Source organism: Excalfactoria chinensis, chromosome 3 (genome assembly GCF_039878825.1).
Source record: "Excalfactoria chinensis isolate bCotChi1 chromosome 3, bCotChi1.hap2, whole genome shotgun sequence".
Classification (NCBI taxonomy): Eukaryota; Metazoa; Chordata; class Aves; order Galliformes; family Phasianidae; genus Excalfactoria; species Excalfactoria chinensis.
Genome location: NC_092827.1, coordinates 7987731 through 8059819, shown reverse-complemented (window position 1 = coordinate 8059819; position 72089 = coordinate 7987731). Strand labels below are relative to the sequence as shown.

Here is a 72089-nt window from a genome sequence, read left to right as displayed (position 1 = left end):
AAAGCTGAGTCTGTGTTATGAATAGGGCACCCCTATGCAGACCCCAGGGTGGGATAAGCAGGTTTCTCTAAATGACTCCAAGCAGCAAGGGGTAGGCTCCTCCATGGGGAGAACGGGCCATGTCTTCAGATGGACTCACTCTTTGACCTCCCACTTTATTTATGAAGTCTATCGGGATCGCAGTCTTTGTGTTTGAATTTCAAATGAGGAGTGGGATGAGCAAATATATTTGCTTTAGCATATGGCTATGAATAGTCATTAGAAAATAAACCTGTGGGAGGAGGCAAGATGGATGTTGTAAAAGCTGGAAAAGTTAGTTTGGGAGGGATATGCTTTTGTTCCTAGCTGTAATCTCTTCTTTTTCAGACAGTGGTATGAATTTGGTGCCCATCTGTGGCATTGACCTCAGTGCCCTCTGAGTTCAGCAGCTCTGCAGCGTGGTGAAACACTGCAAGGAACAGTTTGCCTGTGGAAAGGTGAAGTGTGAAAATAGCCCCAACAGCTCAGCAGACTGCGATTTCTGCTTTATGCCTTTTGGCAGCCTTGTGCTTTTTACTTTCTCTTACATTACCAACATACATAAAACTCAAGCCCCTGGATTTCTGGCATATTAGCTGTTTTTTTTTTCACAAAGGGGTTAGCCTGAGTTGAGTTGCTCAGGGTGCATTTACCTTCAGTACAGCATCACCTGTCTCCTGAGTAGACCCAAGGGATTTGGTTGTGTGAACTATTGATGGGGATTGTTCAATGTTATTATTGCACATCATCCCTGGGAACTCACCCTCTGCTGCCCAGTGCCTTAAAGACCCTTAACTCTTCCCACACCTCTGTGTCTGAAGCAGTAATGATGGGAGGACCTGGCCAGGCTGTCTTACCTCCAGAGTTCTCTGTAAATATCATACTGTTTTTTGTCATGCAGACACATTCCTTGTCATCATAGAAGCTCTGTTAACTCTAAGAAGTTTCTTTTACAAAACAGGCTTGATCTGGAAAGATTATTAAAGTTCATGGATTTTACATGATAAAATTTTGTTTCAAAACCTGTTTTGATGGTGTTTTTGCCTTCTTAATTTTATCAGTTTCTGATCAACACCTAGGCTTTCTTTGTGTCCACTATTCATATTTTCACTCATCTTCCCCTAAATTTCCATTTCTCTGCTTTCCCTCACGGTAGCATCTTGAAATCTGAAAGAAGAGTTTGATTGTGAACAGAGCTGTACAGCTAAAAAAATCTTACTTTACAGAGGTACAGAATAAATCCAGTGTCTCTTTTCTACTAAGCCATTTGCACTTCCAACAAGAAGTAGTGACAAAATCAGGTGAGGATGGGACAGAGTTGGCAGAGCCTTTGCCATTCCAGCAGCCTCTTTCCACCCTCACTGTCCGGCATGCTGCACCATGCTGTGGGATCAGCATTGCCAGTGCACAGTGATATTTGGACTACACACAAATCTATGCTTGTTTCTAAGATGAGAGGTACTGCCTTAAGTTGTTCAGGTTGGTCTTTAGGAAACTTCATATTTAAACATCTATTATAAGTACTATCCTATTCTCATTCAGAGAAAAAAAGGTGCATTTAATTCCAAGCTTGATTACAACTTTTCCCAAATAATCAGTTACCTTTTTTGACTGAACCCCAGTTTTGGTGCTAAATGGAAAGAGAGTAGTAAGTTATTTGCAAAGCACTGTTTTTAATCCATCTCCTATGTCTTTGCTCTTTTTCCTATAATACTCTATATTTGCATCAAGTAGTGAGAGTAGATCATCAGAATATTCTCCTTTTGTCCACAAATCATGAATCTATAGGATTTATTTATTATTATTATTATTACTATTTTGCTTTGGTTTTTGTCATGTTTAATTAGTTAACCAGATCTATACCAGAACAGTGTTGGGAAAGGCCTCTTCCAAACAGTACTGAGCTGCTTCCTAAACTCACATAAGAATTCAGTAGGAAGACTGTTAGTTAAATGAGCTAGCACTCAGTTCACAAAGGGATGGCTCAGATGTGAGATACAAGCCATATCCTACACACAACATGATTGATGGTAAATATTAACACTCCTGTTTTTCACTGTACTGAAATACAAAAAGTTAAAATCACACATAAAACAATTAAAATTTTCTGATGAGAACAACATTTGTTGGAAAACTTTGATCTTGAAGGATGTATTAATAAACTGTGAGAAACTGTACATTGCTGAATTCCCATCCTTGGGCAGCTTCTGGTAGCATAATTGCCATCTTGCTGCTGTGGTTTCAGATGAGATGGCATTACCTCCTGCTTCCTGTTTACTTGCATGCAGCTTCACTATGACCTGCATTTTATTGATACTTGGGTATGATCTTGTATCATGGGGCATGTTGAAGAATGAAAAGCAATAAATGAACAGCATCACCATTTTCTTGCTCAGAGAAGGCAGAGTTCTACAAAATGTAGAGTCAACCCCTTATGATCCATGGCAGAAACTCCTTTGCTATAGGATTTCCTGCTTTGTAACTGAAATATTTGCCTCCAACGAGGAATTTACTTCCAGCAGGCACCAATATATCCTTATATGCCACACTGGCAGCTTCCTTTGTTGTTTTGAAGAGGCTGGAAATTCTTTCAGGAACTCTTTCAGACCTGTGGGACTAAGCCTACTATTTATTTACTTTCAGTTGTATCTTTGTGGGATACTGAAGGTTGAACAATGTCATTTCAAGAGCCCAATTCTTCTTCTTTTCTACATTATTTCTCACATGCTGCCAAGTCCTAACTGCGACCCTCTTGCAGAAGGTGTTCTGTAAACACTGGCACAGTCCCTGTGCCAAAGAACTTGTAGTTTAGCACAGACTCAGTCAAGGCAAGATTAAAGGAAAAACCTCAGAAGGAAGTCACTTGGATGAGGTTGATATACATCACGTCAGGAAGCACCGCTTATTGAGGTGTTTTCAGTTCCTGTTCTGAATGCTTTATGGACACCACATGAATGGTGAAAAACACCATAATTTCATGCATATTCAGTTTTTTTTTCTTTCCTTCTTCCACACAAAATCCATTGACAGATGTCTGTGGGTACTCATCACATTGAATATACCATGGATATGGTCTGACATCTTGTCGAAGATTCAGTTTATCTCTTCAGCACAAATTATTTGGGCATTCATGTTTGATTCCACAGGGATCGAACCTCCAAACATTTCTTGGAGGAGTATTACAAAAGGTTTATTCTGTCCAAGTCCTGTGTTCTTTGGCATTTCCAATGGAATATGGCATACTCCCAGCTGGCCAAGTAAGATACTTGACGTGATGTAGAAGCAAGTCACAGAAGTGATTTGTCAGCCTTCCCTGAAAGGGCTGGCGGATGGAGAGAAGTCAGAGATAGGTGGGCTATGGAGAAAGGAAGCCTTTAAAATTATGTCTACATATATGTACACATATGTTCATCCTGTAGCATCAGTATGTGATAGACATTCAGCCTAAAGTGGAAGTCATGTTTTATTTTCATGTATGAGTTCATTTTGTTCCAGCTTTCCTCCTGTGTTTGAGCTCTTAGGTGGCTTCAGACCTGAAGCTCCTTCTTCCTCATGCTTTTTCACTGCTTATCTTTCCTAGCCCATAGCCTGGCAGAAGAGATGGATATGTTTCTCAGTGGATAAATAGGAAGTACTCTAAGCTATGAAGCTGCAAATATGGTGGGATGTGTCTGAATGGCAGGAAAGCTTTCGCCTTGCCTTTACTTTGAGCTATCCAGGGCTGATCTCAAATACTTCTATTGACAATGCCTCATTGTGTAGATGCTCAATACAAAATAAACAGGAACCAAAGACAGTGAATAACATAATAGAGGTTTTAATCAAAACATGGTTATTCTACTGCATGGAAGACAGAGCAGATCATCAAATACGTCAGTCACTCCAAAAGTAGTGCCTCCTATTTATTTCCATGGAAACTACAATACATACAAAGACCACAATGACATTATTTGAGAGAATCCTCAGCTTTGAGTGTTTTTCAGCACAGTTATCACCATTAGCCAGCAATGAACAAGAGCCCGCACTCTGCTCTCAGAAAAACCTGTACCATTGGAGGTGAACCTCACTGTCACCTCTGCTGAAATGCATCACCCACCGCCTCACTGTTTTCACAGCCACTACTTGGTCTACAGTAAGTTTGCTCAGTAAGTGTTGATAAGTGTCAGTGGGTGCCATTTTATTATCATGGAGGAATTCAGTGACACATCTTTGCTTCATCCACACTTCCATGTCAGACGCCATTCTGTCAGATGGCCCCTCTGCTGCCATCTGTCACATGGTAACTACATGTAATGGGATATTGGTGGGAAGGTTCAGCCTCTGCTGCCATGTCACCAACATCTGCATTTGACATCATGGGCTGACATAATAAAATAGGAGGCATTAGTTTCAGGGCAACCCTCGTAGACAGATAATACTTCAAAGGTAACATGCTCACCAATACTCATAAAAATGTAGGAATGAAAACCATCTTATAAGAGTGCTGCTAAAAACGCAGAAAAATCTGCTCATTTTTTGACACCAAAAATGCAGAAAACTTTGTTCATTCCTTGACTCCATACGTCTGTTTCTTATATTAAAGAGATGGAAACATTGTTTATGGATATTGCATAACCGTGAATGCCAAAAATAATAATCCTATTAAATTTAGTCCAAATAGCATGTAATGAGATTCAAAATGATATGTTAAATACACATTCTAATAATGAAACTCAAATTGCTTTACAAATAACATAGGGAGAACATTAGCCTATTTTGATTCTAATAATTACTTGCATCCTGTGTTCCAAATCTATTCAATATGCTTTTCATAAGAACAAATATTTGTTCTACTAATTGTTCTGCAATTCTTCTGGTTATTTTTAAAAGGCTAAAGGACTACACAAGACCGGCAGTTGTCTGTTAGAATAAGATCTGGTTGTTTTTTTTTCACTTTAATCATCTTACAGTATTTGAAGAAATTAGGTTCTCTAATACCTCTGTCTTTTGTCCAGATTTGAGTTGTCTGTGTTTTGTATACTATCATTAAACCGCTTCTCAAGTGAATCCTTGCCAGACTAAACATGATCTTTCCTCGTAGGACGTTCCAACCAAATCCCATGCAACCACTGTAGTCCTTTATGGATTGTCCTGTGTTGTGGATTCCTGCTTTTTAGGCTAGGTACTATTCCTAGTTTATATTTTAATTCTTATCCAGTTATTAAGACATTATTGTCTTATCGTATTATCAGCTAATAAGGAGCTATCGATATATTTTTGACTGCAGAAAAATGTGAACTCTCTATGAAGAGACCATATGGTTTAAATGTTTTAAAGCGTTGTTCTTAAACAGAGACAGAAAGACTATGAATGGGAAAGGAGCTCAGCTTTGGTTTACTTCTGGCTTCACACTGAAACAGCTGGGGTTCTCGGTGGGTATTAGAAATGGACCAGAATTGTATAAATGCTACTTTATCCACCCCTTGAAATATTTATTCAGGTTTCTTTCCTTAAGTTTTCTACAGATGTGAAGTCGATTAGTCTTCAGTCTTACTGCCACAATCTCAAAGACCCAGTGTGTGGCCCCCAACACATGGAAAGATGACCACTGTGCAAGATGCACAGGGGACTTTTCAGATCCAAAGACAAGAGCCTGAAAAATAAAGTACCTGGGGGAAGCATGTCTTCTTTCTATTGACAGTGAGATCAGGTTCAAGGAGAAGTTAAGCATGAGAACTAGATAAAAGGACAAGCATCAGGGAGACTAAGTCTCATTATCTTCATTTTCTGCCCTGTTGCACTTGTATTTTATTCTTTAAAAATACATCTATTCATTTTGTACCACACAAAATGAGGGTTTCTGAAGACTGCTCTAAAACTGTGACTTTTTGATAACATCAATTCTTTCTAATTTTCCACTTAAAACAAAGAAGGGGAGAAAATGGTAAAGAGCAAAATAGTCTGTAACAATATCCTGGCCTTAAAAACATTCTGTGTTTGAGTGGTGATTCCTCCTTTTTCCTTAGGAGAATTGCACGTAATCCTTTTCACATATATGGAATAGTCCCTGGTATCAAGTGCAGCTGGGGTTTCTGAATACAAATACAACCTGACTGCATACCATTGAAACAAAACTCAGTTGCTTGGAGAGTCTATTGGTGAATTCCTTAAGTCTCATTAATCACGTATGTGGTGACACTGGAGGGGGCTCTTTACTTTTTTATTTCTCATTTGTCTCTGATATTCCCCGTTTATTACAAAATCCCTTCCTTTGCTGGAATTATAAGCGTCTGTTTTCTAATACAGTTGTCGCTTTTCACTCCCAGGTGGAGTCACCCATGTGCGAGAGCTGCAGGTTTTGATGAATATCCTCATTGGTCACAGAGCAAAGAGACCATGACAGACCTTGGAGATACTTGATGGTGTGGCCCACCAGGGAGATGACAATTACAGATGGAGTTTGCTTATGCTGCTCACACAGTCTGATTCAGTTCCCCTCTGGCAGTACAAAGTCTGTCCCTCCTCTCTGAGAAGTCTAGGGTTTCTCATCAGAATTAATACATGTTTAATTAGGAAATTTGTGAATTAATTTGCCCTTTTTGGACTGTAGATTTTCTCCTCATGACAATGCTTATGTCAAAATGTATGAAGACAGCTAGTTCCCTTGCTGCGTTTGAGGGCTGTCATACAATGGGTTGTTTAGCACTGGCACTGACGTGCACTTTTTCTGTCTGCAATAAATGTGCATGGATTGCAAACTGCTCTTAATTTTCACACCCCCCTGCCTTTAGGAAACTTTGTTCCATTATATTCAGTGGCTGCACTGACATCTTGGCAATCAGTGTGTGATAATGAACTGATCATCAGTGGTTAAATTTATACTTCAAATCATTTAGATTGTGGACTGATAAGAAAGTGATCTACCCAGCTCTGTGCAGAGCCCAGTATGATCTTATCACATCTGCATCTTCTTTCCCAATTCCAATTTGCTCATAACCTGCTGCTGCACAAAGAGGCTGACAGTGATAACTGAAGATAAAAACTTTGTCCTCACAAGGCAATAGGCTCTCTTGCCTCTGTGCAGCAGTGCCTAATGGCCAAATACTTTGAGGTGTGGCCATTCCAGGCAGCTTTCCACTCATAGGTGATGTGTGAGGTACACAGGGTGGATCTGCAGACAGGTTTCACCTTGTGTTTACACTGCAATAGCAAACACTGATGGAGAGGTCTGCAGAAGACACATACTGACGTTGCACAGGTAGCACACTGACACTCATTCTGTCTGATGAGAAGGGGACAAATCTTGAATTGCACGTGAAAACTATCTTGTTCCCTTTTTCTGGTGTGTGGTCTCTGTATTTCATTTGTCTGGAGAGGTAGGAGTAGAACTTGAAAGCATCCTGGCCGCTAGGAAGCGCTTGAGGTCCTTCTGCTAAGATCATAGCAAATACTCTTGGTTTGGGAAAACACACAAAAAAGTAATCTTTTAGAAGATGAACTGTGTGATGGCGTAGGTATCGATCCAAGGTTGCAGATGTGTAGCCCATCTTGGAGAAACAAAGGACTTTGGAATTTTTAGCTTGAAAACTACACCGACATAGATATGTACATAACAAATGTAATGACTAAGTATAACTCACAGAAAATCAAGAGCACAAAAATTTACTGCAGAATTTGTGGAGTCTGGCATTTTTTCTTCATTCCTAAGTGATGCTTTGGGTGGTGTTTCTTTCCTTTATTTGTTATAGCTAATTCCCTTTCTGGTTTCTTGGTAGGAATTTGGCATAAAAGAGAACACCACTGCTGTGATTCATATTAATTGTCATGTTAAGTAACCTGATACTAAGAGCTACCATAGGTGTTAACAAAAATTGCTTCCAGAACATAAATGTGTGTTGCCAGCAGAATTTAACCTCAGGCTGTAATGGTAACACTGAGACACGGATGAGGCTGGAGTAGAGTTCTGCCAGATTTCCCCGGGCAGTTTCTGCAGGTGTTTCCCTGAAAATGAAGAGTTGCTAATAGATACGATGGCAATTTCTTTGTTCCAATAGATAGTGTGGGCAAGTAGACTTCTGGATGTGTTTTGACCAGGAAATAGTTTATGATCTCCCTGATACTGTTAAAATGCATTTTTATAGAAAGCATAAGGAAATTAATGTTAAAATCTATCTTGTCAAAATCCCTATACTTGATGAATGAAAAATGTTGGTGGCTATTCCCAAAATGCTTTTTGAATTAGAAACATGGGGAGAAATCAAGAAATTGGAAAGGGGTTCCTTTCCTTTCAGAAGGAAAACATAGGAAATATAGAAGGTCTTTCTCTGTCTGTCTCTCTTTTGTTTCCCCAGTCAGCTGTCCTTGGCAATCTCAAGAAGATTTTGCTAAACTAACACGGTGACTCTATGGCCTAGGAGGGTTTATGATGTTCCTTTGACTCAGATCCCCTAGAACAGTCTGAACAGCTAAAGGTCAGTACCATTGTGTCCTTAGTTATAGTCACCAGGAGTCTGTATCTTCTAGGGCTGCTTCTCCTCTCATTTGCAATACAAGAAAACAAAAAAGGACTTATGAATATGAAATGGGAATAAATGAGAGAAAGAAGTCTTTTGTCCTTAAAGCTGCACTTCAGCTAAGGCTGATTCCACTGGTATTAATGGTTTTACACTGCTGGAAGTGCTCAAGGGATCAGAAAGCTGCTCAGCTCTATTTCATCTGCAGTGCCTGCCAACGCGTGCCAGATGTGGTCTGGATTGCAATGCTGTATAGAGATACAGATTTACCTCCATGGGAATGTGGCTCTCAAGTGCCTGGCTAAGCTGTTTAGCTCTGCGTTGGCTCCAGCTCCAAGGGAATGTAAAAGCATCTGCTGTGATAGTCATTACCCTTTCCTCTCTTTTGCCAGTGAAGAGTTTTGATTGACTTGAACATTTCAGAGGTGTCCAGAAATACACAGGGAGAAGCATAGCTGGGTAGATTACTGATTTTAGGTCAAGAAATGATTTTAAATATTGAGAGATGTGGACAGTGCTGTTCTGGCGCACATCCCAAGAAGGTGGGGATATACATTCGTGTGTTTGGGTTACAATTGGGTTTGCCACTCCAGGAAGATGCTGGAGCAAAGCCAACCTGTACAGACTCCCCCTCAAACCCACCCCAAAATTATAACCAGCACCGGGGCTGTTTTCTCTCACCTCACTAGTTGTGTCCAAAATGCACCACTCCTGAACCTGCCCCATTCCCTCTCCCACCCTTGTCCTTTCCTCGACCCTGCGTGCCTGCTGCTCTCCTCTCTGCCTGTTAGCACAGCTGAAATCAAGACCAGTCTCCTCTTACATCTCACCGAATGGGGGGTGAGTAAGTAGCTGGCTTGGAAGGAGAGAGAGATTTCTTCAATTTACGTGATTTTTTAATTTCTTCCCTCTTCTCTTTTCATGTAATGAAGTCACTTCGTATCTCAACCCTCCCCCCCCAGAAAAAGAAAGAAAAAAGCGATGCATTGAATTTAACCCAACATTTAAGTCCTGTGAACAAGTCACAAATCAAGTTGGATTCTTTTTTAGTTTTTCCTTTTCTTTCATTCTCTCTTTTTTTTCCCCTCTCTTTTCACTTTAATGGTGAGTCCAAGCAGGGGAGAATTGCCAATGTGCTTATGAAAAAATGACAGACAATCCATCTGCAGAGAAAACAAACAAACCAATAACTAAGCCTACAATCCAGGAGAAGTACATCAGCTTTCACCTGGCATCAAAATGGCTTAGTTTAATCAGATTGAAAAGCAGGAGAGTCTTGCTGGCTAGAAACAAACAGAAAATTTCAGAAGAGGTCAAATATGAGATGTAAGATATATGTTGGTTCCTGGGACCTGGGAAAAAGAGAATGCATTCCTGGCCCTATTGGCCTGCTCTGTAGGTGAAGTTAGCACATCTCCGTTGTACTGTTTCTTCTACAGAAATTTGTGATACTCAGATTGCTGTGAAATTCAAACTGTACAGCTGAGGCATTCTGCAGCAGGCTACTTGTGGCAGTGCTTGTAGAGATAGCATACCTTTTTTAATCCGAGAGTTATAACTGAAAAAACAACACTGAGCTTCTGAAATCCCCAAACCTCCTAAACATCCTATACTTTATCATTGGTTGTCATTTACAATAGTACACTTGAACTCATTAAGTTTGCACATAGGCATGGGTTGTTTATTCAATTAAAGCTCATCTGCATACTCTCAAAGGAGCCAAGAAGTGACGGTGGGAGGGAAGTCTGAACAACACCCTTCTCCAACATCTTTCAGCCCATTCAAGGAGCCAAAAGCCCATTGAAGGTCTATCTCTAGAAGCCCAGAGGAGTCCAGAGACGCATAGGCAGGTGGGAACCCAAGTAAAGGGCTAAGCAGAAGGAACATAATCTCTAGGCTTTCCCAGGAGATTCTCAGCTCCATTGTGCAAGTGTGGCACCCATTACAACAAGCCAACATTGAGGGCAGTTTTTGGACTTTTGTGTTGACCATAGGGGTGTGGGATGTCTGATGCAGGGAAAGAGCCTTTGGTAATTGTGCCAGACTTATTATGTAACATTTAGAGGAGAAACAAAAGATAAACAAAGGAAGGGATTGAGGAGGTGTGAGGAGGGATGACTATGGAAGAGGGGGAGTGGGAGGAGGAGGGGAGGGGCGGTGGTGAAGAAAAGAAAAGAAAAAAAAGAGGTTAAAAGAATTTGCTACCTGTAGATTATTTACTGGTGGGTATCCCAGTCTTGTCCCACCTGTCTCCTGAGCAGCTCAGTGTGACCTGTGTTCTCATTAAATTCCATTTCCAAATCTTTTCCTTGGTGAGGGACTCCATTAGTTGCATTTGTGCATGTAGGGGCGTCATGCCAGCATCTGGAATCTGATTCTTTGTCAGAAGGTTGCTCAGAGTCTTGTCCAGAGAGGCTGTGGATGCCCCATCCCTGGAGGTGTTCAAGACCACATTGGATGGGGTACTGGCAACCTGGTCTAGTACCAGATCTGGATGTTGGTGGCCCCACCTGTGGCAGGGGAATTGGAACTTGATGATCTTTGGGGTCCCTTCCAACCCAAGCCATTCTATGATTCTATGAGTGCCCATGTGTCTGTAAGGCCAGTGCAAGTGTGTGTTAATGCTGGCAGCTTGGTGACCCATGTGGGGGTGGAAGTTGTCCTGACTGAACCGAAACTTCACCTCATGTCCACTCACCCATAACTGTGGGCAGTCACCACAGGTAGAAGAGGCACCTGAGCCCACTCTAATTGAGCTAATTTTAATGGGAGAAAAGCAGGATGTGGGTCAAACCCCACTGCAACCAGCCAGCAGGCTCCTGTATATTTGCATGATATAAGATCATGAACAGGCAAATGATCTGCTTTGGGAAATGGTGTGAAAGTATGAAAGTACCCTGGAGCGAACCAGCTTGGAAAAAGCAGCCTCACAGCAGTGAAGATTGAGTGGGATCTTCCTCTGCACATCCCCAGCTATTCCTAACCTCCCCCCTCCTCCCTCCCCTATTTATGTACTGCAAAAGACAATTGGGATTAGTGTTGAAAGCTGAGAAATATTGTGAGAAACATTATTCTTGGAACAGCATATGTATGTGTTGAGGGATGAGAGGTGACGTGCGCCAGCATGGGGTGGTTAAGGGGGCTCCAACCACATTTAGATTAAGGCCAGATTTAGGCTCAGACCAGGAACTTGGATGGGTGTTTTCGTCCTGTTTTCCAAAGCTAAAGCTAAACAGGACAACTGCTGGAAAAGAGGGAAAGAAGCAGGTTTACACTGTTTATCTGTGTTGGGTATGAATGAAGCAGGTTAAAAACGGTGGGGATTTACTAGGAAAAATAAATAATTTTTGGTATTTCCTGTAAATGCCGTGACAGTTTACCAACATTTTGAAGGGTTCTGCTCTGTGAGATATGCAGAGTGAAGGCAGGTTTGGAGCTTTCATCTGCTACTGGGTTTCATCATCTGCAGCTGGGTGGTAAATACTGATCTGCAGCAAAGACAAAGCATAAACTCTTGATGCTGCACTGTAGCCTTCCCATGCCTTCTGGCTTCTGCCTAGATCACTGGAGAACTGCTTTAGGAATACATTAAGGAGGAAATTTAAAGATACAGCTTATAAGACTGGCACAACTCTCCTCTATATAGACTCTGAGCCTTGTTTAGTGGTTGGCGACCCTGCACATATAGCAAGGGGATTGAAACTGGTTGATCATTGTGGTCCTTTACAACCCAGGACATTCTATGGTTCTATGAAAAGGAGTAGACTGGAAAGTATGATTATTTTTTGTTGTTGAAAAAATCTTTTTTTTTTTTTTTTTTTTTTCTAACATAATCAGTTTGCTTTTTTAAGAAGACATTTACAAAAACCATCAAAGCTTTTTCAATGATTTCTATTTCTTCAACGTCATTTCAAAATGGAAAATGCTTTTCATGTCAAAAAAGAAAAGGTCTGTCAGCTATATTCGAATTTTTGCAGTGTCTTTTCCAAAGTAAAGCAATGCCACAGGAGATGATGAAGCAGTGGTTGATACTCCAGGCTGCTCCTGGGTCTGCTGCATGTGGCACAGGAAAGCAGACTTCCAATTCAGCTGATATTGTAGAACAATTCCTGTGTGAAATCCCCAAGTGCTTTAGAAAAGGAGAGCTTTGTTACTGTTAAGAGACGTTTAGCTTGAATTCCATCAAGCTAGGTAACTTCAGGAATTAAAAAATAAATCTCTTGGCCTCCGTTGAAGCCTTTCTTTTCCCCACCTCTTCCACAAAAGAAGGGACAAAATAATGTGGAGTGGAGAATTTTAGACATGCATATATAAAGATACTTTTTTAGCTGTAAGAACCAGCTTGTTGCCAATTTCCGTCAAAATAAATACCCCAGGTTAAATCCTGTCCCTATTGAAGTCATTGTCCAAATGCCCATTGGCTGCAAGGGGAGATCAGGATTTGTCCTGCTCAATTCATTAGTGATGGTATGAACCCCAAGTAGTATTACGCTTCCTTTAAAGAAAGAGAAGCTCCTACTTACTGTTTATATACCAACGTTATTTCTCACACGTTTATTGTGTTACTCTCCTTAATTTGGTACCACGCTGGGTCCCTGTGGGATGCCACTCAAACATTATGTCAATGATCTCAAAATTGAACTCCGGCGCTTTATTTTACAAATGGCTTCTAGCAGATGTGTGGCACACTTTATTAACTTAAGTACCCATTAGTTGAAAATTTCATTAGTTTGGGGGAAAGGGATCAGTTTCGTCAATAGATCTGGTATGGGTGGACTCTTTGTGTCAACCTGACCCATATCAAAATGGATTATTGTTGTAAGTGAGACAAGCGACCTAATGTTCTGCCTATTATGCACACATGATCTATAACCTTTTAAAATACTAGTGTGGGAAAGGAGCACACTTCACTGCATCCCCGAACCATGGATTCTTAACAGGTGGCAGTCCTTCTCTTAGCAACCTTTGCTATGGGCTGCCTGTGAGGGTGGATGAGTTATCAGGGGGTACAGTTTCCAACCAGGTAACCAGGGGAAAGCTGGGATTGAGAATGGAACCAGAATAATGAACAGCCCAAGGGGTGTTTTAATGAGTGCAGGACACAGCTGGTGGAGCTGGGTCTGTAGTGCCATCATCTGACTGACTGGTGCAGTTCGGCCGAGGCATTTTGCAAGATCTTTGCATTTTGCAGCTACAAAGCTGCTGAGGTAGAGCTGGACGTGGTTACATCAACAACATATGGTACATTTTACTCCACAGTTTTAATGTTTTGATGCCGTTCTATCCCTGAATGATGGAAGCAGTAGTTTCCAATATATTGTTTGACCTTGTTTTGGAAACCATTTTAGGGCCAACATGAAGGCCACATGTAAAAATATTTGGCGGGACCACCCACTAAAAGGTGCACCATGCAATCCTGGGCTGTTTTGTGCAGCTCCTCTCACACCTGCCCTTTGGAGAGAGAAAGGTAAATCATGTTTCTCCTTATCTTGTATCCTACACTATTATACTGGAATACAAGCAATTATATTGCAGTTGTGTGGCATCTTGTTTCTGGAAAGCAGCTGATGGCAAATGCAGGAAGGCACAGACATGAAATGTCCCACAGCCCCCTAAGTCCTGTAGGCAGGACCACAGGCAAAAATCCTCTGTTTCTTGCCTAGTAAATTGGAAGTGGAGGTGATCATGCCAAATAAATGTTATGTATAGTATGTAAACAGACTGGTATAAAATGCTGCTGAAAGAGCACTCCTCCAGGCACTGCAAAAGTTCTTCCATAGAATCACAGAACTGCTCAGGTTGGAAAATACCTTAAAGATCATTGAGTCCAACCACAACCTAACCATACTACCCTCACTAACAACCCTCTGCTAAATCCTGTCCCTGAGGACATCCACATCCAAATGGTTTTTAAACACATCCAGGGATGGTGACTCAACCACTTTCCTGGGGAGCCTATTCCAGTGCTTAACAAAGCTTTCTGTAAATAAGTTCTTCCTGATATCCAACCTAAACTTACCCTGGCACAGCTTGAGGCCATTTCCTGTCACCTGTCACCACTGAGGAGATACTCACTGGTGACAATACCCATACTGTAGGGTATTGCATCCAAATTCGGTGGTGACACTGACTCCTCTGGAAGCATGCCAGATAAACTTCCAGTTTGCCCCAATAAATGCCAGAAATCAGGATGCTGTTGAAGGGAAGATGTTGCATCTTACTCTCCTGAGCACTGTGAGCTGCAGGATAGGTAGCAGAGTCTTCTGAGGATGCCTTTTCCTGCTGCATATAGGAGATCTGTATTTTGGTGGGGTTTTATCAGGTGTGATATAGCCTGGAGGACACCAGAAGTGAGAACCTGATACTGTCAGACCCACTAATCTGATTCACAACCAATTGCTTACAGCCGTGTCTGGGCAGCTCATTGATGAAACCATTCACACAGGACTGGCACAGCCTGAGGTCTTGTGTTGAATGCAATAACAAGAGCAATAATAATAATGATGATGCAAGAGATAAGGAAAAGGGAAGAGGAAAGGAGAGGAGTGATTAAGGGAAGAGAAGAAAAAAACGGGAGAGGAGAGGAGAGGAGAGGAGAGGAGAGGAGAGGAGAGGAGAGGAGAGGAGAGGAGAGGAGAGGAGAGGAGAGGAGAGGAGAGGAGAGGAGAGGAGAGGAGAGGAGAGGAGAGGAGAGGAGAGGAGAAGAGAATTTCCTTCCTCCCCCTGCCAGCTTTCATTGTTTTCAAGAGGCAAGTTGTTTGTCCAGAGCTTGTCTGGTTTCTTCAGGATAGTCATACACTGATTTCTCTGACACAGGTTGACTCAGAGAAGTGAAATCAGAAGGCTGTGAGTTGTGCCTATGTCCACATGCTCCCAGTTGCATTTTGGGGCTTCTAAGCAGCTATGGGATGCAATGTTCTCCTTCAGCTACTCATACTGGTTTCTCACCTCTAAGATTAAGGTTTGTCTCCTGCAGAAAGTGTTTGGAGGTGAAGAAAATATTATGTAAGAATGATGTATGTTCATTCTCATTGTATAGTGTCATCATAAATTATGTTACGAAGCAAAAGCACATTGGTTTTATTACGCTTATTCTTCTGTCTAGCATACAGCAAAGAACTTACGGAGATTTAATTCTAGTCATTGCTCCTGCTGACAAGATGAGGACCCCCCACTCTCAAGTCAGTAAGGAAACATACAGTCTAGTTGCTTCTTCAGCTCAGGTTCATTGCAGTAATTTCAGCGCATTTTGCTGGAAAGTGCTTTCTCACAGTCAGTTCTCCCATGATACTAATACGGAGTGTACATGGTACTCTCTCCTTATTTCCTCTAGAGACTAATAAATCCTTCACAGTACTTTCAGCTTGAAACGAAGTGTATGACCTCAAGTCTATAGAATACTATGAATCACTGGACAATAATTTAGAGGGCCACCTCATAATTACCTGTGAGTATAACACGATCCTTTTTCATGGAATGTGTGTAGGAGAAAGGTCATTTCTGAAATTTTTATTGCTCATTCAAGCCAACATTGCTCCAAACATGTTTGTGTTTATTTATAACACAATAAAAATAATTGTTAAATGAAAAGGAAGCTTTTGAAACAGGTAGAATTGTCCTACTGAAATTTGCTTTTGTGGACAGTAAGGAACAATCCATGGCTCATGACTTCCCAATGAAATACCATCTTTTTTGTGTACAAGGAATCAAGATTTATTTAGGGATCTGTAATAAGAATTAACTAACTAGATGATATCAAAGCATGTTGAGCATTAATGTTCCAAAAATAACCACGTGGTGTTTGGAAGGAAAGTGGGCTAAAGTAAAGAACCCAACAACTTAAAGGGGAAAAGTTACATTTTGTGAATTCTCTGGTTTCCACATTTTCTGCCCTCTTCATGAGAGGATGAATTCCCTTTTTCAGTGATCATACACAAGTTTCAGGAACTCCAAGAACCCCCTTGACTCTGAACAGAAATGTAATTCTGATGGTATTTTCTCCGTGGTACTTCTGGAATCCAGGGGAGGAAGGAAGACTGTTGATAGACACAACATTTTCTGTGCTCGAGACCCTCAGTAACCTGCTGGGAGCAGAGAGGATGTGAAGAACCGTTGCCTCGTTTGTAGGCGCAACAGCTGTGGTTGCAGGAGGGACTGGTGTATACAGAATTGTGCACCTTTAAGGAGAACATTGATTAGTCTGAGCAGGACTGTGCACATGCAGCCTACCCTGGTGAACATTTTCAGATATTTCTAAGAATGACTTTACAGTAAAGGCTGCTGAAGAAAAAAAGGAACGTGTTGGACAAGAGGCACATCTTTAAAATACACCTGTGCAACCAGAACCAGAGATCTTACTGAATTCTACCAAGTTTTTATGAGTTAAAAGCACCAGGATACTTCACATCAGATGAGTGACCTTTGGGAACTGACAACAAGAGATAATCAAAGCCTTCACAGCCAATGTAGTAAGTGCTGTGCTTCAGAAACCCAGCTTGTTGCTCTTCTGGTATTCAGGATCGCTTAACACTGTCACACATTCCAGATGTGCATCCCAGACTGCTCCAGTTCTGAGAGTATGTTTGGCTTGACAAAACATAGTGTTTTTTTTTATTCCAAGCTGAGATTTACTCATTTGCAGTCAAGAAAAAATTATATACTTCAGGAGGAAAGCTGGGACACAGCAAGCCAATACACTGATTATGAGTGTGTAAAGAAGTACTGTCAGGCTGCATATGTTTTAAATATCTAAATTCAGAGACCAAAATGCATAGGCACATCAAATGCATTAGTGACATGCTTGTAAAGCTATGGCTACATGCGTTCTTGTAAATTAAATAGTGTCAGGACATGGGTACATATGCTGTAACATACTCATCTGCTCTATTCGATTGCTAGAACAGTCCTTGGCATGATTTTTGCCCTGAGCCACTGACAGTCTCACAGAAAATTCCTAGGTATGGTTTCTGAGTTAGTACAGGCCAGGGATCACTGCCAGTAGGCAACACAGAGGTGGCTGTCCTTTTCTAGAGGTTGAGAGTTTAATGTTATTGATGCAATCAGATAGTTTCAGATGGCTTAATGGCCCTGACACTGTTTAGTTTACTAACATAGATGTAAATTTTAGGTTTTTATACTCAGCCACTTGGACTTGTGACTCACATACACCAAACAAGCAGCTGTGGTGATTTAAGATGTTATTGCACCTGAGCTTTTTGTTACTGGCTCTTGCTGGAGGTTGCTGACCCCACTGTAGAGCTGCCAAAAGTAATGTGCTTCAAGTGTTTTAGACCAGTGAAGGTCAAGCCATGATGTGAGGTCTGTGAATGTACCGAATATGGGGAAAAGAGCAGTGTAAGAAAATTCTTCTTCTCCCATTACATCCATACATTTACAAGGCCTTAGCTAAGGTCAGAGCTGTCACTGGAGCTGTTGCTGTCTCATTCTTTATCACAGAATGCTCTTAATCATGAGTCACCTTTTGGATAACATCCCTGTCTCAAAGCTACTATTTGGTTTCCATGGACGATGCTGCTTTGCCTTGAATCTGGTATTGCAAAACAGTTTAGCACACTAAAAACTATATAGAAATGATGTGTGTATTTCTTCCTCACTTGCAATCACACTTGCTTTTAGGGGCAAATGAGCTTTAAACAGTTTAGTTTATGTTCAGTTGTCCCATACAGATTTATTGTGAAAGGAGTCTTAAGGATAAACACAAAACCATTTCATGGCACACTTAGTTCTTTAGGTGCTTAAATACATATCTTATACATCATAGAGATTAAAAATGTAAAATAATAATTTTTTTAAAAACCCTCTTCTAAGCTGTTGTTTAGTGACAGAAGGCATGAAGTCCTAACAGCGTGACGGGCTTAATGATAAACCTCCAACATATCTAATTTTAAGATTTTAGTGGCATTACCAGTAGATCTTAGGTCACCTAAGATTCTAAATTTCATAGAATGACATAATAGAATCACAGAATGGCCTGGGTTGAAAAGGACCACAATGCTCATCTAGTTCCAACTTGTTTATCTAGTTCCAGCTCCCCTGCTATGTGCATGGTCACCAACCACCAGACCAGGCTGCCCAGAGTCACATCCAACCTTGAATGCCTCCAGGGATGGGGCACCCACAGCCTCCTTGGGCAACTTGTTCCAGTGCATCACAACCCTCTGAGTGAAAGACTTTCTCCTAATATCTAACCTAAACCTCCCCTGTCTCAGTTTAAGACCATTCCCCTTGTCCTATCACTATCCACCCTCGCAAACAGTTCCCTCTCCTGTTCATATACTTCTTTCAAGTACTGGAATGCCACAATGAGGTCTTCCCAGAGCCTTCTCTTCTCCAAGCTAAACAAGCCCAGTTCCCTCAACGTTTCCTCACAGAAGAGGTGCTCCAGCCCTCTGATCATCTTAGTGGTCCTCCTCTGGAACAGCTCTAATAGCTCCATGTCCTTCCTGTATTGGGTGCTCCAGGCCTGGATGCAGTACTCCAGATGGGGCCTCACAAGTGCTGAAGAGGGGGACAGTCACCTTGCTCTCCCTGCTGGCCACCCTTTATTTAATGCAGCCCAGAACACAGTTGGCCTTCCAGGCTGCAAGCCAAGCACACGCTGCTGACTCACGTTCAGATTCTTGTCCACCAGGACCCCCAGGTCCTTCTCTGTTGGGCTGCTCTCAAGGAGATTGGCCCAACTCAAGTGCAGCACCCTGCTCTTGGCCTTACTGAACCTCCTTATCTTTCAATAGATTTCTAAGTCACTCCTGAATAACCTGATCATTTTAGCCAAACTGGATATTTATTTCGAAATAAATACATACTTTTAAAATCCTCATTTGTTGCCATAGGAGAAGAAAGCTGCAAATGTCACAAGTGTAGCTTTTCTTTCCTCCCTCTGGTGTATTGCTGGGGACAGTCCTAGAAAGCCATACATGAATGCCTTTTTTGTGTGTTTTTTGCTTTGTTTTGTTTTTCCTCTGAGGGCACTATCCTGGGCAAAGGATGCTTCACATCCTGGCTTTGGAGGACAATCTCAGAGATAAAATTTACTGGACATAGTCTGTTAGTGTTGCTCAATTCCCTTGCTTTCTTAGAATGCCTTTTTTTGTTGGAGAAACGCAGAGCAGTAAGTGTAATTTAAAAGGCATCCTCAACATTTCTGACATCCTTAGCCTCATAGCACATGTCATTCTTGTCCTCCAAAGTATGTGGGGAAAGTGTGGTCATCTCACCCAGTGTATAAGGACAGCTGCTGTTTAGTGGTTCTTCTAATCACAAGTGTGTTTTAATAAAAAAATTCTACTACTTATTTTAAGCCAAGTTCATGTGTTTATTTTAAGAAAAAAAGACCCAACTGCAAAAAGATTCAGTGTTTCTCTAGCCAAAAGAATTGTAGACTTCTCACTCCTCCTTTCCCCCAAAGAAAAAAAGATGCCTTATCTGGTTGACTGAAAGAGCAACATTATTAGATTAATCTCAAAAATCATCTAATGAGTAAGAGGAATGCAGTATGTCAAAACAAAATATCACATTTATTGGCCTATCTTTTCCTGAAAACAAAATCTACATGTGTTGAAGATAAACAACAGCAACAAACCAGGGTGTTGATGAACATAAAACGTCATCTAGAGCACTTTTCTGTGAGTTCCAGTGTGAGTGGGGAACATGTGAGGTTCCTTCACTTACACTATATTAAATATGTTAGAGAACATCAGAAGTGCCAAAGTGAGGTTTAATACACATTTGTGTTGCATGGTTGACCAGGAGTTCTGCAGAAAAACTTTCCTGTGGCTGGAGTGCTCATAAATAAGCTTTACTTTGGAGAATCTCTAGCATTAAATGTGCATTAACTCAACAGCTGTTCACTTTTTGGGGGTGCTTACAGTGTCTGAATCTTATCATTCAAAGAGTAATTCAAAGTCAAAGATCCAGCACCCTGCACAAAGTAGGGGCAAATTTGTAGCTGAATTCAACCTCAAAGTCAGATGAAGCTGCTCTGAACTGTGTCCATTCGAGTTCTGAACATCTCCAAAAAGGAGATTCCACAATCTCCTCTTGTGCTGGGGACCCCTGATTTGGAAATAGCAAACCAGATGTGGTCTCACAAATTCCAAACAGAGAACAGTCTCTTCCCCTGACCCACTAACTACAACTGCCTGGTGTGCAGTTATCCTTCTTGAGCAAAAGACCATGCTATTGACTTGCGTTTAACTCCTTGTCTATTAGCACAATGTGGATAGGTAGGTATAATGTATAAATATTACTAGCTAGATACCCAGGTGGCAAAGAAGGCCAGTAGTATCCTGGCCTACATCAGAAATAGTGTGGACAGCAGGACTATGGGAGGGACTGTCCATTTGTATGTGACATTGGTAAGACCACACCTTGAATACTGTTCAGTTTTGGGCCCTCACTACAAGGAATTATGTTGAGTTGCTCAGGTGAGTGCAGAGAAGAGCAGTGAAACTAGAGAAGGGTCTAGAAAACAAGATGTACAAAGAGTGACTGAGGGGACTGAGATTGTTTAGTGTGGAGTAGGGAAGGCTAAGGGGAGGCCTCATTGCTTTCCACAACTACCTGAAAGGAGGCTGCAGCAAGGAGTGTTTTGTTCTCTTTTCTTAGTGAAAATGATAGGGCACAAAGAAATGATCCCTAGCTGTGCTAGGGGAGATTTAGACTGGAAATTAGGGAGAATTTATTCACAAATTTCATCCGAGTCCCCAGAACAGAGATAGTTCATAACTTGAAGATAATTTGATAAATGAAATGGTAGTCAAGCATCAGAACAGGCTGCATGAGATGGCGGTGGATTCACCATCCATGGAAGTATTTAAGTCATGAGTGGATGTGTCACTAAGCAACATAGCTCAATGCTGGGACAGGGTAGGTCATGTTGATGGTTGGAATCGATGGTCTTGAACATCTTTTCCAACCTCAATGATTCTGTAATTCTAAATTACATATTATATACAACCAAATCTTTACCCTGCCCACTAGAAAAAAAAGTTTTTGAAAGTTCTCTTGCAACCTTATTTACAGTGAAACAAATGGGATATCTGCTAACTACATCAGTAATCACTAAGGGAGTATTTACTGGCTGCATACCAGATACAGAGCAGAAGTGAAGATGGTGTGAAGCAGCAGCTGAGTTAGCATCAGACTTTCCAGTATGTGCTGACTTTTTGGTATCAATCTTTGCAGGCTATGCTTTTCTACTTTGAACAATTTTTTGTTGCAGTTATTTGTGTGGGTTTTTTTTTTTTTTTTAAACGGAAAAAAAGTAATGTAATTTTATTAAATAAATCATCTTCTCCCTGTAATATCTACTAGTATGCATGCCTTGCTAAACATTAAACCAGATGAAATGAGGCTTGGTTACATACGGTTAAGTGGCATACTTTTTGTGAATGGTAAACGAGATAACTATTTGTTATTTTTAAAAGAAATGTTCACCATAAAAAGAAACATCTCCATTAGGCAGAAAAGTGACTTCACAAAAGTGCATTATGTGGAAGCCAAAAATTGAAACGGGTGGCAGATTATTTCCAAAGTTAAAAGTTTATGTCGAAACCATGATATAAATTAACTGCTAACAGCCGTTGAGTCCATTCCTCGGACCATTTATCTGTATGAGAGTGTTATATGCTTGATGCCTGGTACGTATGATGATTTTGGGGTGGACTAGAGTGTTTCTGAGTGATTTAGCAATGAAATCAACTCCAAGTTTCTAAAAAAATAAACATTTTGATGGGAGAGAGAAGTCAATACATGCATCTTGATTTATTGTTGCCGTTACAGTGCTCCTATCTACTTTATGGAATTCAGAATCATTAGACTTATTGAATTATCTCCGAGTCATGAAATAGTTTTATCCTGAGAACTGTGCTGAAAAACAGAGAGGTGTAATTCCTATTTTACTACTGGGGAATTAACATATAAGAAAACAAGGTGACCAAATCACACAGTGAATCCAGAGTTGGCCTAAGAACTGAACTCCAATCCAGAACATGACCTATTAAGACTAGATTCTGACTTTATAATGGGTAAAATGTTGTAAGGGTAATCAATCATGGAGTATTTATTAAGATTTGCAAAAACCAGAAGGATAGGGACAGTCAATAAAAGGCTTAAGAGGGAGGACATAAAGATCAAAATGACATACACATATATATGGCCAAGGAGAAGTCACTTGCTGCTGAGATCATCTCCCACTGGTAAATACTGATACTAAATTTTGCTTCTAAAAAGGTCTGAATAATTCATTTCGAATGTTTTGGAGAGGAATTGTGAAAGGTTGAATAAGATCAACTGTATCATTTTACAAAACTTTATATTGAATTCATCAAGGTTTTTCAGCTAAAAGGAGAGAAAGAACTGAATAAAAATAACCCACTGAAACATTTTACAGACTTTGTTTTCTGATCCTTCGTTTTTTTTAAACAAAAATTGAAGCTTTAGATGACAAACTTTGTGGAACACTGTTGGTGAAGCTGCTGAATTAATGGGAGCTGAGTGGGAAGAGTTACCTCAGCTAGCTGCTGACAGTCATCTTGGGAAGACTTGGCTGGCTCAACGTGCTGAAATGAAGGGGATGACCTAAGGATTAAGGATTAACTTTAGGCATTTAACTTGACAGTAATGCACATTGTACGTGTGTGCATGTTTGTATGGTTGTATGTGTGTGTAGACAGATGTGTCTGAGAGAGAGACAAGGTGGTGTTTGTACTGTTGTAATGCACTTAACTTCATAGCTTTGCATGGATAGGCTATGTGTGAGGGATGAGTGTTCCTTAGAGTCTGGCTGGTTTTCTGTTCTGCAACTTTTAAATTAAACGCTTTTGTGTAACTTTCTGTATTGTTTGTAAGTAGTCCTAAGCGAGTCATTACCATAGACGAAAACAAAGGCTTATTAAAGACAGAAATATAATAAAGACCAAGAACGTTACGGAGAGACAAATAGCCTGCTAATGTGAAATGTTTGCTTGTAGTGTCACAGAAGACAAACATGGTAGGTGCTTCTGAGATCTTTTTTTTATTATTATTATTATGTTATGTTTTATTTTTTTATGACTCTGTGAATATTTAAAGATAGTGATCCTGAAATAATCTAAATTGGGAGAAGGAAAACACAAGTAACACCTATGGAGAAACTCAGACAGTTGTTTCACCTGTCCATTTTTCTTTTTCTATGATGCAACTTCAGTGGGAGTGGGAGGTGCATACACACAGAAAATGGGCATTTTCTGGCTAAATATAGAAGTCTGATTCAGTTGCCTGAACATAGAAGTCTAAAAGCTGTTTGCAACTGGCTTTGGGTCTTAACTGCCTTTCAGTCTGGCTACCAAAAATTGAAGAATGTTAAAAGCTTTAGAAGACAAAAAATGATCAGGGTCACTGGTAGATGCCAGGGGTGAATATTTATGACACTGCTGGTGAAATAGTATTTTAACAGAGTGATTTCCGGGGTTCCAGCATGTAAAGGTTCTATACATTGAACCTACCAAAAGAACTGTAATTGTTAGCACTTTCAGAACAATGGTATAGCTGGATAGAAGGGTATCCACACAACACTTTCTACACAAAGTGTTAAAACAAAAACCACAAAGTGTTAAAACAAAATCAAGCTTTATGGAAGTAATGATAAAGTGGGGAAAAGTGTGTAGGTCACTGTAAAAGTAACATCTCCTATTTAGCCCCACTGTGCTCACAGACACTGTTTAGTCTCCAAGAACGTTCATCGAGTGTTGATAAATGTCAATGGGTGCCATGTTTTCCACATGGAGAAATTCATTGATGCACCTTTGCTTTATCTGCGCTTCCACGTCAGATGCCATTCTGTCAGACTGCCCCTCTGCTGCCACCTGTCACACAGTAACAGCAACATGTAATGGGATATTGGAGGGAAAGTTCAACCACTGCTGCCATACCAGCATCATCTGCCTCTGACTACGTGGGCTGACATAACAAAATAGGAGGTGTTACTTTCTGAGCTTTCATATGTTCTGTAGGCTAACTAACTACTCATTTTCCATCCTTATCTGAGTCTGTAGGCAAAACAGTAGAACAGCCTCTGTATATCACAGAGCAGAATATAGCAAAAACACCTGAAATATTTTTCACAACACAAGTTAGGCCTAAGTGTCTTTTATATCATGTCTCTAATTTGCTAGTGGGACTGCTTCTCTGTGTGTTTAGTACAATGCTACTGTGTGTTTAAGCCAGTGCCCAGGCTGGTGGATGAGCCACCTCCAGAAATTCTGAGAAGAATTAACAGTATTTATTTTCCTAACAGGTACCAAAATCACAGTCAAAGTGTAGATGCATGCAAATCATATTACATTATTTGGTTGGTTCCTGCATGCTCGGGAAGCCTTTGTGTTTGGTAAGGCAGTTGTGCTTCTATCTACAGTGTCATGAAGAGAAATGATGAAGAAATGACTGGGCAAATTTAAACTGATAGAAGGCATCACGGGACTTCAAGATGCTTTTATAGTGAATACAGGGCTGGTAAAGATTATGGGGTGTAGATGTGAGGATACAGAATTAGCCATGAAAAATTCATCATACTCTGTTACATATACTATTCACTTGCTTTTGCAATCGTGTTCTCATGTAGGTATGTACCTAGTATTGTAGAAATGACTGGTTATGGACACGCATATTCAAATATGTGGGAAGCTTAAACTGAATACTTTAAGGATAGCGCATGCTTTTTCCCATCCACACTGCAGAGTGATTCACATCAGAAAGAGAAACAGCAAGGCTTGGTTTCTTGTGGAAGAGCAGGTTAAAGAAAAGATTTCCAACAGTGTGGGTGAAACTGAGTTTGAAATCCTCTGTCTTGCAAATTCTGCTGGGCCTGGAAACCAGAAATATAGAAGAGAAATTAAGGAAGACTTCTCCAGTAGGTGGTCCAGGTTGATAGAAGTCAGTTTCACAGGCACTGAAGGTTGAAGGATATGATGGATTATACCAAAGAATAATATGTCAGATATTTGGCAGGTAATGCCTTGGGAACTGTGTAGATTCATAGGGCATATGTTATGTGCATTTCAGGATGAAGTTATTTTCTGGAGAGAAAACAATTTGAAGAGAAAGATGGTTGAAGAACTGTTACGACATCATACTATCAATCTAAAGGTAGAAGTTCCAAACCTCTTATCAAGCTTGCACTGGCACCTTCACCTTCTTCCCCTTAATACAGCCATGATACTGTATCAGGTTGAAAAAATCAGAGATAGTGGATGGACAGACAAGAACCTGCTCACTTTGACTTTGCTAATTAAATTCCTGTTACTGAATTATGCCTTAATCATACCAGTTAACAGCATTCAAATCTCCTGGCACTCCTTCCACAGAATCATGGAATGATAGACACAAAGATTTTATCTATAATTATGGTAATAGATGCTGACACAGCAGTAGTACGCTAGTGATAGAAAGTATTCAGCTTGGTGGTTGCACCTCAGTTTAGTATATCAGAGACTATGCAATCAGAATGACAATGCTTTTATGGCACAACTTCTATATTTTTGTATAATGATGCGTTAGAATTATGACAAAGCTGATTTCTTATATTTTGCTTAACAAAGGGTAAGCATGGCGTTAAGCTCAGTAACATAAACCATTTTTGTCACAAGAAATGACTGATGAAGAAATTCAGGCTAGAAGGGTCACTGCAATATCCCTACTGCACTTTCCCACTCCAAAATGGGACAACCTTGAACACTCACTGGGTTGCTCAGGGCTTTGCCTGGTCAGGCCTTGTAATCTTCCAAAACCTGTCTTTGTTCTGCAAGGCCTCAGTTTTTCTCAGTGCTTTGGACTGATAATGAAAAGAGGGAGAGGGTGAAGCAAATAAGGATATTTCTATGTTTAAGGCATGAGACCAGAACCTAGGATTCTTGGCCATGCCAGACTTTCTCTGTGATACTAGGTAAAACTGGATAACAGTACATACAGAAAGAGACTCTGGTTAACATTGTGCAGACAATCTGTCTTGAATTTGTTAGTGCTTAATTTTCCCGGCTGCATGTTTTTTCAGATATATTTTGTGTAGATTTTTATAGAGAATAATATAACTTTTTGTCCTGCACAATCCCAAAGTACTTCTCAAGTTATACTCATAACTATAGCCTACTCCTGTTGAGGCCAATAGACATTTTGCCATTGATCCGGGCCAGGATTTGGCTCTGCTGAAACAGAACGCAAACAGTTCTGTATGTCTGTATGGTCTTTAATAAATTCTGTTTTCCCACCTGAGCAATAAATCTGCCAGCAGAAGAGGACTACAAAGTTTGGTGTCACTGAGCAACTAGATATTTCAATTCAAACTTTTTTTAAGGTATTGATAGGCCATAATGACAGTTGCTCTGCAAATATCTTTATCATAGAACAGAGTTGGAGCTGGATAATGCACAGTATGGTAAGTGTGGATGTGGTATGTTTGTAGAATCTATGTATACATAGCAAATGCATACATGTATTTTTAATAAAAGACCAGCTCCAGTTAGTTGCATAATCTGAAATTCTGGAACATTTTTGCTGTCCTACATCTGCAAAAGTTTTTCATTTAGGAACACACACGCTTCTTGTCAATGCTATTTCTACAGTCACTTAGTTAGAGCAGGGCATATTGTTCTCTGAATTTCTTGTTAAAATGTTTCACTTAATTAAACTTTTACAACCAGTTCTGCTCTATGTCTGATACTTGCTGTAAATTATAAAGAAAAGCCCCTCTGGCATTTATGAGAATTCAGACGATGAAGAGTATAGGAAAAAAAGAAACAATGTCAGTGAGCCCCAGATAGTTGTTTCTTCCCTGTTATCTCCCACACAATTCAATTTAATGAAATATATTATTTCTTATTATATAAAGTAGGCTGAAAAAGAGGCCAAAATGGAACTAAAAATATTTCAAATTATTATATCACGGAAGTTTCATAAGTGGAGTCAATTGTACCATTATTTGAACACTTGCGGTTTTGTCTATGTTTCTGTAATACTTTATGTGGAAAAAAAAAGGCTGACATCTGCTAGAACCTGAAAGAAAAAGAAAATAATGAAGAAAACCAAACAGGAATAGAATTCAAAGTTACATGTGGTTGTACATGCTTGTGGGTTGTACCTGTGCATACGTGCAAACACACACTCCTTTCTATGTTAAAACATAGGCAGGAGTTTCGAAGAGGTGCTTAAGATAACATCTGTGGTATGCAGATACAAATTCGTACTGCAGCTAACTTCCACCAAGATCTAATTTTTGAGACTGATGTTCTGCTTCCAGGCTCTCCCCAAAACAACTGTGGAATGACTGGAAGATGACTGTCAGATTGATGACAGGATGGAGAGCTCTAATCCAATTGGCGGCAGCACTGCTTTGAGACTTGGAAATCTCCTCTAACCTCTAACCACAGTTCACTGTGCAAACTATTGTGTTTGCTCTTGGGAAGCTTCACTCTTGCCAAAGAGAACCAGTATTTATGCTATTTGGCATATTTATTATTCAGTTAACCCATTATTTGTAAGTAATTCCTTCTTCAGAATTTATAACCCTCTCAAGAACTGTGGATGATGAACAGAAGTAAATAGCCATGAAGACAAAACTTTAAATCTTTTTCCTCCCATAACTTTTACAATTCTTTCTACTGTCCTTTGTTTCACAGTGCTATTTGTCATGATGGAGGGAAATGAGAGTCAGGCAGTGTCTGAGAAATCTGCTTGTTCTTAAACATTTCTGAAATTCGGGGAAATGAGTTGTGTAATCTGACATCAGATTTCAGTTTCATTGTGGATGAAGGTGAAAAGGCTCTGTAGCCAGTGTCCTTATTTAGTATGATACTTCATAGAACTCACAAACAGAGTTTTATATCTCTGGTTCCCCTGGGAAGAGTGACATACACAAGTTGCAACTCTTCAGGGCAAAAAAAAGGGTAAACTGGTGCTCCATTTCTTCCTGTATGCAACCCACCACACCATGAAATGAAACTAGACTCTGAAAGGTCATGGCTTCAAACAAATGGATGAGATAATCTCTGGTTTCCCATTAATGAAACAGCAAAAATCATCTTACAGAGTAGACTGATGGTATCAAAACAAACATGCATGCGTATTTCTAGTCTTGCTTGTTAAAGAGTTTATTCGTAAAGAGGCAATATTATTTCAGCCTAAGCAAGCCTTTTTCAAGCAATATATATAGTGTCCCAACAGATGAAGACAAACCACAACAGGTCCCATTTTCCACTCAAAAGCAGTCCCATATTGTGAATGAATTCTTCAGTACTATTTATATTGGGAATTCATTTAGGTGAAGTCAGCCTAAAGGATGGAGGGGAAAACATTTTGACTCCCAGTCCATTCAGTAATATCAGTGAAACACTGACAGTCAAATAAACTTGTGAAAAATAGAAGTTAGACAATGTGGTGTCAAGCAAAAGATATCACAGGTAAGAAAAACATGTATATCTGAATCATAAATTAGCCGCTGAGAAAAAAATTCGTGGCATATCATTTTGAAAACTGATATACATATAGATTTATTTTTTCTTAATAGAACATTGCTGTTATCTGAATTTTTCCAAGACTCTGTTTCCTACTCAGTGACATTCTTTTATGCCTTATCTATGAAGGTATTTCTGTGCTGAGAAATAGATGTGCTTCCAAGTTATTTTTCATCTTACAAATGTGACCTTTATTTTAAAATCCACCTTTTGTATGTATTTCATAGCTTTTGTGAATATTTACAGTATGTATTGCACATTACTTGCTTGATCCAACATACACAGAAAACAATACAAAGACTTCCATTGACCTTGACAGTTGTTGGATTAAGCCCTATGGCCCAAGTAAAACTAGCTTCAATGAATGACACAAAAATGTAATAAAGAACTCATTTATTGGGTTATTAAGCTTATTAAAATAACCTACTGTAGATTATTTAGTTTTCAGTTATAAATTCAGATTCAAACAGTATCTACCTGAAGTTCCAGTATGTTAATCGCTGTTACTTTTAAATACACTGTGGTACAAACTTATTATTTCTCCTCTTCTGTGTGTTCATTCAGGTTTTCATGCGCCTCTGTATGTTTTCCACAATCTGCTGAAGACTCAGCTGCTCACTGGCAAGTTGTTCATCAATGAATGCTTGCATTTCTTCCCATTTCCTGGTGCCTTGTTCAACGCCTTGCTGAATTAGCGTGCGGGTTAGTTCCACTTTATTTCTGAGCGCCTCTCTGCTTTTCTGGGGCATTTGGTTAATGTACTCCCAATCGAATGGCACATCTATTCTAAGCTCTCCTTCACCAACCGCTATGTACGGTTTTATGCTGTCAGCTGTTGCTTGCTCAAACCAACGAAGAAGGTCAAAGATGTACTTCATGAATGTGGAGTACTTCTCTACAGTTAGATCAATTAGCATTTTGGCCACATTGATTAGTTTTTCTTGGGAATCACTAAGCTGCCCATAGATCTCCTGGAGTTTTGCTTTAAATTGCCTGTTAAGCTCATTGATTTTCCTTTTAGCAACTGCAGACCAATATCGGACTTTTTCTTGAGCAGCAGATGAGAGCTCCATAACCTTCTGTCTTCCTTTTCCTTCAAGATCAGTTATAAGGTCGTAATATTCTTGGCTGTAGTTTTCCACCAGTTCTCTTACTTGGTCTGTGAGGCGTGTAGCCAAGTCAGAAAGATCTTCAACATATTCATTGTACCAAACGACTAGTGTATCTATAACATTCTTCATCAATCCTAGTACCTTGTCTTCTACTTCATAGTATTTCACTGACTGTCCAAGTGTAGTAGGATCGAAGTATTCCTCACGCAATGCCTTTACATAGAGGAGCAGCTGGTGCAGATTTTCTGAAAGCTTCTGTAACATCTTCTGGCTAAAATTTTTCATCTGAGAAATGTACTTTTTAACATTTTCTGCCAAGGATCTAAGTTTCTGTGCATAGTCTGAAGCCATTGCATCTTTGTACAGCTGTTGCATTTGGACTTTGATGTCCTCAAAATTTTTGGACTGCAAGCTTCTAACCATATTTCCTGCTTTCTGAAAAGTTTTTTGCACCACCTGCTTCAGCAGGTTAAGCTTTCCTGCAAAGTCAGCTTCTTGGAGAGTAACAAAGGTCTGCCTGATTTTCTCCTGCAAATGTTTCAGCATTTCTTTAATTTGATCAAGTACATTGCGACCTCTGAGGATGGTTTCAGAAGCAGGAACTCTGACTTCGAGTTCATTGATAGCTGCAATCAAGGCGTCAAAGTACTCCTGAAGTTTTGAAAGGCATACATCGGCAGCTTTTGCAGCCTTCTCTGTAGTCATAAGGTATAATTCTTCACCTGTATACTTTTCAGACAGTCCAGGAACCTGGAATTTTGTGGTCTTCAGGAATTCAATGACGGAGTCAATTAGGTGTTTTATTTTTTTCTGATATTCTTCCATTAGGTCAACTGTAGCATCCAGAAGCCTTGCTTTTATTCTTTGATAGTCAATCTGTGCAACTTGATCTGCTGCTCTTTTATATAGCTGTCTAGCTCTCAGCTTCATCTCCTGATATTTGTCAGAGGCTTCATTGGCAGCTGTGCGAAGCTGAACATCCATTTGATCTATTTGTCTTACAGCAATTGTGTAAGCTTTGTCAGCATTATTCTGCATCATATTCTTCATTATGACAGTGGCATCACTTATATCCAGTCCCATATGCTCCTTATAGTACCGATTAACACACTTATAGACTGCATTTGTCATTTTAGGTACTTTTTCTTTCAAACCTGACAGCAAGTCTTTGGCAGCATCCTCTTTCCAGTTGAATTTTATTTGAATCATGTCAGGATTCCTGAAGGATATCTCACTTTTTAGTATGTCAATGTCCTTCTGAGGAGCAGACTGAAAGCATAAAACAAGATAAGTGTAAGGGATTTTGTAAACAAAATGAATTCAGTGCGATTTATAACGAACATATTTCAATATTCTCATTCTGCATCCTTTTGATTTTATTATATACTAGGACACAAACACATTTTTGTCTACTGTATGCTTGCTGACAGCTTGAGAGGGTAGTTTGGAACAAATTATTTTACCAGACTGCTCTGTGCTTCTTTGTACAGGAGTACTATGGCATAATTTAATCTGTTTTTGTTTTGTTTGACTCTAGGAAACATTTTTCCTTCCTTTCTAATAATACCCATGATTTCTCATAAAGCATGTGAATTATTTAAGAAAATGAGCCTTCCAGTAGTTCTTGAAATTATTTAAAGTTAATACAAACTGCCTTTCATTAACACAAAAACATAAGAGGATTTAATTTTGCAACCATTTAAATCTATAGTAGAATTTAGAATGAAAGCTACTCAGATAAACTGGTCACATATTAGTGAACCCAAAAAGAAGATACTCTATGGATGATCTGATGTCTTCCAATTTAGTGATCACAAGGAAAACCACTTCTGAGGTAAGTGTAAATAGCCTAGTGGGTGTGTGCCAAACCAGATCAGTGGCTTATAAAAAAACTAGTTCTGTAATATAAAAAAAACACAAGTGTGTTTTCTTGATCATAGCAGAAGGCAAAATTAATTGTGTGAAGCTGAACTGGTCTCTTCACACAGATGCTATTTTTAGAATTTGCAGGGCCAATATAGGCAACAAAAACTGTAATTACTGGTAATATACTTTTTGTTTCGACAAAGGATGGTTAATTTATGTCTTAACATCAACACATAAAAACTTAAAAAGGGATTTTTTATCTGACAGTGCTCAACTATTTTTCTTTTTACTGGTCATATCAAGCTTACCAGAGTTCTGTAGTATAATTTCTCCTTGAGGGTGTCAGTTTCTATTTGAACAAGATAGCCCAAGATTCCAGCAGAAGGAGAGGATACTGAGGAGGATATCATGCTGTCAGTCATTTGATAACGCACATGCACGTCAGCAAATGTTGGGCTGATGACGTCTAGTGATGCCGTGTTCTCCACAGTTCTATAACAACAACAAATACACAGGTATGTAGGAATGCACAAAGACAGCACAGGCACTGAGGAAGTACAAAATGCAATATGCCTAAATATAATACCACCTACTGTATTACATATATCTACATTAACAATCAACCTGTAACAAAAGGAGGGCTTTATTATTATTATCCACGTTTCTTAGGATTTTGTCTAACACATTCAAAAGTTCAAAAGTTCATGCTATTTCAATGTTTCCTTTTTTTTTTTTTTTTTTTTTTTTTTTTTTAGGTACCATTTTGTGCTGTATTTAGAATTTTCATTTAATCGTGAGAGCAAATAAAAATGTGCAGCTACACCATTATAAGCTTTCTAGGCCTCTAAAAGCTGATTTCAGTTTTTCCACCAGTTCAAAGTATAGGAAGTATTTTGTGCCTGCTTTTTTACTTGCCTTCACAAATTTTGGTCACTTGGATGTATAAACACAACACTTGTAGACAAAAAGAAGCAGTTAGAAGGTCAGCTCTGTAATTTGCAGTACTGGTACTTGTGAATAAAAATTACTCTTTAATGGTTTATGTTTACAGAGGCCTTCAGTGAAAAAATGTGCTGCAGGTCTGATCTAGAACCGCACAGATTGTAAAATGCTGTGTTCATAGCTCAGAAATGATATGAAATAGGACTGCTCAGAAAAACTATGGTGGGTATGCCCAGGGAGAAATTATTCGAGCTATCTCAAGATTGAAAGTGTTATCACCAATAATGACAGAATAGTTACTAGTTATAGCACAGCACTCTCAGGTACTGGTCTTCAAAGTAACATGTACATAATTGTCACTTTTGCCTATTATAAATTATATTATCAGAATAAATCTTTACCCAAATCCTTGAACAGAGAGATCTTCCTTGTAGTTTGCACTGAAGTCACGATGAGCAAAGCTGCCTGTGGTCTTCACTACAAACTTGTCTTCTTCAGATTTGTAGTTCGAAACAACTGTGAAACAGATTTCAGATGTGTGCATTACCAGAATTTACCAGCAAACAACACAAAATATATGTCAAGCAGTCTTCCAGAAGGCCAGTTTTGGAGTATTTTCATAGTATGTAAAATTATGCATTAAAAACAACAACAACAACAACAACAAAAAACAAACAAACAAAAAAAAAACAACAAAAAAAAACTTCGATAATACCCCAGATAAAAAGACATAAAAAGGCTTGTTCAACCAGAGTATTTAAAAATTCCACTTTACCCTACATTTATAATGACAGAGGTATAACATTTTGCATTTATGCAGGCCATAAATAGGGATTCTAATTTCTTGAGGGTTTATAGTTTTATTCTGATGTATTTATTATTATTATTCTAAAATCCAGAACTAAAAGCAGTATGGGACATCTGAGCTTTCTGAGTTGGAGTAATTTTCAAAATCAAATATAGTCAGTTCATAAGAAACAGGATAAAAACTTCTTTATTTGAACTGAATCACCTAAAAAGTCAGCCTACTTTCTCTCCTTTATATGTATTATTATAAGTAATGGAGGAATGTCATGTTGCCTGCAATTTAAAGTACGAAGCAGCAATATAGTAAAGAGGTCTTTTCCATTTTCTTTTTTTTTAAATAGCAGAGCATGCTATTAGTTATCCATGCATTTTGTCATCAGCCTTCAGGGTGTCTGACTAATGCTGATGGGGTTGAAAGGAGAGATACAATCTAATATAATTGTTAAACAGATAGCAGCCCATTCATAAGCAAAGTCCAAGAAAATATCTGTGAAAAACAGTAAGCAGCATTTCTCCCAAAATTATGGAATACTAAATTTTAATGTCTTACCATTCAAGTCATATTCCAGGAATTGCAATGTTGAGCTGCATGTAGAGTCAATGGACACTTCAAAGGATTCCTTTTTATTTGTTAAATCTGTTCTCCAGGTAACATTATACAGAGGGGAAGCAACTTTCAAAGATCCACTCAAGGCACCAAATGATGGAATGTAAATTCCAGCAGGCAAGGACACTTTGAGAGGGGGGATCTCAATTTTCTGTTCAGGAATAGTAATGGTAGGCAGTTCAAAATCTGCAATCTTATTTGCTACTTCATCCAGATCCACATTGAAGCTGCCAAGAGAAATACTCTTTGGAAGAGTGAATTGAGACACAGTTATTTGGTATTCTGGTACTGTCAACTCAAAATATGGTATTTTGTATTCTTCTAATGTAATATAATTGGCTCCTACATCCACTCTGGGGAATCTCAGTTTTGGCAGTGTGGGTAAATTTACATCAAATGGCATTATGTTTAGTGTCTGTGGAATTTTTACGTTGCGCAAGTCAATGGTGTATGCTGGAACCTGGAGGGTAGAGAATGGAACTCTGAACTCTGGAGTGCTGAGAACAGGACTTGGAACCTTCAGGTGTAACTCTGGAATGCTGAATGTGAAGCCATCACTCAACCTAATCACAGGCATAGGGAAAAAGTAACCATCGTCACTCTTCGTGTACATGAAGGATGCTGAAGCATTTAAGTAGTGTTTTCTGTCAGCAACGGTAGTGACATCCAACTTCAAGATATCCCAGAAGCTCTTCTTAGAAATAGGACAATTAATTCTTTTCAGGAAGTCTATGTATCCTCCCAAAGATCCAGAAATATCAAACTTTGCATTTGATTTTTCATTTGATAATTGCATATCATGACTCAGAGATAATGATTGAATTTGGCCTTCACCCTTCCAACCAACTTTCTGGTCTGTAGGGCTGATTTTCATTAAGACAACTTGATTAACTGAGGCTGTGTCCAGGAAGGAATTTGGCTGAGTGGCTTGAATCTGAAGATCTGTTGACATTCTCCAAGAAGCCAGCTCAAAGGTTGCTTTGCATTTCTGAGATCCTGTCGTTGTGAAGAGAGGTGTGTATCGTGCATAGTTTTTCCCATTGTGCTCCCAGACTGCATAAACACGACTGATAGATGCTTCAACTGCAAGTATTTCTTTCATTTCACTGTTCCAGAGTCCATCTACTTTGGAGTTGGCCTCAAGCTTGAGAGATGATCGAACTCCATTAGCATGCAGATAGGTGTTTGCTTCATGGTCTAGAGCTCCAGAAAATGTATTTCCAGTGTAAATTGCTCCATCGATATTCCCCTTTGTTGATGTTTCTACTGACAAGTACGATGTAAGAGTCTCTAAAGCAAGTTTGTGAGCAACTCCTCCCTTAGCACTGATGCCATGCTTAGGTGTGGTAAAGTCATATGTTACTTTTAACTCTGAAGAAACAGTGGGTTTAGATTTAGTATTTCCAGAAAGTTCTTGGCTGAAATTCATTTTAAAAACTGGTGTGTTGATTTTTGCATTTGTCACCATTGAAGCTTCCAGGTTCCTTCTTGTGAGACTAATAGTGTTGTCATGACTTCCTCCTACAAATTTGTTATTATTCAGGAACAGTGCTGTGGCCAGCTTCAGTCCTCTTTTTCTTGTCAAACTGGTTGAGCCATCCAGCTTAAATTGTAGTGCATCAATGACAGATGAAGATGAGACACTAAGGTGCCCAACGATATCTGACTGATTAAACAGCCCAGCATTTGCAGTCAAAGTGATCACGCTGGATTTAAATGAGAAGTCATAAGTAATGTTTCCCATGGCAGGAATTAAGATCTGGTTTGATGGGCTGTTGATTCTAAATCTAGGAAGCTTTAGAGTGCGTAGGTCCTGTGGAACATGAAGAACTGGAAGTTCCAGAGAAGGTAATACTAGCGTGTAAGATGGTACTGAAAAGCCAATAAATGGAACTGTGAATCCTGTTGTGCTTATTTCTTTTGGAAGCATGTAACCAAAGGCTGGCATCTCAGCAGTAAAAGGAGAAACCTCAATATTCAGAATTGGAATAGTGTATCCTGGAATCCTGAAGGTCCGTGGCAGTTTGTTCAGTGATGTCTGTATTTTGTATTTGTCAAATTTTGTTTTGGCTTCATTATATGACTTTGTGAGAAAATCTAAAGCTGTGTTTCTTCCTCTCTCAAAATATTTGTTGAAGAAAATTATGTATTTGTTAAGTGCTTCATGCACTGTGGCTAAAGGAAGTGGGATTACATGCATATCTTTGTTTTTCTCATACTGAGCATTCAAATTTAAATCAAAAGACTGTCTTGTAGTCTTCAATAAATCCTTCAAGCCTGCCTGTTCCCACAGTGAATAATCTTTTAGTTGAGGTGTCTGGATTCCAGTATAGGGAATCTGAAGCTGAGGAATTGTTAGAGGAATATTTAGGAAGTCCAAATTAGCATCTCCACTCATTTCAACATGAGCTTCAATTCTGTCATCATTATTGCCAGCAGACATGTTATGGGAATACCTGTACTGATTGAACCTGCCAGTAGCTTCCCAGCTGACCTGCTGAACAGAAGAACTGAGTGAAAGACCATAATTATTCAGGAAGTCAATCTTGCCAGTCAGTTTCATCGGGAAGCTGATTTTCACATTTCCTTCGTTGTTGGTTAATAGGCGAATTTCGAAAGGCTGTGCCAAGAACAAAAACTCATTATTTACAGTTCCAGTAATCCGTCCATTGAGACGAGCGTTGTGAGAGCCCGTTAATTCTATTTTCATTCCTCCAAGCTGTCCTGTGCCTTTTACATTAAGAATGCTACGTCCCACACGTTGTGACTCAATTTCTGACTGAACCTGAAGCGTTGCATAACTTAGGAAACCACATTCATATCTCATAGATTGGCTGACTTTCAGATACCTATCATTGATTTTGTAATCAGCAAAAAATATAAGAATAGGGCCGTCAATCCTGAAGGTGGCATGTGAATTGTGAATGCCTTCATCAGAGAAGTTAGGAGAAGTCCACTTCCAGTTTCCTTTGCCATTGGATGTAAATGATATGCGTCCTGCCTCTAACTCTGTTGTCATATTATTGACCAGATCAGCCTGGCTGGAAAAGTCAGCTTGTGGAATATTCAGCCTGTGCGAATATGATGTTCCACTCTGTACCTGAATTTTTCTTTGCAGGTTGACTATTAAATTGTTCTGAAGTTCTACTGAATTTTTTGTTGCAGAGAATTTTGCTCTAGTTTCAGCTTCACCTGACACAGAAGTCCCTAAAAATACCACTTCATTGGTATGGTCAACTTTAAGGAACTTGTGGCTGACCTTCATGGAATTTTTAAGCTTTAGCTGTTTCATTTCAGGAGCCAAGACATGTGAATCTGCAATAACACTGAAAACTAGGAAATCTAATTTGGATGTTGCTTGAGCTGAAAGAGAGGTCACAAATTCTGGACTGTTCACAGATGTTGTAGTATTATGAACTTCAGCTTGAGTAGACAGTGTAAAGAATGGGGAGGCAACCCTAAAAGCACCAGACAATTTGCCGAATGTAGGAGCAGTCACTGTATGTGGAATACGTGGAAGCTGGAACTCTGGTATCTTCAAGTCAGGAATCTGGAACTCATTTAGATTTAGTTTTGGAATCAATAATGCTGGGATTTCCAACTGAGGCATTTGTAATTCTGGAAAAGAAATCGCAGAAAAAGGCATATCTCTCATCTTCAGATCTTTAAAATATAAATCAACTGCTGGCAGCTGAAACTGACCAGACATGAGTTGGTCTATCATTCTCACAATCTGAAACTTAATCTCATTTAGGTCAATTGTATAAGAAGGAACTTTAAAGCTGTTCAGAACAGTAAATTCTGGGGTAGTAAATTTTGATGGGATTTTAATGTCCTTTAGTCTCTTAATATTTATCTCATAGGAGGGGATTTGCAGATCAGTCAGTGGAACAATGAAGTCCGGTGTTCGGAAAGTTGCTTCCCGAAGACTTCGAAGACTGAATTCAAAGGCAGGTATAGTGACTATAACTGTTCTTATTTCAGGGACTTTAAATCCTGTTTCAATAAACTGGTTTAAATTTTCAGCCCAATTTTTTAGATCATACTTTTCAGCCAAAGTAACAATTTTTTTAAAAGCTATATTCCATTGTTCAGAAATGTATATGACAACAGAATTGTAGAACTGGCTTATCTTTTGAAGATACCATTCAAATTCCTTGGAGATATCCATGTCAGAAATCCTCTCTCGCAGATCTTCCAGATGCTCATTTACTTTGGCTTTCAAATTAGTAAATGTTGTTGAATCGATGAGCTCCTTGAGCCAGTTAATTATAGCAGCAAGCTTGGTATCCCTTAGTTGTTCTATGTATTTTGAAACTACAGCACTAAAATCTCTCATATATTGTTTCAATGCTTCTGCTTTCTGTGGAAGTTCCAGATTTCTGAGTTCTTCATTTATTTTCTGTGTTATTTCTTGGATTTTGTTATTTGTGTCATCAACAAACTGGTTATAGTCAAAAGATTTCAGTTTCCTTATAATCATGTCAAGGAATTTGTTGAGTTTCTTTATCATCATTTCATAATCAAAGGTTTGTACTTTCTTGACAGCGTCATCAATAAAAGCCACGATTTTATCGAAGCATGTCTTCACATCAATTTTTCTTACATAGTTGATCATTTTCCGGACTGTTTCTTTTATTCTGTACTGGTTAAGCAGTTCTACCATTCTGTCCAATAAAAAATACACGTGCTTATCAATTTCATATTTTACAATCAGTTTATGCACATGACCTCGGAAAGCACTGATTTTCTCAGACACTTCGTACTCCTCCATCCAATTCAGAATAAAGTCTTTGATTTGTTCAAGAACTTCTTTCATTTTTTTAACTGGTAACGAACGCCTTAATTTTTCTAATACTTGTTTAACATCAATCATTTTAATCTTCCGTTTCAAATTTTCAGCAAAGCTTCGGATATCAATGTTCTGAATCTGAACCTTGAGCTGTTCTAGGTTCTCCTGTATCCTACCTGTGATCCTGTACTCGTCATCTACATTTTTAATCCAAGTCATAGCGCTGCTTCCAATGTTGCTGGGGTAATACTGATTAAAAAAAAATTGTAACTTCTGAATAGTGTCAACTACAGTCATTCTTATCTTATATTTTTCATCTAGAGCTGTCATTTCTTCAACTATTTTGTCAAGAAGCTGTGCAATAAGTGCATTAATGTCAAGCTGATCATAATTCTCTTTTATGTACTGCTCTATTTGTACCATATAGGCCTGAAGCTGGAGCAGTATTTCTTGAAGATTATCCAGGGCTTTTTCCAGAATGATTTCGAGATCATCAGATGTTACTCTATAGTCCTTTGTGAAAGCAATCAAATTAGTCTTTATGGTGCTAACTCTGCCGTTCAGATCCAGTTTGTCCATGTAATCATTAAGCTGCTGTGGGAATTCATCTAAAGTTGCCTTGTATTTTTTCATATATTCATCCACATCAATGTTTTTAAGGTAATTCTGTACAGCTTGCAGCGTGGATAAAATGGCACCTCTGATTTGTTCAAAGTAGAGTGGCAAATGTTCCAAGAATGGTAAGTTAATAACGTGCATATCTTTATTTTTGTCATACTTCACAGAGCCAGAGATGCTGAATTCTTGAGGCTCTGAGACGCTGTCCCTGAGGCCTAACACATCAATTACATTAACTTCTTCAGATGTGAATGGTAATCTGATTTCTGTATCCATCACAGAGAGATCTGCTAAAGCTCTTCCACTAAGTTCCACGCCAATCTTTTCTGCATCATTGTAAGCATTGATATCTTGTGAATATATGTTACTGTTGAGTTGACTTTTCAATTTCCAAGCACTCGACTGCTCTGATGGAGTAAAAAGTATATGAAATTTGTTATCAAGCTGTGTAGTGAATTTTTTCATAGACTTGATGCTATGGCTGGTAGATCCTCTGTAATCATGAGAGATGGTGAAAGCAAGAGGCTCTGCTTTGAACAGGATTTTGCTGTAAAGATCTCCTGTGTGTTCACCCAGAGCAATCAGCTTTCCATTACCGTTGGTGTGGACATCAGCAGTGATAGTGAATGGGGCCATAGTGGAACGCAGAGCATTGCTGAAACGGAGAGATTTGGAATCACAGTTTGTGTTCATAGTAATGGAGGAAGCCAGTCCTGCCACATTCAGATTAACTCTGTGACTCACTGCTGCCCCTTGGACATTTGCAACTGTGTCTGTCTTAAAGTTTGCAGTTAGATCAGCATACGTAATGGTGTAGGTATGTCTTACTTCATCTGTTCCATAGGCCGCTCTCACATTGCCACCCAAGTTCAGCTTCAGAGGCTCAAGGAGCAGTTCTGCTTTGTTGGAAACTTCAGTTCTGGTGTATTTAATATTATTGTTCAGCTTAGCTGTAAGCGATCTTGGCTGCAGCTGAAGGTCAAAAACATGCTTGTGGAACTTGTCAAAGCTGAAGCTGTTGTCTAACTTTGAAACAAACGTTAGGGATAAGCCAGGAATATTCAAGTCATTAGTGTACTCCAGCTTAATCTCTTTGAATGATCCTTGCAAATTATTTGAAAACTTGAGTCCTTCTCTATTTATTCTGAAATTTAAGACATGTTTATTGTCCATACCCAGAACTGTACTCTGATATTCACTTCCCAGCGTTATTTCCGTTAAGCTCACTCTTCCACCTAGGTTGAATTTTGCATTGTTTTTTCCATAGCGCCCAGATGATGACAGTGACATAGAGCCTCCAGAAGTATCAAGTTTGGCATTCACTTCACTCTGCATTGTCAGTGGACTAAACTGAACATTTGTAGTTGCACTGCTGGCTAGACCATACTGATTAATGTTGAGTGATGATTTATGTGCAGCTCGATTCCTTTGATCAGTCAGAGAGAAATCAGTGTTGAAAACAAGATCCTGGGAATTGAGAGAACCTGCGAATAAGGCATAACATTGGGCTTGCTTGTAAGTGGCTTGGTACTCAGAGCGAAGTGCTGCCATCTTCCTTGACAAAAGGAGTTCGAGTTTATTGACAGCTGCGAGCTGTAGATACCTTCCATTTGTTTCAGATGTTATTTTCAGCTGGCTGTTTTCATACTTCAGTGAAGCTGTGTTCTTTAATAGTCCATTTTGTACATCAGAAGCTGAAGTAATGGAAAATACACCATCAGTGTATCTACCAGATAGCTGATTGGTAGCTTGAAGGTAAGAAGAATCCAACCTCAGATTTGACTTCCCTTCTAAAACTTGTCTCTTTTCATTGTATGAGCTTGACATAGTGTAAGTGCTTCTTGCAAACATAGAAGCTACTTCCAGTTGCCCTTCTATCTTGACATTATTAATATTCATGCTATTTGTCTTTTCAGAAACAATATCACTGGAAAATGAAAGCTGAGGACCCAGAGAACTGGATGCCATTAGAAATATGGAACAGTTTGAAACTGATGTAGGTTCATAACTCTTTGTCCTAGACATTTTAAAATCTGAAGTTAAGAGTCTGTGCTTCAGATGATTTTCATATGCAGAAGTGAATCCATTTCTACTATAAGATGCTTCTCCAGAACCTGAAATAGGAAAAAGAAGACAAAAGATAACAATGTAATGTATCTCTTTTTATTTTAAGACACCATTTTCTCCAGTGCCATTAAGCTTTCATGTGACTGCTTAAACCACAGTAATATTACAATAACCCCCTTTAAAGGCAAAAATGTTGGTATAAAACTTTTCTAAAAAAAATTCTTTCTATGTTGATATTCAGGGCTAAAAATTCAAACAATAAATAAATTAATAAATTAAATCTACTCATTACTCTCTTAAATATAACCACAAGATGATGCAAATTTATGTTATTATATAAGATTAACAAGATGGATTCTTGGGAATAGCTGAAACTAGAGCACAGATGACATTTCTTTTTATTTAATGTTGCCTTTATCATACATCATATATGGTGAAGAATTTAGTAGAGACTAAAGTTTTTTGCACTTCGAGAACACAAATTGCAATTTGAGAATACCTTAAAATAACACCCCATTTTAACTCTTAACTAGTCTGGATCTGGACTAACTGCTATGTGGTAATGTCAGTATGTGGACTTTTACAAATGATAAAAAGTATATTTATATCCATACCTATACATATAGAGAAGAAACTGGAAGCATAGCTACACACCTGCCTGATACTGAAAACAGTTGCCTAGTCAACTATTACATACAACTATTTATCTGAAGAACTGTGCTTTGGTATGAAATATATTGGAAAACATACACCTTAAGATTAATTATTATTAATCCATTATTAATGGATTATTTGACTTCAACTTTAGTTCCTAAATAACAAATACACATAACATCTTTAAAAACAAAGAGATTACAGAATGTCTTTCTTTAAATAAGCAATGTGAAAATGAAGGTGTGATACACGATATGTTAAAAAATAGGACATATCATCAAAATAGTTTAGCTAGTATTGCAGAATCAATGCATATCCTTACCTTTCATGTTGTAGGATAGTAGCTCAAAAACAGAATCAGCATTCACAGTGTAAGTAGTTCCTATTCTGGATATTTTCTCTGTGCTGCTATTTGCCAAAGTGTATTCTGCTGTCCAGTTGTAATAGTTGCTGTGCACACTAGCAGAGACCTCTAAAGCACCAAATAAAGGCACAAGAAGAGGATAGGATTCTGGAACAGTAAATGTTGGCATTCTGTATTCCTGTGATGGTATGTTTAGTCCCATAGACTCTATTACCAGACGAGGTGTTCTAACAGTCTGTGGCACTCTTATGTCATGGGACGATCTTCCACCAAACGGTAATGGAATATCAATTAGAAAACTGTTCTTATTGAAGCTATATTTGATCCGGCCTTCACTAGAAAATAAAAGTGATTCTGTTAAAAATTATGCAACAGCAGGACATGTACATGATTTCTACGTATCCCAGAATATTAGGCTTACTTATATGGTTGTATCCTTACTTTAGGTTTAGAGAGAAGTGTATCTATCAGCATTTTTAAAGCACTTATCTATCAGAACCTATTCAAAGCATTTTTGATAATGGTGAATTCTGTCAGTGTTTATTCCCTTTATTTTATCAGAAAGATAAAATAAAACTGAGATACCAAGTAGGCCAGAATCACACTATTTCCATAAGACTTAAGATTAGAATTCAAGCATTCCTGGATCTTCATTCAGAGATTAACTAACCTAAGCTCACAGGAAGAGAGTGTCATTCAAGGGGTCAAATATGCAATTGTTGTCAATCTTTCATTTGATACTCTAAGAATCCAAATCTAAATGTGCCTTATTCTCAAAATGAAGGAATTTGAACAAAAATTGCTGACATCCAAGAAAATTCTAATGTGCACTACTGATGAGAATTTAGGAGAAAATATATTTTCCTTCTCAATACTTAGCTTATGAACACAATGAAAGCAATAGAGATGTAACATTTCATATTAGCACTGTGAAAGTACATGGAAAAACAGTACAAACAGAGATCACATGCAATGCTGATCCCCATCTGTTTTTATAATTCTGTCTTACAATCTTACACTTAACATTCATCTTTCCCATCAACATTTCTCTAGTTCATGAACAAGCTATACAACTATGTTTCAGTTTATCACAGCACTAGTTGTGGATGTACCAATTTAGATATTACCAAACACTGTGATATGAATACTAATTGGTAAGAATAATACATACTAGAAACTGCAATGAAATCAACTGTACATGAGCATATTCATGTCTAGATCACGTTGGCTAGTTTATGGTTTAATTTTGTAGAGACAGAAAAAATATTCTATTTATCTGCCTGTTAGTCTCTCTTTTTGTTGCTCAAGTGCTTATCATAATTCTCTACCTACCTTTTCAGGAAAAGTTCTTCAGGAATGGTGATAACAGGCAATTTAATCTTCTGAATGTTCAGTTCCTGCAGTCCACTTAGTTTGGCTTGTAGAGTCTGGGCATAGGGGACATCTTTTGATGCCTTTTGCAGCCAGGTGTTGGTTGCCTGTTGGTTCAAAGTGAATGACAAGTTTTAAAACTTCCTAACCTTTTACAAGCTATATAAATTATTTGAAAGCCAATACAACAATTGAATATAACTATTCAACTAGGAATTTGATAAATTGGTTGACTTGACCAAAGTTGGAAAACTAAATCTTATTCAAATTGATGAATGCTTTTACAAGTTGACCCGGCTGTGATTTCCTTGGGCAGACAAAAATTAATCGGGACTGCATGCTGATGCTGTAATTATAACTGTAGATTGAAACATACCACAATGAATTGTGAAACAATATGTCGCATTGTCATATCTGTAAGAGCGACTTTCCGATCCAGCAGTTCGTTGGCATACTTCTCTACAGTCTTTGTGTAGTCTGCAAAGTCAATTTGGAAGCCAGAAGACATTCTTCCCACAGCAGCACTGGCACCTGTATTCCACTCTAGCTCAGCTTTTTCAGAATCTGAAAACAGTGGATCAAAACAAATAAATAAATGAGTAAAATCAGTAATATTTATGTTCTATTTAGTGATATAATCTAAACATAGGTAACAAGGTGTTTATATTTAAAGGTTGCATACATGAATTATGTTTTTGCCCATACCATATTTCAGAAGAACTCTTTTTGAAATTGTGTTCCCATGAGTTTCTACAGCTGAGCTCATCTGAAGGTATCCTTTGGTGGGTGAATAATTAACCAGTGCTTCAGTTCTAAGTTCAGATTGCAGACGAGGAATAGAAACAGTGCCTCTTACCATTGCTTCTTCCATTCCAGCATATCTGTGAAAGCAAAATGTAAATGTGAATGTAAAACATTTCATTCTACTCTTTTACTTGTGTTTCAGGAGTAGTTTCAGTGTTTAAAAGGAGTGTAAAAAGTGACACTTTTCTAATTTTTTTTTTTACTAATCAAACTTGTAAAGTTCTTTCTGAGTCAGTGACCATCTTCAGCTCCCATGGGTTACTTTGGGAATTTCAGGAAAATTGTTAAAATATGACTGTGAATACACACAATATTAATTCCTTAATGTGTTCTGAATAATTCCATAATACTGAAACTGATGGAAATATCTACCTGTCTGGTAATATTCTACCTTAACTAAATTCTGAACTCCTTACTCAAGCTGAATTCTCAGCTAAGGATACTGAGTGTGACCGTGAATCAAATAGAAACAAAACAGTTGACAAAATATATTATGCCACTGGGCTTCGTTTTCCTTTACTCACATTTATTTTATATCTTGTAACTTTGTTGACTTGAGCAAAATTCTAATATTATGTTAGTGCAAATGAAAGGGAATTGAGGTCCCTGACATCTGTCCAAAACTCCCACTGATATCAGAGGCAATTCTGCATGAACAGCAAAGACAAAGACTCCCTGGGGCACCATCAAGATCACAGAATTCCATGGAAGATTGAGGTTTATTAAAGAATGTGATCAGCTCATTTCACCATGGGCTTGTGAGGCAGACAATTTTAGAAACCCTGGCAGGCTGAACATTTTTGTGAGCTCCCCTGTAGATGTTCCCGGAAATATTCTCATCGTGAAGCGTGGGAATTTTTACAGGAAGCTCTCAGCTATTTTTGGTTTTGTTGCTTATTGAGTGCTGTTAGAGCCCTTTGTGGGGAGATGCAATAACTCTCTTAGACCTGAATATACCCAGTAAAACCTAATACCTCTCTGTACAGTCCTTGCTTATATCCTTGGACCAGCACACCTGCAATAGCTCTAGTAAAATTTCATTCTTGTAATCATGTTTGCAAACGTGGAAGAACCACCACTAAAAACTTGCAACACAAACTGCACATGTACATGTGGTAGAAAGGATCAGTTCGTATATTAGGTGCATTTATTTTATGTGTATGTGGTGGATTACAAGTAAAATATTTCAAGGTTTTTCAAAGGGGAGTTGAATGACAATTTTATATGTCTATATATATATACATACACACAACACACACACACATATATAAAATCTATCCAAACTGGGATATTATTTTTCCCAAAATTTCTACCTTCAATAAAAACTTCAATTACCTTACCCAAAGATATCTGCAAAAGTCTGAAAAAGTAGTTTTATCAGTTACCTTATTTGTCCAGTAAGCGTAACTTCCGAAATCTTCTTGTTATTAAAGTCTATAACAAATGTATATGCTTTCTTCCCTGAAACAGATTCATCAGTGATTCTGAAGTTAGTACCAAAGTCAATATCAACATCTGGAATGGAAACATCGCTGGTCAGAATCTTCCTGTCTCTGTTGTACTTAAAGGTCAGTGTGGCTTCATGCTGCTTTACACCTGGAAAATATAATATAGTCCTGTTATTCACAACTATGGGGCATTTTGGACTTTTCTAAGGAGAAAACATTCTTATATCTTTATTTATTATATATGTTTTATTATATATATTTATTATATATTATATTATATATTATCTATATATATTATACCACCCTGAAAATCTAAATCGAGCCTGAATGGGTCTCAGTCAGAAACAGGGTCATCTTTTTCTCCTTATTTTCAAAGCTCATCATGGACTTAACCTGGCACTATTTTTGTTGCATAAGGTTTGCTGTCTCATAAAAAAAAACAAAACATCTTGTGTTTTATGCAGTTTTTCTCCATTTGTATGCTTTACTTTCATATTTCATCAGAAATGTAATTTTTCTTCTGTTTATGTTGAAATAATTTCTCCTTTTCCATTCTTTCATTCACTGACATTGAAGTTTAATTTGAATCTCATGAAGGAGTTTGTAGAGATACAAAATCATGAAGAACTTGTAATGTGGCTGCAAATAGGAAGCACAGTGAGAGTGCCTATTTGGGTGTTCTATTTCATACTGTACATAGCCCTACTATATTTTATTCATAAAAATTTTTTTCTCGAGTTCAGTGACATATAGATCAAAACAGAGCTAAACCGTATTTCTTTTTCAGACTCTTACCTTCCGCTTGTACTGCAAACTTTAATGTGTCTACCAGGTCATTTCCCTCTCTCTGTAGGTCATAGTTTGCACTTGCAGAGTATTCTTTAACTTCCCCTGTGGACACTATTTCAACTTCAAATCTAAAGGAGGAGTAAACAAACATCTTGTAAATAACTGATTTTGCCATGATCTGATCATACTAGTCTGTATTTCAATATTTGTAAAGGTAAGTTTTAGGTAAAAGGGTACTATAATAATAAGCCCTAAGAGAGAAGGGTAGTTAACACAAAATAGACATAGTCAGTGCTTTCCTAACTTACCTGGTTTCTCCAGTCAAGGGATAATATGGAGCTGCCTCCATGGAACTGGCATTGGAGTACAATAATTTGGTGCAGAAGTTTAGACCAGAAATGAAAGGCTTGCATGAAGTTGAGAATTCTCTGTTCTCAATCAGAGGTGGAATCTCTTCAGTTTTGGTGGGAGACACCAAATGTAATGTGTTGCTGGAGAAGGAAAGCGAGTAATTTATTCCCAGAAAAGGAGTTTAGATGTTGCACAAGTTGCTGTATTAGTAAGGTTACACTCTGAATAAAAATGACTGAGGTAGGGGCTTAATGAAGTAACACTGACGGTTCAACGATCAAGCAATGTACTATTACTATTATTACAAGCATTATTAGCAGTAATTATAATTCCATGTGTTGAGCCACTTATCCTCTCCAATTAATGTAAGCAGTTCACTTACATTCCATTTAAAACCAGACATTGCTAATATAACAATTTCATGTGAGAGAAATCAAAGCAATAGAAATGGTACTTATCTTATTGGAAGTTACAGAAAACAGTGACAAATTAAAGAATCTGTGAGGCCTGGTTCCTAAGCTATTTACTTATCTTACAAGAAATGTTATCCCAGTTTTACAATGCCTGAGATTTTTCTAGACAGAAAATTTCTTCATGTTTGCCCTCATCTCTCAATTCTATCACAGTGAAAACTGAAGAAAAGAAGGGAAGAACACAATCTCAGAAGTTCTCATTCACTTCTCATTACCTGATACTGAGGAGCTTTGTTGGGGTCTTCGGGGCAGGAATACTGAATTTCAGCTGTCCAGCTTTCACACTAACATGTGCTTCAATTCCAGACTCGTGGAATATATTGGAATTCATCTCCACACCACTTCTAGCAAATTCAGGCATGTTTATTCCCAGATGTGTTACAAACTCAACCGCTACTGAAGGTTTAGCAATGAGTTCTGCATGCATCTATTTAAGAAAAGAAAAATAATGTATTTTATTTTCCCAAAATACATTTTAGAACACAATGTCCTCGTTCTTGATAATCTAGAGGTAGATTATGTATAATTTATTTTGCTTTTCAAAAGCTGGTTCCCAAATGAGATCAGCTGGTGGAGCAAATAAGCGACAGTTGTCATACAGCAAATACAGCAAGATGACAGCACTGGGAAACCTTACACAGAACTACTCATTTTGTACTTGAAGTTACTTGCATGTATCTTTAAATCTGAAAACAAGAACCAGTTTTCCACTGTAGAGAAAATAGAGCAATTGTCCAAAACAATGAGTGAAGTGTTTGAAAAAAAGAAAAGGATCCAAGATTTCAATTTCTCTAAACAGAAAACAGCTCCTTTTCAAGCTTTGGGTTTCACCATTACAGCTAGAATGGACAGAATGCAAGATTCTGGAAAAGATGCCACAAATAATGTAATGGCAGCCAAGAACAACTTTAAGGGCCTTTAAAAAATTTTACTTAAATACTGTACACATTATCAAATTGAAAGTTCAGTGAACTGAAACTACTGAAGTCTTGATATAAAATAATGACTAAAATAGAGTGAAACAATTACAAAAACTGAAAAAAAAAAAAAAAAAAAAGATTCCAAATATTTCATTTAAAAATTTAACTGGAGAACGTATTTTGTGTCGCATCCACTTCAATGTTTTAATTTGTAAAATGTTTTATTTCTTGTAGAAAAGTTTTGTTTAGCTCATTTACCAATATTTCTTTTAACTGGAAAGGAAAAATTTCACTTTAATTTAGTTGCATCAACAATTTCTATTAACTGTTTGGTTTGATCATCAAATTCTGCTTCAGCTTTTTGCACTACTCTCATTTGAGATCACAGAGAGAGAAATACACAGGCGTGAAATGGATTAGATCTAACAGATGATTAAAACACATTTAATCATCTCTAATGAGCAAGTTCTTTTTTTTTTTTTTTTCACGAGTATTTTAGTCTTTAAAATTATTTTGGTGTAAACAGTTTAATCCCTAAACGAGGGTTGCTGATTTATAAGAGAAGCCAAAATAAAGAGAGCTGTTGAGACTTACACTTTTTTGATGAAGTTTCACAGCTACTTTTGCCCCAGGTGTTGCTATTCCAGAAAAGGCAAACTTCAGTTGCAAACCTGCCCCAGTTGGAAGTTCAAACTCATTGTCCATAAACATATAGTGGACAAATAAGTCCTTGTCAACTCCTTTTGAGATGGCTTGTGCAAGCTGTGAACCAAACAAAGAAACAAATATTAACTAATGGATGCTGGATACTAGATTTTATCATCTGCCTTGAGATACACCATTGTAATGTGGATTGAGAGTGGTGAAGTCCTGGAACAGGCTGCCCAAGGAGGCTGTGGTTGCCCCGTCTCTGGAGGTGTTCAAGGCCAGGTTGGATGGGGCCCTGGGCAACCTGATCTAGTAAACATGGAAGTTTGGTGGCCCTGCCAGGCAGGGGGTTGGAGCTACATGATCCTTGAGGCCCCTTCCAACCTGGGTTATTCTGTGATTCTGTGTGACTCTGTGATTCTGGATTCCCCAAAATCAATAGAAAAATGTCTTTATTACTTCATCAAAAGCAGTGTTTTACTATATATTCCCTTTTCTTTTTAATGTGATATACTATTAATTCATGTTAATATATATATCTCATAATAATAATAATAAAAATAATCAGTAATGTGCCATAGTGACTAGCATTGAAATTTTAGGAATTGTTCCAGAATGTATCACAATTCTGCAATAATATCTGAAACCTACTTTTTTTCCTTTCCCTCACCTGTCTACAAGAAGGACTCTACTTAGTTATTGGGGGGTCTGTATGGGTTCCTTAAAGTCCTTCAGACTAAATTTATATATTTCATTTTAAGTATTTTTATTTTATGTGGCCAGAATGGGCATTAAATATACATTCTTCATATAATATATCAATAAAATCAAAACTTTGGTGGAAAAAGAAATACTGGTGAATAATATACATTGAAAAATCAGAAACATACCATTTCAGGAACTCTCTGAAGAGTTTTAATGAACTCGAGAGCTATGCTTCCCAGCAATTTGAAATCATTGAGTTTCATGTACCCAAGCTCTTCTCCCAGGATTCGCAGAAATGCTCTTCCTTCAGGAGCTTCCTTCTTGCTCAATTCTTTTATCAGTTTTTCGAGGTTAAGAATTATTGCTTTAGTGATCTCCTGAAAATTCAGTCAGAAAAAATAGATATAGAGAAATCCATAAGGTCATGTATCCAGAATAATGACACACTGAATATCAGTTAACTTTGCTAGTTTTTCTTTCTACAGAAAAAGGCCCATCCACATGCCATGAAGAAAGAACACTTTTGAACAGCATTAAGGACTTCTGCTTTAGCATACTAGAAAAGGATTAAGTTCACATACAATAAACATATAAGTGCTGTAATTACTATGTAAATATAGGAATGCTGGGCTGCACAGAAAATGCTTTCAAACTATACCTGATCCTGTTTGCCATCGTGGGAGTAACCAAAGTAGTCAAAGAGAGCCTTGGAAACCTGCTCTGGCACCTTGCCATCAACCCAGTACAGAGCCTTGCTTGCAGTATCTGGGAAAAATCCCTTCTCTCCAAACAAAGCTTCCAGTGTTGGTTCAAATCCCTTTCCATCCAAGCCAAGCTGAAACGAACAGAACAATGCCATAACTGAGAGAGGTTCTCCTCTTCTTTGTACCTTTACAACAAACAGACTTTCTGGGGAACGAAAAATGCATTGAAAGTATATCGTACAAGTCTATGATTCTTAAGGGAAGATTTTTTATGATAATATTAGAACTTAAGAAGTCTTTGGCGACATCCAACATAAAACCTACACATAGGCTGTATCTCACTTAGAATCTACTATGAGCACTTCAGAGTGCCAGTAATGACTCATTAGCATGAAGTCCATTTGTTACAGATGAGTTCATTTTACCCTAGCTGTGGCCTTTAATAATTCCAACAGGGTCGTCCATCCAGGCAAAGGCAAGTGACATCACATAACGGATGGCTTGCTCTAAAGCCCATCGAGATCAAATGAAAGTCTCCTTGTAAGCATAGTGATCTTTAGATTTCTCCCAAAGCTTGTAAAAACAATACATTATTCATGGAAAGTTGTTATAAGCAAACAGAAGTGAGAAAGAAAACAGTTGAATACTAGCAAAGGCTTTTGATAGTTGTACCTCAAAGATATCACTTGGGCCAAAACCATACACATTCAGGGTGGTTTTCAGCATAGTTTCTTTAGGAACATAGCTGTTTGGATCAAATATCACATTTCCTTCTACTTTGGCAGAGACGGGATTGAGGCCAGGTACAGAAACACTTTTGGAAACTTGATAATTTTGTGAGAATTTTCTGAAATCTTTGGCTGTTGGAACCTCGTTTCCTTTCAGCGCTTCTTCAAGTTGGCTTTTTAGACTAGGAAAAAGGATAGCAATGCAAATATGATCAGTATGAATTGCAATAAATCTTTATCCCTAAGTGTGAGATTTCTTACGTCACTTGCAAACGTTCATACAACAGAGGTGACTGTATACATGGTTAGCTCTCTGCACATACTACTAGTAAGTCTAAGGGCAAGAGCAGCCCTGCTCTAACAAAGCCATAGACCTGTTCAGTTGATGTTCTTCAAACAAAGAAAACAAGCCAGCAAATTAACAATCAAACAAAGAACAACAATGACAAAAACATAGAAAACTCACACTACTAAAACAACTTTCAATGCAGTTATGGAAAAACTTTGTTCTTCTTAGGAGACCAGTATATAACAAAATTTTACTTACTCTTCAATGCCTGCTTCGTCAGAGTCTAGGATGTTGGCAATGTGTGAAGCAACAAAGCTTTTCACTTGCTCATTCTTCTCCCTGGTGAGGATTCTCATAATCTTTGTGAGATCAGCTGGGGAAGGATTCTTCATCAGTAGGAGATAGGCTGATAGACGTTTATCTGTAGGTGCATCCCCTTCCTGGAATTCTTTCAGAAGTGCTGAACGATCCTACATAAACATAACAATATTGTCATACTCCTTAGAGAAGAGACAGCATGAAATAATTTCAAGTATGTAATTTCTTCAAGACTGCATAATTACAAAGTACCCTTTTTCCTAAAATCGGTCAAAGTCTTGTCATGGATAATATTCTGATACTGTTTCTTTTCTTAGATCTGTTCAGAGAAATTATGTTTTTATTAAAATAGATTTTCTCAGTCTGTATCTGGCAAATTAATTTGTTTTTTCTAAAAATGATTTTCTTGTGTGCCCTGGTCTGCAGAAAAAAAAAACTTAAATTTTTTATCATTCAGAAAGAAGGTGATCAAAATGCCCTGCTGTAGGAAAACTAAAAACAGATCTTGGAAATAGATAGTGACAATAATAAAAAATCAAATGGAAGTAAGTCTGAGGATGAGGGCTCCACGTGATTTTGGGCTCCCAGACTCCTTAAGCCTTGTCTGGAAACAAGACCTTTGAGGTGAGATGATCTTATTAATGTTGAAATTGTCATGCCATTGTAACGTGAACACAAATCTAAGCAATACTATGAATAACAATGACAACAATGTGCCAGTATAAAATATCAACCTGTTTTTTCTTAGTAAATTTATTTAAATTTGAATTAATTCCTTATTTAAACTCAGCTTCAAATAAGCAGAATTCCATTTAACCCCCTTGCTGGAAAGTGTCCATGGAAAGTGGCTTATTCAAAGAAGTAACATTCCCTCAATCAGAAGAATTTCTCAGACATGTGGATAGAAATTAAACTAACAAAAGAAATTCTATTAGATGCAGCTAAAAGAGAGGTAGCAAAATTATGAATTAATAGGAGTGCCCTATTTCATTCAGTTATTTATGTGAACAGTCAAGGTGAATTGAAGGCAGGTTATTCTAGTTCTTGTGTATTACCTCGTCTGTAAGGGCCATTTTCCGGAATGCCTGTATGGCTGCTTTTTGAACTGAAAGTGATGCAGCTTGACTTCTGATGCATGTTTTAAGAGAAGCTTTTAGGCTGGGTTTAGCTTTCTCCATTACTGCACCCATGTTTCCAATAGCCTGTCAGCGATGAAAACAAAGAAAGATGATTCATTTCTTTTCTCCACCAATAGAAGCAAAGTAATATATGTGCTATGATAAGAAAGAAGCAAATAAAAATACCCGAAGTGTGAGATATGTGAGTTCAGCATCTCCAGAACAGTCAGCACCGAGCAGTGATACCATGAAGTCAGCAACATCTGTTATTTCCTCTGTCACAATCATCTTCTCATTATAGAACCTGAAGCAAAAAGTGCATGAGAAACAAATGGTTAAAATGGAAAATGCATATTTATTTTTTATTTCAGTAGAACAAACTCAAGAGAAGAACAAAAAACCCTCAAGAAGGACTAGTCTTAGAGTTCGCATACTGTAATGTTTGCTTGGTGTTATTCTGTAAAATTACACAGTGCCATTACTTACTTAGTAACAGCATGACTCAAGCCATAAAAGGAAGCTCTGCTTGGCTGATACTGGGCCATGTTAAGAATTTCCCGGATTCTCTTCGGGGTAGGAGAAGGTAAGAGTCCCATGGTATACGTGACCAGGTCTACCACAAGTGGATTCACGTTTTCAGTTCTCAGTATCTGAAGGACTGCACTATAACACTCCGGAGTTCCACACTGAATCAGGGCCTGAATTGTGATGGAACTGAAAGGAAAAGCGATGGCTTTAATTAATGAATTTCTTGTTTGCACTTATTCCTGCATGCTTCATGTTTAAAGAAACATTTGACACATTCACTCAAGTCTGTTAATATAAATGTGTGATTACGTATAGCCAGAAGTAAAGCACACAATTACTAATCAGGAAGAAGCTGCTTAATTTTACAAATTATGATAATACATGACTAGATAAGAACAAGATGAAAAATATTAACATTACTACAATTACACAGACATATCTATTTTTTCCATGGCCTCGAGATTCTCCATACCTTTCAGTATTATAACACATTGAATGAGACTGAGGCTCTCATCTCTCGAGAGACTGAGGGCATAAAGTACGCATAAACTCACTGAAATCCAGCCAAGACAGGAATAGTATGATTTGGGAGTGGAGGTCAACCTCAAACCAAAGGTTTGTGCCCTTACATGGCTCTAAAAATCTCACATTCAAAACCGTGTTCTTGGAATTTGGAATTAACACTGCCCTTGAGCAAAACTAGATCAAAGATATTTGGCCATAGTAACAAGTACACTGCATTGCATCAGGCATTTACACTTGGATTGGTGGTGGGGAGGAAAACCCTACACTGTTATATTCAACACAATTTAATTTATAGTTTAGTTTCTTCATTAAAATGGGAAGATTTGATCAGGTAATGATCATGCAATATTAGTACTTCGTAGCTGTCTGAAACTTTCAAACCTATTTAAATTCTTAAACTGTTTTCATTTATTTAATATTCAAGTTATTACCATCTGAGCACTTTTGATGGAAAAAAATTAAATTAGTTCTTGCTCTCTGATTTCTCTCTCTGGATTATTAATATGAAATTTATCTATCTGAAGGACAACCCTGACATCTATTTAAACTACATTTGCAGATAATGTGCAGTGAATCATCAACTTTGGAATGATTTTGCTACGGCATTGACACATGCTAGAACTGCTAGAACATACCTTGAAGTTTCCATCATCTTTGGTACAAGAGAGCCAAGAGTGCTGTTGTGTAAACTTCTAAGTCCAGAAACAAATTTGTAAAAGAGTTTTGCTCTCTGTTGGTTCTGCTGGGAGGCGGTAAGTTTCTGCAGTTCCTGAAGAATCTTCAAAACAGCATCACCCTGCTTGGAAAATTTAGCATCTGTGCTTTCCAGTGCAAGTCCTTTTTCTTCCAGTTCATCTAGAAATTAAACCAATGACGCTCTTTATTACGTGATCAAGGAGCTCTCTGCACTGAATATAATTAATATCAACAGTTTAGATTGCCTTATACTGCAATTGTTGAAGTTCAAGAAATGAATATTTTGTAAAAATAAATGGAATTTAAATGCAGTTCTCCCCAAAATAGAATAATGACACTGAATTGCATAAAGCATCTGAACATGAATTCATGATTTCATGAAGATATTTCCTTGGCACCTTTTATACTAGCAGAGTTCGCCTTTCTAACTTTTAATGAGTGTATATTAGGAAAAACATGCTCTGTCAATGCAGTAACAATTGCATTATAAAGAGGGGCATTTCAGAAATAAACATATAGTAATCAAGAATTGATGCAACCGAAATTGCAAAAGAAATCATGACTAACTTAAAAAAGTTTTGTTAAACTCATTTTCAAAAAGATTAGAAATACTTTTCATTATTTAGATTATTTAGAATGTTTTAATTATTAAGATTAATTTGAAAATTAAAATGAAAAGACAAAGATTGTGTAGGTTTACAAAGTATTTTTAAACTTTTCATTTTTTCTCCTCACATTTCTCCCCAAATCTTTTTCCTGCCTAAGTCAATGGAGATTCATTACAAATCATCATTTGCTTAGGTGTTCTCAAATACGTCAATGAATTCACAGCTTGAAAAAAAATAAAATAAATCCATTCCTCTATTTGAGATTTATTTAGAATTGCAGCTGTACCTCCATCAAAATTTTTGTTATTCATCCTCTGATTATCTTCAAGCTTCAGTGTCTGGTTGACTTCTGTCATCATACCATATTGATTTCTAGCAAACAAACAAAAAATCAGTGCTTTAGTTGCGTCAAAATTCCTTTGAGGGATCTTCCTACACTTCTTGCATCCTTGCAAACAACGTGCAGGTTCAGGGATAAAGTCTTGGCAGAATTTGATATATTAGCATCCAAATTGAATATTTATTTTAAAATGGTAATTGTAAATAGTGATCAACATACTTGTATGAGGAAGGCAGAAAGAGGTGTTTTTCACTGCAGACAACATCTCTTATATGCTTTTTCTTTGGATCAATATTGTAGTGACAGGATTGAGTGCTACTCAGAAGGGTAGATAGTGGGATGTTCTGTAAAATGAAAAAAATACAGGAGTTATTTTATATTCAAAGTTTGCTAGTTTTCCTGAAACCTTAACTCTTACAGTCTATTGGATGGTGCATAACTTGTAATCATTATCATACAGAAAGGAAATTATGCCAGTAGCAAATGTAAGTCTCTCAACAAGCAAAAATCCCACAGATACTCTTCCTTAAGCATCACTGTAGTGTTTGGCATAGTAGTTACTTCATGATTTTCTTTCTTAGAATGTAGGACTAGTTCACATAAACTAGCTTATAATTTTTAGAGTAGTTCAGGATCCTCGCTGCAACTGATGTTCTTTCTAATTTCACTATTATACACATTTGAATTTTTCTACAATAACGTGTAGAAGTAGTAGAAGTTATAAAATGTGCTTTTCACAGTGATTATTTATCTATTTATTTATTTATTTTGGGGGGAAAACATTGAACAGTGCAGAAGCCACAGTATTAGGAAGAAATCTGCAAATATTCATGAAAGCAACTGCATTGGATTGTAGGGGATTCATAAGTAGACTGAACAGTATGTCAAAACATTTACTTTAGGAGATTTAGAGCCCTCTCCTGCGTATCACAGACATATCTGAGTGCTGGTGGATTATATGGTTTACATGAGGTGGGAATGCTGAAAAGGTTGACCCACAAAATAAAAATGTTGTATATGATCTGATAGGTTACTGTGCAGTCAACAGTACCAACTCCAACTATTACAAGGATTCCTCCATGAATTCATGAGAGGAATATCAAAGATAGTTACATCCTTTTTCTCTACTTCTGTTCTTCATTATTTACTGCCAACAAAACCACAGGCTGCTTTTACATGGGGGAGCAGAAAACCTTTAATAAGGTCAATACAAAATTAGTAGTTGCTTATCTGTTTAAGCGATGTAGAAGAATGTTGTATCACAGACTTTTCAGTGGTATACTTACTAGTCCTTTTACAATGGCAACAGGGCTGACATAATCTCTGATTGGACTGAAGTTCTCACAGGCTTTCAGGTTCCTGTTAACTGAAATATCTTCTGCAACACTTCCCCTTCTGGATTTGAACGCAACCACACTGTCACACTTTCCATATATGGTATCCTAGAAGGAGGAAAGGAATTAGTGTATTTATTCATGCCATCAGCCATTTTCTGTTCTGGCAGAAATGCACAAACTATCATCTGAATTTCCAGGTCTTCTGAAAATTATACCTAAGAATAACTCCACTAGGTGAGATTTCTTCCATTTATTAAGAAAAGAAGGTGAATGCTTTTCAAAATTCTTACCATGGAAATTCTTTGTAAGCTTTCCTCTGTTTCCGTTGGTGCAAGGAGAGCTGAGATGATTCCTCTCTTAAGATTGAGAATATTCTGAGGTTCATCCTTCTTTGGATATAGTTTGACTTTTGTTCCATCCTGAGTACTGAATTTTAGCTCATGTCTGCCAAAAAAAAATCCCCAACATTAGTATGAAATCATGTTAAAACCACACAGGAAGGTGTGGTTTTAAACTGATGGGCCATGCCTGAAGTAGCATGTTTTTTCTTGGTCTATTAGTATTTAACATTTGTTGTTACTACTGTTTCAAAATATTACTATTAAAGTAGGTCCTTCCCAGCAAAATTCTAACCAAGGACATTCTGGTATCACCAGACTACGTCATGTAAGGACAAGTAAATATCAGGAGCAATGGCTTGAAGTTGGAATTGCAACAATTCAGATAGGAGATGACCAAATTTTTAGACTGAGGTAATTATTAACTACTGTAGCAGTTAGCTACAAAATGGAAAATTGAAAGGCTAAAAGCCACTACTTGTGGCTTTTAAATAAAAACTGCATTGTGAAAAATAGATTTTAACACTCTCTGAAGTTTTCGTTAAGATTGATGAGTTGGGAAACAAGAGGGAGTGGATTGTGAGGCACTGCAATACGCTTATAGGAGTACAAATAATGCATAACTACCAAGCACTGGGGACTAGTTGGGTGGAGGGAGTAATAGTAAGCTACAAAAATAGATAAGCAAGGAAAAGGTAAGCTGCATAGGTCATTAAAAATCATGATAGGAAATCCGGACTTCAGTCTCAAATGCCTTTCTATTGCACAGTCTTTGTATGATATCAGCAAGGGAAAATGGCTGCAGACAGTCATGTGAGATTTTGCGTACAAGAGCAAATATTCCAGTTGCAGTAATCTTTCAGGGAACTAACCAACAGTTTCATGGTGTAAATGATAGAAACATATATATATGTATAAAGACATTCTAGGTGAAAATTCTGGATAGAAAAAAAGCTTCCCTGGTAGAAACGCACTAGCCCCGAACATAACAGGGAGAGAACTGCTATGGAACCAGCATATAAACCTGCTACATTATCATCAACATGCCCTAAACTTGGAAAAGCATAGTCAAGGGCTGTTACATTACCAGTCACTTAATGCTGAAATTACAAATATTGATGAATTAGTTACTGATAACTTATATTTCTTACTTGGACATAGCATTTGCAAAGTCGTCAGAGTTCGTTGACTTCTTCAGAATGGCTTTTTTCTCACTGTCAACACCAAATGTCTCCCTTAGGGAGCAATGCATTGTCCTCAGGATGAACTGGCACAGCTGTGGTACCTCCAGCTCAACCTGAAAATACATACTCTATGTGTTTATCTTTTTTTTATTTTCATTTTTTTTCCATTACCATGTTCCCTATCATCTAGCTGTAGTCTTGAAAACATGGTGTTCCTTGGGCTGGGCAAAGTGTCAGAATCATGCTGACAGCTGCACTTGGGAAAGAATCCAAAGTGCTCTCAGCAGCTTAAGATAGCTTGAGGAAGAAGACATGAAAACTAGCATTGGTTTGGTTAATGGAGCGAAGTGTTCTATACACATATTTAAAAATCAACTTTAGGTGCTGAAGAATTACAGTACTAGAATAATTGTTTGAAAACCTGTGTCGCTATAATGATTACTGTTGAATATTAGAATACTATAACCCAAAAGTAAAAATCAATTATTCAATTGCAGGAAAAAACAACAACAACAACAACAACAACAAAAAACCAACTAGTGAAAGGAGCGTTTTGGAGAAGCTAGAAGGGGTTTGGGACAAACATTAGTTCAATGCCCTGTGGGCCTTTTATCCCTACAGCATGGATTCTGGCATGACGGTTCCCACCAATAGGCTATCAGGTGGTCTTCATGGCATCAGTGAGTTGTTTTAGTTTGATTTCTAGAATTGTTTGATGTACACTCAAACTGGTAGCCAAGAATACTCAATTACCAGGTCTTTTTCCTCTTTCCCTAATAAATACAGCCATATCAGGACAAAAAAGCTCTGATACAACGGTATGAAGGAATATCCTGCCTAGAATAGGGAGGCTTACTCTTCAGGACTCTCACTGAGCACCTTTCAAAATAAAAATCTTATTTGGAAAAACACTGAAGGATGCTCCCCAGTTGCAAAGTACTATGTTAGTCGATATACAGTCCCAGTGAGTTGTATTTACTCCTGTTTCCTTACTTTACAGCTGATCTTTGAACCGCTTCGAGAATCTGCTGTTCCCGTGATCCCACTTGATGCTTCTGCTTCATATAAGTAAACATATTTTCTAAGGCTTTTAAACCGGGCTGCATCTTCTGCAAGTAAGAAAACAAGTATTTTCATCACTTGGTAGGATATGCATATCTAGATCCTTGCAATCCATATCAACGTATAACTAAAATGTATAACATTCATAAAGGAAGCATGCAACCTGTCCCACTATTTTCTTGTACATTTGCTATAGAGGAGTTCATAGACAAAGAACAGCTGGATATGTTCTAAAGAAACTACAGCTAAGGCAAAATTTTAGTTGGAAGTGTTGAGTTTTTGGTTCCATAACTCTATATTATGAGCGCTGACAATATGACCCCATCCACATTACATTAATGATAACAACTGAACCAGCAGAAAACTTAAGGTGTGGAACTGTTTTAAAAATGATTCAATTTGTTCTATTTAAACTAGTAAAATGATTAATTTCACCTAAGATTTCCACATAATAATTCAAGAAAGATGCAAGAAGATCTAAATAATGTGAAAAGGACTGAAAGTAAATAAACACAGAAAAGGACACCAAAACTAGCATTCGTCATTACTATTTCACCTGAACCTACAGAACATCTTCCTAAAACCACTGATTTGCTGTAATGAATTCACTTATTAAGTCAAGGAATCTCCTTAGAGAAGACTCTTTTTATTGGAGTTAGATTTTAGCTATGTAAAGCACATCCAATGCATGACAAAACCACCAAGTTTTTGAGTGAGGGTAAGGCAGGAGGAAGGATTTATGAATATGTTTCTCTTAACATCAAAGGAAACCACGAAACAGAATGAGCTTCCTCAAAGGAATGGCTTTAACCAGTGTTAAACATGTCTGCTGTTTTCAGAGGTAATTTGTCTATAATTTTGATTCCTACAGGCAGGAATGATTGGATGGTAGGAAATGCTTTCCTAAGAGAGTGGTCAGGCACTGGAATGGGCTGCCCAGGGAGGTGGTGGAGGCACCAACATTTAGATGTTGTACTGAGGGAGATGGTTTAGTGGGAAATGTTGGTGACAGGTGGATGGTTGGACTGGATGATCTTAGAGGGTTTTTCCAAACTTGGTTATTTTATGATTCTATGAATATTGTAACAGACATTAAAAACTATATATTTTGTTCAGTGTCAAATACAGGGATATAATCTTCTTTTGATGTTTGGAATGTGTAATGTAGGCCACATAATGTCCAGAGGTAAAGTTAATTCTCACTATATTTACAGCTATCATTTTAATCTAACCATATGATTGGGCGACAGTGATTGATTAGGTGACAGTGTTAAAGCAGTTTAACCAGAAGTTACCATTTCCTCAGTTTGGACTGAGTATCTCACAGGGTTGTGACATTATTGTGATGCCGAGTGAAAAGTACTTGCCTAAATTGCTCCTATGTGGTAATTTGTGGCTATCAAAACGTATTTCATTTACAGAAATAAAATCATCTTGCTGTAAACCCACACATCCACCATCAAATCTCTACTTTCCAGAACCAGCTATGATTGTAGCATACTCCTCCTCTGTTATAAAATATTTATTATGTCGCATGACGAGAGCAAGGGGATCTTGATGTATATATCTCACAGATTTACATACTTAAAAAGGAGAATAGAATATTACTGTGACACTCTGTATTTCCTCCATGGGCTGTCACTTTCATAAGCTTTACCTACTTCAATAGTGTTTTAACTGAATTTAATGCAATTGCTACAAAGAATTAATGTAATTAATAATAAGTATCATATAGCACTCAGCATCTTGCAAACATTTGAGAAGTCAATTAATTCATCTAATTAACCTTAAATTTACCACTATCCCTGTTGCTTTCTGCTGTCCTGGACTTTACCACTGCTTAACTGTACATGCTTAGAAATTTTCGCAGTATGTACTACTCTAAAGCCAAAAGAATAATTATTGTTTCATTTCCTACTTTTAGACAGTAATAAATGGAAAAGGAATATGGAAAGGACAAGATTAGAAATGGAAACAACAAAGAATTTATTATAGTGAAAATACAAAAGAAATTGGCCCAGAAAAGTCTTTGTTTTGGGCATCTGGACAAAACCTCAGTTGCCTGGAAATGGTGCTGAAGTATCCAGTAAGAGAAAAAAAAGCCTGAAGATCAAAAGGGACAATGAAGAAAACAACCCATTTGGTACTTTGACCCTACGATGGAACATTACGTGTCTAACCAGGCAGTCAGGGCCAGTCAGAGTTCATTATAAAGATAGGGGATAAAGTCAGCATTTCCTGAATCTTGAGTTGTTTTTAGGAATTGCTGTTCCTGCTGATAGAGTTGATGATTTATTCTACAGGTATTTAGTTAGATATCCAAGTGCAATTCTGTGGGATAAGCAGACAATGTGATGGGAATATAAGGAGTGAGATTCAGCCCATGTAATAGTAACGTACACAACCTCATTAATAAAGCTTAAGAGTTGATAAAAACAGATTTCCAGATTAAAAAATTTGCATGTGAGAATTAAGAAATAAACAAACAATGAACAGTAAAGTTTCTTAAAAGGGGACTTTTAAAAAGTTTAGGAATGGCATCTCATCTTCTCTGATCTTATGAAACTATTGAAATTCTTAGGGCTAAGCCTTATGGATAAATAAATGCCTAAAATAAATGACCATAAATACTTCAGTCATCAGTTTTGTTTTAGTTATTTCAGAGGAAGAAATTCACAGAATAGGAAAAACTCTGAAGAATGTATTCAGCTAATAGAGCAATATAAGGTAACAAAAGCAGATGCAAAAAATAAGTTACTTGAACATCCTGGGTTTCCATTTTCAGGTGTTTCTTCCTCTGTAAGGAGTAAAAACAAGAATTAAAAGTGCAGAAACAGTTTTCTAGCCATAAAGCAAGGCCTATACAAAAAAAAACGGAAATAGTTTTCTTTGCAAGATTTTTCTAATGAACATAAATTTGATGTAGTTTTGCACTGAAATAAATAACAAATATGCTTAACACTGATAACACAGAGTGAAGTTTAAAGAGCATTATACGAATTGTCCTGACATTGTGAACTATGAGCTGAAAGTAGGATCTTCAGTTCACTAAATTAAATTGCTTTGATTTAAACCTCAGGATTATCTTCTAGGTTGACCAGTATTTTTAAAGGTTCCATGTTACATGAAATTTTTAAAAAGTGGTCGCAAAATGTATAGGCAAACAGACAAAATGCAACTCAGGTAATGCAGTTTGCTTACTTTAAAATCTTAGTCTGTTCTGGAGTACAGATATACTGGAGAATGAATGAATGGCTGTAATTTGCATTTTGTACACTCAAAAAATGACAACTTTGATAAGTAATACTATAATTCTCTGCTACCAAAACTTTTCCAACAATTTTGTGTGTGCGTGTATGTAGAAAATATAGGCGAATATTCAAAGTTCGTAATTTGGAGGAAAAAAACACTTACTGGAAGCCTGTTCAATTTAAGGATTATTTCCTCCAATATATCTTAGATAGACATCCCATACAACTATTTTAAATGGAATAAAAGCTTACTGTAGTAAGCTTGCTGCATTCCTGTGTTGCTATATATTTCTTTGGACTTTCACACATGAATGCCAGAAGTTTTCAGAATAGTCTCTGTGGACTTTCTAAGCTTCCATAATGGGAATTCTAAGGCTGATTGCTCTATAGTAATATAGTAGTTATAGTAATAACATTAATAATAAACATTAGAAACACATCCTCCAAACTGTGTAACGCCAGTCAGCATCAGAATGTGATGATGAATTATATCTGCATATAAAACCTGAACTGGTTCAGATCTTTATAACAGGTGCTGGACTCATTCTCTTCCTTAAAATTCCTGAAATCTTAACACTACAGTGTCACATTCTAAAAAGCCATTTCATAGGAAGCAAAGAGATTGCTCACAATATGCAGCATAGTATTGACCCAGGCTGCCTTTTCTGATTTAGAGAGAAAACTGCACTAGCCTAGTTCTTTTACTACTACTACTGATGGCTGCGTTCCTTTAACTTCCATGGAGGTGGATGCAGAACAGCATTACAGAAGAACAATCAGGACAAAGTAAACTGCATGAATTTCTCATAAATTGGAAAAACAAAAAACAAAAAACAACTAACAATTAAACAACCAAAAAAAAAAAAACCAAAAAAAAAACCGAAAAAGAAATAATAAAAACCCAAACCAACCAACCAACCAAACCCCAAAAACACACACTTAGTTTGATCAAAAAACACCAGAAAACATTTGTAACTTTTCCTGCATTGGAATCCTCTTACAGTTGCCCAGCCATAGAAGGGGAAAGAGATGATCTCTTCATCATACTTTCCATCTCTAATTCTATAAACCACAGCCCTGTTGATTTTCACTTTCTTCTTATTTTAAGAAGTTCACAAATAAAGCAGCAAAAAATGCTGACATAAAAGATGGTACTTACGTGTGAGAACACCACTGCTGAGCAGCAGCAAGAGTAGCAAGAGCTGCACAGGGCCCATGGTGAGCCCTGGATGCTCTTGGTCCTCTTTCTTTTCCTTCCCTCCCCTCTTCACCACCACCTCGGAGGGAGAATGAGCCTTCTGACTTGGACCTTCATTTATATAATCTGTAGCAAGCAGCTGAGGCAAACGGTTTAGAAACCTCAGAGCAAATTGCCAAAGGTCCAAAGGTAAGAGATCTAGATCTTCACTGCACTCCAAACGCTGCTCTGCATTGGTTGCTGGGAGTCCCCGAAGGCAGAAGACTGAGCATATACTAGAAATAAGTTACTATGCCAGTTGTTGGGTTCAGTTTTTTTTCACAGAGTTTTGAAAACAACATCTATCAGCTACAGCATTTCACAGTGTTTTCAAAGACACTTCCCGTGTTTACACAGTAAGGCTTCAAATGCATAAGTCAGAGCTGGAAGAAATGATGATCCCCGCAGCATGTTTTCAGCATGGATGTTGAGGGTACTTCAGAACGTCAGAGATTATTGTGTGATTTAGGCCTCTTCCCTTTACAGACAGAAGAGTGAAAAGCTGCTGCTTTTTTTTTTTTTTTTTTTACCTTTTTTGTTTGTTTGTTTGTTTTTCTACATAATTTCTCATATGCTTTTCTAAAAACAAAGTTAAATTTCCTTTCAGTATTCTGGCAACTCAGAATGTGTTCATGTTGAAAGGGAGTTCTGTATAATTCTTTTGTTTTCTTGGTTTAACATTCCATTTCTTCCATTTGTTAATGCAGCAAAGATATGAAAACGAGTTGATAACATTCCTTTGAATGAAGAAGATAAAACGGTGAAGAAAAACTGAATTCAGACAAACAAATGAAAAAATTGTTTATGAATATGCACATTGGTTAAAATTTGGTTTTGTGCCTTGAGAAATCCCACTAGTTTGAATTCTCTCTCCATTCATATCTACTGAAGCAAATTGCAGTTACAAAAAAAAACACAAAAACCCTTGACTGAGGAAATAGTTGAGGACATTTTGTTGAGTAAATTTAATTTTCAGATATCTTATCAAAATGAAATGTTTTGACATTCCCAAGTCAAAATATTTTCTCTTAGCTTACTGAATCAACAGTTCAAGTTTAGTAATTTCTTTTCCCTTGAAATATTACCACGCATCACAGCAGTTATCTTCAAAGCCTCTTATTTCTTTATACCCCTTCTCTCTTGGCCTTCATGGTTAAGTTACCTTTCCCAGGATGTGTTACAGCACATAGTTCCTAGCATCAGTTCAACCAAATGGCAAGCATGGGGCATCCTATTCAATAAAGGGGACATAATTAGGAATATGTCTGTGAACACCAGCAACAGAGGTTTTTGTTTCCTCTCATGTCCACAGATGTCTCAGTATGTGTTGCGATACGTGACAGTGATTTTACTCTGTAAAGTGATTCTATCATTTGACCCCTTTTCTGCATTCAAATATTAAGAGTTCTTCACTATTATTTCAAATCTGTTTATTTGTTCACTTCAGCACTGCAAACTGATGGAGCTCTGGAGTGCCCAGTATTCAGAGGTTTGCTAGCTATATCTATATTTTCCTGTGCCTCTCCACTGCCTTCAAGCATTTAGTTGGGCTGAAGCTGAGGCTGACTGATTGAATTAACAAGACATTTGATGGACGTAAATAGATTACAGAAGTCATGACTTATCTCATAAGCATGATAAATGTGTAGGTAACCCCATTCTACCATGACAAGTTTATACTGCTGTATTACCTAGGCAAGGAACAGTGTTTTTTTTCACAGCTGATAGCTGTGTGTCACACAAAGCTTCTAGTCACCGAGGAATCATCACTGGAAAAAGTCAGCATTCAGATAGAAGTAAACACAAACTTATTTCAGCCACTTCAATGCCTCTTATTTTTTATTATTTATATATGTGAAATTATTTATTTCCAGTTACAGACTGGGAGTGGTATATGTTGTACACCTCTAATCTATATAGATTCAGTCCTGATCTAAAAGGCAGTTGCCTCATCCATATTTCTCCAGCTGTCCTTGGATCAAGCCATCTGTGGTGAATCCTGTGTTCACCAGATCTTTTCCCTTAAGAATTATTTTTTGGTTGTGTTACTTAGAAAGAGGCAGTTTTGGCCTTGGAGGTCACCATGGTTAAGCTGTGTTGTTGAAGCTCAGTGTAAGGCCACAGACCAGCAATTTTGTTTAGCATTCCCTTCAAAAAAATTTAATACTAAAATTAAAAATGATTAAAAATGAGTGAAATTATATTTAGAAAAAAACAAGTTCTTTGCTTTTCATGTCATTTTCCCTAGGAGAGCCTAGCAAAAGGACAAGTGCCTAAATAAGGCTAAAAAAAGTATCTGTGTCTGCTAATTACTGATGAAATTTTACGATTAATTTAGGAAAATGTAGGGCCTTTATTAATGCTGATGGAATAACAAAAAAGTCCATGAACATAAAGAACATCTGATGACTAAACAAATCACACAGACATGGACGAATCAGGTCATACTTTCATGCACTCATCAGTCTCACTGTGTAAATACTGAGCTGATGGTTTTAGTATGACAGTCCTTCCAATATACTGATAATGTACAGATAGACAATATGCACACATAATATCCGAACACAGCCTTTTATTCTGCTTGATGATACTGACATTTCCCTTTTTCTGTCACAGATTGGTCAAATGCTTTGACAGAGAGGGATGTGGTAACACACTGACTGGATTCATCCATTGTCAGTTTCATATCATGCTTATCACTGCATTGCAGGAGGGGAGTAAACTAGCAGGACTAGGGGAAATGGATCCAAGTTGAAGGAAGGAAGATTTAGGTTGGATGTTAGGGGGAAGTTCTTCACTAGGAGAGTGGTTAGGCCCTGGAACAGGCTGCCCAGTGAGGTTGTGGATGCCCCGTCCTTGGAGGTGTTCAAGGCCAGGTTGGACAGGGCCCTGGGCAACCTGATCTAGTAAATGTGTATGTTTGGTGGCCCTGCCAGGCAGGGGGGTTGAAACTACGTGATCCTTGAGGTCCTTTCCAACCCGGGTCATTCTGTGTGATTGCTATAAGACAGGGGTTCCTCTTCAGTCAACTCATGCAGATTCTTTAATAAGCTTTAAATCTTATTTTCACTCAGCAATTCTTCCAAGGCAGAAATGTGGACAGCTGATAGAAGCAACTGCACTAAGTTTCTTATATTCCAAAGAATCCTTGTGCACCTTCCTTTCTCTCCTCTGCCTTCTCTTTTTTTACATCCTTTCTCCTTTTTCTTCCCTTTTTCCTTCTTTTTCCTTTTCTCTTTTCTAACAAATATACCCACTAGATGGTGTTCACATTTCTTTATTGTTATTCATTCAGGTCAAGGCCAGCACTTCAGGTTCTTTGGGAGCTCTTTGGAAACATTGGTCTTACTCTTCTACTGTGTTTCCCAGATCAGTGTCATCTGTTTCGGTCTTAGCATGTCCTTCATCAGAGAAAAATGGTTGTATTTTCTGGCGAAACACCTATGGTGCTAACTATAACCCACTGGCACTTGGAGGAAACTGTGTCTCCCAAAGGAGGTGTTGGAGGTGCATAAACATATGCTCTGTTTGTCTAAGAACAGATGCCAGAAGCCTGCTGAGACATCAAGAGTAGAAAAATATTTGGCATAAGTCATCTGCTCCAGAATTTCTCTCCTTGTAGGTAGTGGAAAATGTTTCCTTTTTACATATTTATTTAGTTATTTTGAGTATATTCCTGGGCAAATGGTCTGCCTTTTTTTTTTTTTTTTTTTTTTTTTTTTTTTTTTTTTTTTTTTTTTTTTCTGCACTAACAAGAAAATGTACCAATTCTGTTGAAGCTTTTATTCACACTTTCCTTTCAAAGTATTAAACTTCCTTGGTTCCTTCATTCTGTGTGGTACCAGAGGAAAGCATTTGTGAATTGTGGTAAGTTGGGTTCTCCAAGTTCAGTTTTGAATTCTGCCAAAAAGAGTCCTGCAAACCTTGACTTTATTCTCTCTCACCAGCAAAGGGACATGGCGAAGTACTGAATGTATTTCTAAAATAGTGTTTTTTGCCACATCTTTCCTGCATTTTTTCCCCCAATTTCCACTATCTACACTTTCCACCCAGATGTTCCCTTCGAAGCTCACCACCGAATGCCTTTTCACCTACCATCTCTTTTAGCAGTAATAAAAGTGTTACTGGTACAACTTGTTCAGTGCATCTGCAAAAAAGTTAAGACACATTTACTTTCATAATGATAATCCAGGGATTTCCTGTAGCAAAACTGCATGTTGCTGTTCCAGTGACTGCCTGTGAATGAGTAGCAGGTTTTTTCATCCTTCTGTCCAGGTTCCAGTGTTGCCAGTCCCACCAAAAGATTATATTCCACCAGAGCAGCATGACATGAGTGGTTCACTGAACTGTGCTTTTCTGAGAACTCCAGCTCAAAGTTCTCTGCACTTTCTTCCTTCGGCTCTCTCAGTGCTTCAACCTTCCACCATGTTCACACTGTCAGAGCTCATACCTTCTGTCTGCACAGACAATCCCATGCATACAATGCCACCTCTGCTTACAAAATTCCCCTTTTCCAAAATTAGTTCACACCACCTCTGTACTTTCAAATGAAACTGTTCCTCACTTCTGCATCTGGGCACTTCTCAGAGAGTCTCAGCAAAATATTTTTCCAGACATACAAACTGAATTCGTTAACTTAGGAACATTTTTTTTCTCCCTTTTTTATTCTTTCTTTTCAAATATTTAGCCAAAATGTGTGCTAATTTTTTAGAGAATAGCTTGTTCCTTAAACACACACACTATGGTTCAACACATAGTCCTCTGCACTTCAGTTAAAAGAATGTTCTGAATGTAAGAATTCTCAGCTACAGAACTACTGTTTTCCCCACTGTTTTTCTTTCTTTCTGACTTCTGCTGCTCACAAAGTACACCAAGGAGTCATGTTTAAATCTTTTCCAGTTGTTTTGGGAGTTCATTTTTCCACCACTATGAGCAGTTCATTTTTCTTTTTGCTGTTCAATAATAACTTGAAGTCAAAGAGTCTGACAGATTGGCTTCACTCAGTGTCAGAACTGATCCATCAATACAGTAATTTTAACTGAGTGGTACTGTACAACATGAATTGCTACAAAACATCTCATGCAATTTTAGTAGATCATTTCATTTCAGCATTTTCAAGGCACAGTTCTCCTCAGGTAGAGAAAAAAATCTGTCTTCACATTATCTGTAGAGTCACAGAATCACAGAATGGCCTGGGTTGAAAAGGGCCACAATCACGTAGTTTCAACCCCCTGCTATGTGAAGGGTTGCCAACCACCAGACCAGGTTGCCCAGAGCCATATCCAGCCTGGCCTTGAATGCCTCCAGGGCTGGGAGATGGAAGATCAGAAGCACAAAGGAACTTACTAACACTCCTTACATAGTGTAGGAAACCCTTGTTACTACCTTTCTCCCAAGGTTAGATAGCTAATACTGCAGGATATGCACCCTTTGGTGCTCTCTGAGCTAAGCTTGTGTGTGATAGTGAAGGAAACAGTCAGGTTTGCCTAATGCCTCATCTCAGAAGAAGAAAGAGCATCCTTTTCCTTTTTTTCTCCCCTTTTTACTGAAGTGCTGATGCCACACAAGGAAGAAAAAAAAAATTAGTCAGTACCTTTTGCATGACATTGCCAGAAACGATAACGAAACATACGAAGCCACAAGAGTGATAGAAGATATGGCTGTCAGGTGGGGCCTGAACTTTAATCTATATACAGACTGAGTTATAAATTTCATTACTGAATGATGAACTACACCTGTTAGACGTGAGGCTCTGAAAAGTTAGAACGGAAGAAGATATGTCACTCAGGTTATTGGGACTGACATCAAAGGCTTTTCACTTTCTGATCACCTTCATAAATACAGCCTTAATGAGAAGTGGGTTCCATTTCTTTCAGAGGGTAAAAATGTTTTAAAAATTAGAAACATTATTGTAGTGGTTGTGATTTTAAATTCCAGGATAGGGTCACAGAGATTTCAGAAGGGGCTTTCCATTTGGGTGGCATATCATTGCAATGGTTTAGGATTAACCATACACCTGATTGATATTTTGTTGCTTAACAGCACAGTCCTATTGGTGATAAACAAAATTCTTGGCGAAAATCTATTTTGTACATTTTCTTTAGTAAAATCTTTCTCTTTTCATTAGCTCCACCATACAGCCAGAAACAATGACAATAGGAATCAGCATGCTATTCCTTACCGGCTCTGCCTATGCAGAGGACTTCCCAGGGTATCACAATATCATATCACAATTCCAATGTAAAGCATCAAAGGACGTGGTCAGATTCCTTCATTGGGCATATATTACCTTCCTTATCCAACATCTGTATTGTGGTTTGATAGTCTGCAAATCAATCCATGATGTCTTCGACAAAGGTGTCTCTTTCTGGATAATGATGGGTTACAATCAGTTGTTGTGTAAACTAAAACTCCTTCACATTAGGGCTTCAGTGAAGATGCAGCTCTTTATGTGCAGGATGTTACCCAATTCTCTCTTCTGTCAATAATGTTGTGATTCTTTACACTGACCACTCACGTGAGACCAGCCTTTGTTTAACAAGGTATAAGCTGCAAAATGTGTGAAACTTCGTCTTTCAATAGAAGCTGGATTTCAGAAAAGAGAACATCCTGTTGTTTCGATGTTAGTTAGTTCCGATGTTATTTAGTAACAGAAGGAAAGCTTCCAGAAGTTAGTTCTTTTAAGCGCTTTGAAAATATGTGCAATTAAATTAATTAAAACATTTAAATATCTAGCTGTCATGAATGAACTTCTGAATTACATATTTTTTATTCTTTTATGAAAATCATCATCTCAGTGTATCATTTAAGATGTAACAAAAATGGTCCAGTTTCCTATGGAAATGGAGCTCTAAGAATCACATTATGTGCAGGAATGAGTTGGGTGACAATAATGGAGTCAGGTTACTCTATCTGAGAATTTGGGTCCATCTTGAAGCAGCCTTTTTGGGAGTTCTCATTTGATGGTGTCCGCAGCAACTGCTCTATTGACTGCTGCATAATTTGTCCTTCTATTTCTTGACTTTTCACCATGTTTCTCCTCCTATCTGTTTTCTCCAACTCATTTTTTCATTGCTACAATTAAGTTTAAATTAATTTAAAAGTGTCACTCTTCCAATTTAAACTCCTGTTATTTTTATCTGTTTCAGCATGTCACTTATTCCCCACACTATCACAGTGTTACCTTCTTACATCCTCCTAGTTAGCATTTTGCTAAGCCTTGCTTTGATGTTAGATCACAGAAATCTCTTTATCTTCCTGTTCACTAAGCCTTTGTAATCCAAGATGCTATCCAGAATTCCTCCGCAAGAACAACCTGGCAAATTCTCATCACACGCTACTTCTGCTCATTAAAAAAAAGCCACTTCTATTGCATTAAATCATGCATAACCTCATAGTGGCTTTCTGCAATGACATGCTGCCCATTTCCCAAGCTCATGATGCAATGCTTGTGCAATGGCATTATACCCTGCCG

General features: G+C 37.9%; 1 protein-coding gene across 1 annotated transcript; it reads right to left on the bottom strand.

Annotated features, from left to right (window-relative positions):
- Positions 1–29574: 29574 nt before the first annotated feature.
- On the bottom strand, positions 29575–64595 carry APOB (apolipoprotein B). The gene is made up of 29 exons (XM_072333104.1): positions 64538–64595; positions 62886–62924; positions 60059–60174; positions 59033–59178; positions 57834–57987; positions 57493–57648; positions 56426–56550; positions 56153–56238; positions 55198–55417; positions 53996–54223; positions 53696–53813; positions 53447–53593; positions 52332–52543; positions 51729–51966; positions 51011–51187; positions 50538–50729; positions 49594–49761; positions 48295–48506; positions 47564–47746; positions 47262–47383; positions 46404–46614; positions 44920–45095; positions 44591–44778; positions 44176–44321; positions 42802–43178; positions 34292–41872; positions 33336–33450; positions 32301–32484; positions 29575–31395 (listed from the first exon to the last, which is right to left on the bottom strand). The coding sequence occupies exons 1-29, from the start codon at positions 64593–64595 to the stop codon at positions 29575–29577; spliced, it is 13896 nt and encodes a 4631-aa protein (XP_072189205.1).
- Positions 64596–72089: the final 7494 nt, after the last annotated feature.

What these genes read in the sequence shown, in the direction of transcription:
- APOB (XM_072333104.1), bottom strand. Translation starts at nt 64,595, where the DNA reads ATGGGCCCTGTGCAGCTCTTGCTACTCTTGCTGCTGCTCAGCAGTGGT. An exon ending in TTTGCAAATGCTATGTCCAA is followed by an intron (nt 57,988 to 59,032) that starts GTAAGAAATATA and finishes TTTTTTTGGCAG; the next exon opens with ACATGAGCTAAAATTCAGTA. An exon ending in CCCTTGACTGGAGAAACCAG is followed by an intron (nt 47,384 to 47,563) that starts GTAAGTTAGGAA and finishes CTCCTCCTTTAG; the next exon opens with ATTTGAAGTTGAAATAGTGT.